At 34.0% G+C, this 72,089-nt stretch overlaps 5 protein-coding genes across 6 annotated transcripts in view; 1 reads left to right on the forward strand and 4 right to left on the reverse strand.

Annotated features, from left to right (window-relative positions):
• Positions 1–301: 301 nt before the first annotated feature.
• Positions 302–2,332, reverse strand: LOC128194956 (uncharacterized). The gene is made up of 2 exons (XM_052871558.1): positions 1,878–2,332; positions 302–660 (listed from the first exon to the last, which is right to left on the reverse strand). The coding sequence occupies exons 1-2, from the start codon at positions 2,330–2,332 to the stop codon at positions 624–626; spliced, it is 492 nt and encodes a 163-aa protein (XP_052727518.1). The 3' UTR covers positions 302–623.
• A 20,611-nt stretch (positions 2,333–22,943) lies between these two features.
• Positions 22,944–25,940, forward strand: LOC108343576 (actin-related protein 6). Of its 2 annotated transcripts, XR_001833511.2 has the most exons (9): positions 22,944–23,744; positions 24,131–24,353; positions 24,438–24,501; positions 24,649–24,733; positions 24,842–24,892; positions 25,023–25,085; positions 25,160–25,323; positions 25,396–25,554; positions 25,623–25,940. XR_001833511.2 is itself a non-coding variant. In XM_017581941.2 (8 exons), the coding sequence occupies exons 1-7, from the start codon at positions 23,053–23,055 to the stop codon at positions 25,287–25,289; spliced, it is 1,308 nt and encodes a 435-aa protein (XP_017437430.1). In that variant the 5' UTR covers positions 22,946–23,052; the 3' UTR covers positions 25,290–25,323; positions 25,396–25,940. The 2 variants fall into 2 exon arrangements, 1 of the variants encoding a protein (XP_017437430.1); XM_017581941.2 differs by having other exon boundaries at positions 22,946–23,744; positions 25,396–25,940.
• Positions 25,941–30,089: 4,149 nt separating this feature from the next.
• LOC108343588 (probable serine/threonine-protein kinase PBL3) lies at positions 30,090–33,194 on the reverse strand. Its single transcript, XM_017581957.2, has 6 exons — positions 32,919–33,194; positions 31,928–32,256; positions 31,640–31,775; positions 31,252–31,388; positions 31,039–31,162; positions 30,090–30,640 (listed from the first exon to the last, which is right to left on the reverse strand). The coding sequence occupies exons 1-6, from the start codon at positions 32,980–32,982 to the stop codon at positions 30,249–30,251; spliced, it is 1,182 nt and encodes a 393-aa protein (XP_017437446.1). The 5' UTR covers positions 32,983–33,194; the 3' UTR covers positions 30,090–30,248.
• An 11,129-nt stretch (positions 33,195–44,323) lies between these two features.
• On the reverse strand, positions 44,324–50,254 carry LOC108327068 (transcription factor MYB124). The gene is made up of 13 exons (XM_017560771.2): positions 49,992–50,254; positions 49,285–49,504; positions 49,132–49,178; positions 48,970–49,026; positions 48,782–48,854; positions 48,082–48,137; positions 47,806–47,985; positions 47,550–47,728; positions 47,257–47,402; positions 46,597–46,730; positions 46,317–46,519; positions 45,927–46,072; positions 44,324–44,943 (listed from the first exon to the last, which is right to left on the reverse strand). Exons 2-13 carry the CDS (start codon positions 49,417–49,419, stop codon positions 44,833–44,835), a joined length of 1,467 nt encoding a protein of 488 aa, XP_017416260.2. The 5' UTR covers positions 49,420–49,504; positions 49,992–50,254; the 3' UTR covers positions 44,324–44,832.
• Positions 50,255–68,479: 18,225 nt separating this feature from the next.
• LOC108327056 (uncharacterized) overlaps positions 68,480–72,089 on the reverse strand; it is a 9,294-nt gene continuing 5,684 nt past the window's right edge. The window contains exon 4 of the mRNA XM_052872116.1: positions 68,480–68,690. Within this exon, the coding sequence (XP_052728076.1) occupies positions 68,632–68,690 (59 nt within the window). The 3' untranslated portion in view covers positions 68,480–68,631. The remainder of the gene's footprint in view (positions 68,691–72,089) is intronic.

The following is a 72,089-nucleotide window of genomic DNA, read 5'->3' on the forward strand; positions in this document are numbered from 1 at the left end:
ATTACCGAAGGGCAAAAGCCTTCGGTAAGCCTTCGGTAATTACCGAAGGGCAAAAGCCTTCGGTAAGCCTTCGGTACGTTCCTCCTTTTATTTCAAATCTTTGGTACTGTTTCAGCCATTACATACATATATACTGCACACTTATTAAGCACAAAACTGCATAGAAACAAAAATACCAGGAACAGGGGCAAGCATTAAAGAATGTACACTACCATATTCTTCCAGAACATGATGTCTAAATATACAAAAAGAAAGCAAAATGAAATTAACTTATTATTAGAGCTTTAAAATAGATACCAGCTTTTTTTTTTACATAACAAGCAAGAGCAGGTTCCAAGACATCTGCAACAATCAGTGAATACAACTAAGTACTGGTTCGAGGAAGTTGAAAATCTAGAGCAGCAATCTAACAATAGCAGCAGTAATAGCAGTAACATCGTGCATAGCATTGTTCTGTTTGGTGAGTTTTCAATTCCCAGAGAAATCACTCTCACAAAAGGTAGCCTCATTAGCAGCATCATTGGCTCCATCTTCAGCAAACTTGAGGTCTCCTTTCTGCAGAGCCTCGGTGGCTTGTGGAACATCAACTATCAACATTGCTTTGTATTTACTGGCACAAGAAATCAAGGCTCTTCTTTGCTTAGGTCCTGCTCCCTTCCCCTGCAAGTCATGGAGGAATTGAAGCTCACGGTTTTAGAGCTTTCATGTTGAAGAATAAAGAATGAAGTGTGAATTTTATAATGAGGAACCACTTTGCTCACGGTCATGGAAAGAATAATGCAAGCAAAATTCTTTTGTTTTCATTTTGGTTTCTAAGAGAAACAAGAGGAGTAGCTCACGGCCATGTGGGAAAAGAAGTGCAGCATTGGTTTTGTTTATTTTGTCATTTTATAAAGGAGACAACAATGGGCCACCACTCACTTTTATTCCCAAGGCTTTAATTTTTTATTTAGTGATGACTTGGAAGCATATCACGTAGGAGACAACAATGGGCCACAACTCTCGGCCAACTCAATTTGATAAGTATCTACCACATGGTTTGAAATAATGGAGGGGGCCACACTTGTTGAAGCTTATGGCCATGAGAGAAGCTACAAAATGAAGTGGCTGAAATCTATTAAATTAGTATTGTTAAGGAGGTGGAGGTCACGGTTCTTATCAGCAAGTCCAGAGAAAAGAAAAGAAGCAAAAACACACATACACTCCACGGCCTAGGGCCCATGAAGAAGCATTTTGGAAAAGCATTCAGAAAGATGGAATAAAGGTGGGAACCACCAAATTCTCTTGGCTGGAACGTGAATCTTGAAGCCATCAAAATGAAGAGCTGCACATAATTTAATTAAAGTGGCATCCAGCTCATACTCCACGGCTTGCATTCAACACTTGCAACTCATTTCAATTAACAAGTGAAGATATTTAGCTACAACAAGAGCTCACGAGGCACACCACGTTGAAGGGAGTGGAGCTGCACGGTGTAAGGAAAAGACATGGGAAAAGCACTCACGGTGCAGTAAAAGAAGCCACAACAACATGAAGAAGAAGCACACAACAGCTTGAAATTTCCAGTTAAGCATCCAACAATCTATTTATTCAAATATCCTCAACGACCAAGATCCAACAAATGTTGGCACCTCCAGAAACTCTAAGACGTCTTAATTCACATCAAACAACCCAATAATTCAGAAAAAACATCATCACATCTTAATCTACTTCAATCACAGTCAACACAAATTAAGCATAGAAAGACCAAGATTTAAATGTCCTTATCTATATTTCTCAAAGAATTTGATAACCTGAGTTTATTTATGCAAACTTAATAATGCAAGCAAATTATTATAGAAAGCAAACAAGAGATCAGCTAAGTGTTAATTAAGTACCTGTGGTGAAGATGGCAGAGTGGGCCATGCGGGGAAGGAGTGTCTTCGCAGTCAGATGCGGCAGAGGAAGACGGCGTGGTCGTGATGGTCGTGGTCTTGGGGAGGGTTCTTCCAGTTTCCCTTGCGGCGGAGCCAGGCTTCATCACGGTAGGCGTCCGGCGACCATGGACTGCAGGAGCGGCGGTGCGGACTGCAGGAGCAGTGGGCGCTGGAGCAAAATCCCAGGAGCGGCGGTGCGGACTGCAGGAGCGGTGGGCGCTGGAGAAAAATCCCAGGAGCGGCGGTGCGGACTGCAGGAGCGGTGGGCGCTCCCAAGAGCGGCGGTGCGGACTGCGGTAGGCGTCCGGCGACCCTGGACGTCCGGTTCCAGTGAATGGAAGAGGGAAATCCCAGGAAGGGCAGCGATGGCGCGGGGACGGGAGTGAAAATTTGGGAGAAGCTTTCCCAAAAAGCATTTAGGAAAACGGAGGAGGGAAATCCCAAATTCAGATTTTATTATGTGAATGCATATACCGACGGCCAAAAGCCTTCGGTAATGTCATTTTTACCGAGGGGTAAGAGACCTTCGGTAATAATCCTTCGGTAATAAATGAATTTGTAGTAGTGATCTAGATATAGAATTTACAATAATAACATCTTTTTTCGAGCCTCCAACATATATTCTTACTCTATTACTACATATTTAATTCTCCACTCAATTCCTAAAACCAAGACATAAGGTCCTTATTTATAGAAATTTTCACCGGGACTTAGCTCCAGCCTATCGTGCTCAGAAACAAAGATTTCCTTTTACGGATTGTTTTCTTCTTTCTTTGCCACCTTAAGTGCTCAGTACCACTTTCTTATTGCTTATGTTTAGCATCACCTTTGATTAACCACCTTTAGTTCTCAGCGCTATTTTCTTGTGGCTTAGTTGCAAAAGTCACATTCTAAATCTTTCATAATCGCCTTACGAGCGTTCAGTGTTATGATCTTGTAGCTCAGCTGCAAAAATCACATTCTAAATCTTTTCTTAGCTGACACTAGCATTTAACGACAAATTTTGGGGCTCAATTGCATCATTATTTAATCTTAGTACCTCATTCTATAATTATAAGCTAAAAAGGTTGTTTACTTACAAAATATCATCATTTGAAGTATGACAATTGTCAAATATATGTGGAAATTAATGTATTCTAGACATTTATCATCTGTCCATCTCATAAGTTTCTTTAGTTTACAAGCAAACCTAGAAGGCACAAGACTTAAAGGCTACCTTAACTGACACCATCCCTATAATTTTATGCGCTATTAGACTTCGTTCCTTGATCTTCATAACATTTGACTTTTGATCAATCGATCATTCTAAAGTCTAATTATTGATTGTATGCATGTAAATTACCTTATTGACCTTTAAACCTATAACGACTTTCAGCCTTTTAAAATAATTTCTTTCCACTTCTTAATGTCTTCAACAACATGTCTGAAAATTATTTTTATATTATTCAATTGTGAATTGTGATGGTAAGATCGATTGTTTTTATTTTAGTTCATCTTATTATTTTTATTTTATTCAATTGTGATGGTAAGATCGATTGTTTTTATTTTAGTTCATCTTATTTGGTTTGTAAGTGACTATAATAGTTGTATTTTTATACACAAACAAATATTAATATAGATAAAAACGAAAAAGCATGACAGTGAAAACTAAATTAGAAGAAGTTCACCATTATTTTAGTAATTGTAATTAGAAAATAAGTTTCTTATTGTTGTAAACATTGATTTCAGGTTATAAATATTAAGTTTTGAAGTTTTGCTATATTAATGAATAAAATTTTAGTTATATTGTTAAGACAATAATATCATAATTAAGTAATAATATTTTGTTAATTATTAGTTGTAACATCCCTTTTTAGTAGTATAAAACTACTAAAATAAAACATTACATAGATGATAAATTATCAAGAATTACAAACTTCCAATGAAAGAGAGCTTACACTTTGGAAAACCAAACTCTATTTATGATTGTTGCTATTCTGTCAATCTCATGCTGAAAAGACTGAAAAGGCATCCTCCCTAAGCTCACACCATTAAGGTGATCATTGCAAAAGAGAAAACATACACAAAGACACAACACAGAAGCAAGGGTAAGCTAGTGTACAAATAAAGTCTCAGATAATAATTTAGTTTAACAATGAACAACATTCAAGAACAAACAATTCATACAACCACAAGACCAAGCTTCATCCACTATGCTCACTTATCTAGATATAATGCTGATATAGACTACTACAGGCATGCACTCATGGTAGTATTTATACTCTACAGAGTTATAAACAAGGGTAACTCGACCTACTAACCATGACGTAAATCTTCTACTACTAAAACCCAGAGGGCTTGGGTGAAGACCTCTTACCATTCTCTCCGCCACTCCATCCACTCTACATGACTTAAATGGTTGGTAGAATATCAAGATACCTGCGTACCGTAGTCTCTCTATCAAGCATTCTCCTACAACTTGCTAGAAAATAGAATCTCTCCTTGAGATTCTTCTCATAACACACTTTTCTCATTCTCATTAAACACCACTTTCATTCTCATATAAACCTTATATTTACATATACATTGCATACAACACAAGAATCCATTTGAAACGATATACATATAACCTTTCACTTTTACAATAGTTCACACAACACTTTGATATCTTCATCATACATTTCATCCAAGCATAAGGAACTATGCAAAATTTATGAAAGAACAGAAAATAATCCACACCAGTACCCCGAAATACCCAAAACAACAACAAAAATAACCCTACTGACTATCGCTCAGCGCCAACAAGACAAAGAGTTGTCACCCAGGCTAATGCCCAATGTCTTGTTACCCGAGAAGTGGCGCCTAGGCTAGCGCTCAACGCCATAACAGATCCAATCCTTCTTTTTTTTTTTTTTACCTTGGACACTTCTCCACACTTCTTCTACTCCCTAGGACCCTATAAATGCTAAGAAACTTCAGAAAACTCACCTCTAACTCAAGTTGACCATTCCAAACCAAAACAACTTCTCTAAGCCATGCAAACTCATTTCCAATTCTTCTAACAACCATTTCAATGAAAAATCTGCATAACCAAGTTTTGATTGACTTAATAATGGACTCTAGATTCATCAATTCCACCCAGAATCACTCCCTTAGAAATTCACTACCTAAAACCCCTCTTTTTAACCAAAAACCATGCAAATACCCCCCCCCCCCCCAAGACCTTTACTACAATATAGATTAGATTTTACTGTTTTAAAAGTTCCAACAAGTCCAAAATAGCTCAAAAACAGTCCCCAAACTGCTACTGCTATTAAACCATTATTCCTTCTAAAATTCACCTCTTAAAACCCCAAATTTCACTCTAAAATGGTATAAAATGCACTCAAGTGTTACTTCTCAATTTCAACTTCATATTATAACTATTTTAGGACTTAAACCAAATATCATAGACCCAAAGACTTTTACCAAACTGCAGAATTCTCTTTAAATCCACTAATCCAAAAATTGACATGCTAACACCCATCACTTTAAATATCCAATTTATACTCAAAATCTCCAATTCTTTCAACTATTAATGATAACACATTTTTATCTCAACAACATTTCCATTTCATCACACTATAAGTTATACAACAATCATACATTCACAATTATTCCAAAAACACATCAAAAAGTGCAATTACTCATATTTTTCCAAATTTCACACCACTAACAATCATATAATCACATGCACACCAAATGACAGATTACAAACATCTTACTATAATTATGAAAAGCAAATTAGCTTCCCTTACCTCACAATAAACTGCCTTACTCAAGGAACGTTCCGTTGATTGCTTAAAACGCAAGGAATCTCTAGACGAACCTACGAAACACCAAATTGGAAGTGGACAGAGTCTTTAGAACTCTAGATTAACCAAGAATGACTAGAAGAAGCATGATTACACATGCAACAATACTAGGTTATTCTAAAACAAATTTGGGAACGGGAGAAGAAAAATAAGTCGAAACTCACCTGCTCTATTTGTGAAATTGATCGACTACATTTGTAGACCTTGACGCCAAACGTAAAGACACCTCCTGATAGTAAAACAAATGACTTAGGAGCAAGAACACTTAGAGAGAAGGTAGATAACTCTAGAAAAGTGGTTTATAGAGAGATGATATGTTTTAAAAATAATGAAACTCGTTTATAACAAAACTATTTATAACTAAACCATTTAATATTAAAATAACCGAGTCTCACTATTTTTAAACTATCATCACTTTTAAAATACCATTTTCTGGGGTTCTACATTCTCCCTAACAAGAAAAGTTTTCTTCCTCGAAAATTCACTCATCGAATAGAAGTAACAACCTATTGTCCTCCTACTCTCTATCACAATCACCTATTTCACAAAAATACTACTCCCAACAAATTTATTGACATTAAAAATCTTGCCTTTGTTCTAAAATGCTATAATGTTAAATAGTGTAGATTGATCTAGCCATTGATCTCAAGACAATTCTGAATACCTAAACCCCAACTCTTAACCATTCTTCCACACGACCAACGAAATTGGATTTTCCAGACTGAAAACACCACGCATCTGTCTTTCACTGCCTCTTGTTAATCTCTTCTAAAACTTCTGCTAGCCTTGACTTCAATTCAACCCTTGACTTATCTCCCTTGACCTTCATTTAATTCTTCTAACAAACATCCTACAATTGACTTTATCACTCCTGCCCTCTGATTTATTACCAACCGTTAACACTCTTGATCACCCTTAAACCCAACCATTCTGATGACTTCATATTGCATCATTAATTTCCACTATTGAACTACATAGTTTCCATATATGATATCAGATTACCAAAATAGAACTCTCATAACTACTAAACTAACTTGAGCATTTCATCTTCACTTCTTCAAAACCTGAACCATAGTTAAATCAATAACTTCCTCAACTTGAAATCACTATCTTGATTAGTACTTATCCACCTTACAACATCTCTCAAACTAGGATTTATCCAACCTCCCAATACATAAACTCACTTTTGGCTTTCGAAGATAACTCTAGAAAAGTGGTTTCTTGAGAGATAATATGTTTTAAAAATAATGAAACTCGTTTATAACAAAATTATTTATAACTAAACCATTTAATATTAAAATAATCGAGTCTCACTATTTTTAAACTATGATCACTTCTAAAATATCATTTTAGAATAAGTGACATCCTAGATCATTACACAGCTTCTAAGTTTTAAATATCTCTTTATAATAAGTGTGGCTCACTTCCTTTATTTAATTTAAAAATAATATGTTGACTAATATTTAATTAAAAAATATGAAAATTAAAATTAAAGTTTTAAAATATAAAAATTAAATAGTTTTACAAATATAATTGAATGATCTAATTGTCGAAAAATTATACCGCCCGGGTTTTTTAAATGACATTTATACTTTTGTATAGATTTTAAAAATCATTTCCATATCCTATGCTAATAGTAAAATGACCTTTAAATCTTTACTATATTTATATTTATATGTTTACCTTTTACAACATATTCATACTTATATGAAAATCATATTTAAATATTAATAAGTTAATAAATTTAATTATATATTTTATAACTATTTTTTATTTCATATCAAAACAATTTTTTCCCTATAATTAAGTTGTAATATAATTTTTTAGATATTAATAATTAAATTTTTTAAATTTTCAATTTTATATTTGAAATATTTCATACTTAATTTTCAAAGTTTTTTATTTAAGTTTTAGTTCATATATTTTGAATAAAAAATTAATTATAATTTTACAAATATGAAAAGGTGTCTGTCTTTGAAATATTAAAGAGGATATAATTATTATTTTATTAAAAAATTTAAAAGAGATAATTTTTTTTTAAAACTTTAAAGGAATATAAATATCATTTAACTTAATATATGAGAAGTCATGAGTAAACTTCCCTTAAATATTAACACATTAAATTATTGATAAAAAAAAAAAGAAAATATCATGACCCATGTTTCTATTGGGTACCACACAATTTCTCTAATTTGAAACATTGACTCTTCATACTATCTAGAGTAATATTCCTTTTTGAATTAGACGTAAGAAAGAGATATTTTTATTGATTAGTAAAGTTTGATACTATTATTTAAAAATAATTTTCTTTTATGAAAGCACCCTAGGAATTATTAAAAAATGAAATCTCAATTATATTTAAGTTCCTATGGAAAGTTAATATATATCATTGGGTACAATTATATCACAGTGTAAAATGCATTGCAGAACCTTCTGAATGTCAAGAACACAACTCATCTGTGACATTTCACATTTCCCTTGGGTTATGAATCAGCGTACTCTTAGAGGAAACAAGGAAAATCTTCGAAACCCTAAGTTTCAACTACACAAAGAAAATGAGTTATTGCCTCATCTCAGACTTCATTAATTATTTTAGTTAATTGCATCTAAGTTAGAACTACTTATCGCAGATTTATGGAAAAGAGATTGGCCTCTTACATACCTGCATAATCATCAGAAGGAAGTAGTAACAAGAGGCATGCCCTTGAGGAAAAGGGGATCACTCAGAAAGCAGAAGATTCATAAACATGTGAAGCAAAAAGCTAATTCTTTAGTTAAGTAAACATAAAGGGATGCCAGAATCTTGTTATGAACTCCAAAACCTCATCAGATGATGAAGAATGAGGGGGAGAAGTAATAAGGTCACTGTAGCTAACAATAACTTCGATAGATAATAATAGACACGAGTTTGCTCTATGCAACAATCAATGGTGAAATGTAGAATGACAATGGAGGACCAGAGTTTAGCAGTCCCCTAACACTTCAATGAAATGAAATACAGTTTGTTGTTGGTTGATAGGTTTGTTTCAGTGTTGGTTGTACCCAAAAGTTCCCCCAAACACTTCACTTGGATGATGAAGACTATTCTTTTTATGTTAAGGGCAACACCTTGAACATAAATATATAGCTCCACGCGTGAAGTATTCAGAGGAACTCCAAGAGACAGCCAACATTTGATGAATCTGAGTCATGCTTCATGGCTAGGCAAAGCATACAAAGAGTCCTATTTATAGGGCATATATGGTCTAAGAGAATGAGGACATTTGACAGAAGAATTTGGGTCTAGTACTGAACCTGGTCCAAATGTATGCTAAGGAAAGAGTAGAGAGAGATCCTCGTTCCTCTGAATGAACAAATTGCTGATAAAGTGATTCTAAGTTGGAGCCTTCAAAAGCTAACACAAGAAAATCAATTCTCAATAGCTTTATGTCGATTTCATAACTCACTAGATCATGCACATGATTAGGATCTTCTAATTAATTGAACTAATGATAATGTCATAATTGTTTGTTTTGTCAAAATAATAGGTCTTGGAAAGTCTCATATTGCCTAAGAAAAGTTAGAAAGTTGGTGTTGGTGACTATATAATGGAATCTAAGTCAATAATATTTCTTGCGTAAATCAAAAACACTTTAAGCTTGTATTTAACTTTTCTTATACTCATTGTAGTAGAGTGTCACATTTTCACATAGTATTATTATCTAGTTGTCATTTGACAAAAGTTTTGGTTTTTTTCTCCCGTTTTGAGTTTCCACATGTATTCTTGTGTATCTTTATTTTTTCTATCTTATTTTTTTGTTTGTAGTGTATCCTTGTTTTTTATCTTATTTTTCTGATAGTAGGGTCATTATTGGGGATAAAGATAGTAATATTATTAATTAATTATGCGTTTTTCCTAACAAGTGCTATTAGAGCTATGGTTCGGTAGAATTTTTCTTAATATGCTATGTGGTTGCAGTTTAGTCTAATCTTCTACAGAAAGAAAAAAGATGAATTTCTTATTGTTGAATAATCATCCTTAATTGCTAAAGTTGTAATAAGAAATTTGGTGGAAGGATCATTGTTAACGTCATGTTGCCAAGTTCTAGTTGTGCTAAATCTGTAGTGGAGTTAAGGTTTCCTGGTGGGTGTGCTTCTTGTTTTGCAAAGGAGGTCGTTATTGGTGTTCGCTCTGGTGGATCGTGTTGTGTTGGTGCGTTTTAGATCAGTTTTGCGCAATGGAGATCTTATATATGTAAATCGCGATCTACAACAGGTTTGTGGAGGAAATGTTATGTGGTTAACAAGTCTTTTTTGGTTGTTTGTGCGGTATAAATTATGGATCTAGGTTCGTGTGGTGTGCGGTCTATTTCGAGTGGCTCGCACGTCCCCTTCTTTGGTGAAGATTTTTGAAGTGCAGTGGCAACAACGTTTGATTTGTGTTGGGTTTTTCGCAAGGCTCGCACAACAATGTTGCGTTGAGGGATGCAACGTAGTGGTGGTGAGGTCTTGCTACTTTGATGAACATTGAATAATATTGAAGCTAAGTTGCGGTGGAAAACAGTGTCCGGTGGTGGCGGCATGGTGATGAAGAATGATGGTTGTGTTTACAAATATGTTTGAGGAAGAAGGAGATGCGTGGAAACTCTTGGTTAGTCAAATTTGAGAGTGAAAGATTGTGACATGTGACATCTCCTAGTTGGTTAGACTTGAAAGTGGAGGACTGCGACATATGGTAGCTCTTGGTTGGGTAGAATGTGAGTGCTAGGATGAGTTTTCTAATTGTAAACATGAACATTGGCTAATATTGATGTAAGGTGTGTGAGATTTTGCATGTGCATTTTTTAGCATTGATGGAGGGTGTATGGTGTTTATGCACGAGCTTTGGCTAATATTGATACAAGATGTATGAGAATTATACACAGACATTAGCTAGCATTTATGCAGGGTGCATGTAAACATTTGTAATTGTTTAATTCTAAGCGAATATGCTCTCTATTGTGAAGTATGATTGTTAGTATAGACAATGAAGATGTGTTTATTTTAATCAGAAAAATGATTGTTGGGCTATGAAAATAATACGTCTTGAGAAGTCCTACATTGCCTAGGATAAGTTAGGAAGTAAATATTGGTAACTATATAATTAACTCTAAGTCTATGGTGTTTCTTGCCCCAATAAAAAACATGTTAAGTTTGTATTTGACTTTTCTTATACTTTTATAGTTGAGTGTTCTGAAGTTTTGTTTAAATTATTGCTTTGAAGAGTGTGAAAATAGTTAGGATCAAAGGTCAGCAGAAATTTATTTATATATTGTATAAATTTTTACATATTATTAATTATCATTGCTTTTTCTTCGAATTTAGAGTTTTTATGTATATTCTTGTGTATTCTTGATTTTATCTTGTTCATTTATTAATAAATTGATTTTCATAAATAAAGAGGATAATGTTCTTAATTGATTATATATTTTTTCGAACAGTGTCGAAGAGAATTTTTTTTTGAGAAATTACATAGGTTATTGTTAATGATATGAAATAATTTTTTTATCGTTGTTTAGGTACGGTGGTTAAGTTTTCAATTACGACTTAATAAGTAAACTGTGTTTAAACTATCATGAATTTTTTTAAATAAGAGTACATGCATGCACAAAAAGCAAACACCTCCACTAACTGCAAATTCGTGCCTTTCCTTAATTAAAATCTCAAAGAAATTACATGAAAAAAAAAAGCGTAAAAAAAAGACCTCTATTAATAAAATCATCGCTTTTAGAAACTAAGTATAGTAAAGGCTGGGAGTAAAATATATAAAAAAAAATAACCTAGAAAGGAATATTTAAACAAAAATACATACATACATCAAAATATATATGTATATATACACACACACGACCTTTTTCATTTTATGTGAGAAACTACTGGCAATTCTCATGCTAGTGTAGCCCTTATATTGTTCATTTCTTCATTGTATTATGGTTTTGTATATTTATTTACTGTGTTTCTTATCAACAAATATATTTCAACAACTATTCATAATTCATGTTTTATTAAAAACATATTTAATATATAAAAAATATTCTTTTGATAATGAGTATATAAATATTTGTAAATGATAGTAATTTTTGTAAAAGGTTATTTAAAAATCAATAACAAATATACATAATTTTTATTAGTGAAGATTCTTTTTTTGTTTTTGTTAGTATTTTAAGCAATAAAGCATCATTTAATTTACTTTAGGAAAGTTAAAAAATATATAAAATTAATTAAGACACCATAATGTAGATGAATTGTATCCTCGTATTGTATTGCTTAATCAAATTTGTATTATGTCCATTTTAACAAACTTATCAATTATGTGTACTCATACAGTTATGAGTAAAGAACATTTATAAAAGAATTAGAAAGTTAAATAGTGATAAGACTATGTTGGTAACCAAATCCACCAAGACTATACTTTAACAGATTGGTTTATTTCCGATTAATTAGTATTACATTCAAATGTTTGATTCAATAGTTTTTTAATAAAAAAATTCAATCAAAGTTTAAAGTATGATTGAGCCAAAAGCATACGAAGGAAGAAATGCATGGGTGCATGAGATTGAAGAAACATTTGATGACTTGAAAGTTGAGATCACAGAGTTTGACGCAGTAGCTAGAATACACACATTCACTAATAGATTCCATTATAAGCATTGTGTGTTGAGAAAAGCTGAAAGAATATCTTTATGCAGAATAGCATGTGGCCACTCGATATCGGTTGTTTCCATGCAATATTCTCATCGGATGATTCAACCCTCTAATAAGGACCAATGTTGCGTCCAGGTTCACTTGCTTAAACCTTTCATATATTATTCCCATTAACAAAAGCAACAGTTGCAGCTCAGTGCACAGAGTAGAATCCTTTCTAAATGGGGGGTTATCCCATGCAAGGACATTCATAACAGGTGTCAGTATTCCTTACAATACTCCACCCTGGACAATTATAACCCTTTTCAAATTACTTTTTAAGAGTTTTTCATTGTCATATCTATTACTTTTATTAAGTTTATTTAATGTTCAATTAACTACACTTAACTACTACATTTAAAAGTAATATATGATTTTTTTGTTTTTAAGGAAAAAACGCTTTGTATGTTATAAATAAAAACAAAAAGTTTTAAAATTACGGATATAAAAGTCATGCAAGAGATGCACGATTTTAGTTATCATAGTAAAAGGTGAAGTCGTGCATTTTCACCCGTTTTTAGGTTCTGGTAATCGATTACAATAAATTTAATCAATTATTAATACTGAAATCATTTAGGGGTACATAGTAATTTAAATTACATGTCAATGTAATCAATTACAGTAATGTTTTAATCGATTATCACACTAGTAAAAAATCGTAATTTTAACTCGCATATTACACCTCGGTTCTAGCAAAACCGAAGCATATAAAAACACAGTGGCAGTTTCATAATATTTAGAGCACTATATGCCTCGGTTGTCACGTAACCGAGGTCTAAAGAAAATACTGTCTCGGTTATCAAGGTGAACCGAAGCATAAACCCCACAAATATTATATTAATTAAGTCTTTTTTCTGGAGGTGGCAGAGATACTGTCTCGGTTGGCAGAAAGACCGAGGCATAAGAGCCTTTACCGCCTCGGGGTAAGCAGGACCGAGGCATAAAAGCCTTTCTTATATGCAAAAGGAGGTAACTTTCCCCCAAATTCATTTGATAAAACCTAGTGAGACTGCCTTCTTTCTCGCGTGTGCAGCCTCGTCCCCGACCATTCCACGGCGGCATCATCTGCTCTGACTGCGGCCTCGTCCCCGACCACTCCATCGGCGACATCCTCTACTCCGAGTGCGGCCTCGTCCTCGAGTCCCACTCTGTGGACGAGATCTCCGACGGGCGACAACGACCCCAACCGTCCTCGAGTGTAGATCCTCTCACGACGATGACGGTCACGACACCCACACAGCCAACACAACCGCGAGATCGGTGGTTTCCCGCGAGAGAGAAACGATGGTGGACGCGGCGACGGCGAGGACGCGGCGGCAGTGAGAATTCCTCGATCTCCCTCACAATCTCTGTTTTCTGCGATTTCATCTCTGTTTTCTGCTATTTCAGTTTGGTTGCTGCAATTTGAGCGGCGAGAGAGAAACGATGGTGGATGAGGCGACGGCGAGGACGCGACGACGGCAAGGACGCGGCGGCAGCGAGAAGTCCTCGATCTCCCTCACCATCTCTGTTTTCTGTGATTTCATCTCTGTTTTCTGTGATTTCATCTCTGTTTTCTACGATTTCAGTTTGGTTGCTGCAATTTGAGTTTGGTTTCTGTGATTTTTGAGTTTCTGGGTTCTGTGTGCAGGTTGGGGTGGAGAAGATTGAATCATGGAGGCACGATTTCGGTTCTGGGTTGCTGTTTTGGGTAGCGGGTTGTTGTTCTGGGTTGCTGTTTTGGGTCATGGGTTGCTCTTCATCTTTCTGGGTTACTGTTAAGGAAACTCTCTGCATTTTTGTGAATCTCCGATCACCAAATCACCAAATCCTCCTGAACTGTGTTACCTAAAATTAAAAAAAAATTAAAAAAAAGTGTTACGGCCTCGGTTACAAAAAAATTCGAGACATAATCTTATCACTTTGATCTCAGTTCATAACCGAGGCATAAAATCTACTCCTTTTTACCTCGTCTGATTATGCACCGGTTCTTCAACCAGTGCCTATAACCAATTATAACCGGTGCTATTTCCACTTCTTGCACTAGTGTCAGAAGCAAAAATAGGTAAAACACATGAAAGTAATCGATTATGGGAGTTGGCAATCGATTACCAAAGGGATTTGGTTAGAAAACTTGTGATGTTTGCTTTATACTCATCATAATTTGGATAAAATGTATAAAATAGAAAACAAGATACAATATAAGGCATAAGTGTAATTTATTAATATTAAAAAAAGGATAAATATAAAGATGTAAGAATTATTGACAATACGAACATGTCCTCCTATTATGACCTTCGTTGCAATAGTAAGAATATTTTTTGGGTTTATCCGAGATCAACTAATCCATCTCATTTTGTGGATTCTAGTAGTGGTTGGTCTTATTGATGCCTTACGTCGCCTTTGAGCATTTGGTATGAAGTTTGGACCAGTATACGTAAACCAATAATCTTCAATTCAAAGGGGGTGATATTGTACATCATATGCCTTGTAAATATTGTGAATTGTGTAAATCATATCGATATATTGCATTAGTGCTATATGTGAATATGCACAAATGACAATGACATGATGACAAGAGAGACGAATAGCTTGAAATTGACCACAATCACACCACCATTTATTTAGCCCAACGTTAAATTGGATGTGAGCGATATTGGTGAGGGGTTGAGATTTCTTGAATGTCAAATTTAAAATTTTCTCGATCATCACGATGAACATGACCAAAATGTCGATTATTATTGATTTTTCCATATAATGTTAGTAATTTCTTTTGGATATTGGTGGTCTACTTGTAACATGTATTGAGCTTTTAAGCCTTGTTCAACAAACGACAATTGTGTCTTCTCAAATGTTGTTTTGATTAGAGCACAAATTGATGATGAATGTGCTCCTTTTAGCATAAAGTTCATGCACTTAGCAAGATATTTGGTCATATGTCCATATCTTTTGCCTACATAAAAAACTTGAGACCATTTTTTTAATGGAATTTTATCTATCTAAGCTACTTGTTGGGAGAATTAGTCTCTCATTGCGGCAAATTTTTCTATTATAATGGGTTGCTTCACCTTGTAAGTTATAAGAACATAATAAAAAATATATAAGAGTTAGTATAGGAAATTTAAAAAGTAATTCGATAGCAAAGATTAGTTAATTAGTACCCATGTTTATGAATTGTCGCCCGAGTTCTTGATTTTTGAATTTTTTGTTGAAGTTCAAGGCTAGATGTCGTATGTAATAAACAGAGTTTATACCATCCTTTTCCCAAGCAACTTATTCTTATCTTAAGGCCGATAATATGTCCTTCCTTCTGCAATGATGATGCAAAGATTTTGTTGAAGGGTAACATGCTCTCGAAGTAATTGAAAAAATCATATCAATGCCTCTTTGTCTCACCTTCAACAATACCAAATGCCAATGGGAAAAAGGTTTCTATTGTCATCTTGAGCGATCGCGGTGAGCAAAGTTTCATGATATTTACTTGTTAGTAATGTTCCATCCACTTGGACAATGAGTTTACAATATTTGAACCCTTTTAGCCATGGACTGAATGAACAAAAAACTATTTCCAAAACATAACATGAGGTGTCTGATACTCCATCGACATTCACGGGAGAACTAGTGCATTGGACAATTGTCCCTGGATTTGCATCTTGGACAACTTTTAAACACATGGAAAATGATTATAAGATTCTTCCTAGTCACCAAAGTCCATTGCAAGAGCCTTTTGTTTTATCATCCAAGCTTTTCATTACGACACTATATATCCAAAACGAGGTTTAATCTCTGCAATTAAACTTTTTATGGGAATTAAGGGATTTCTCCTAACAAAATTGGACTCGATCGAGGCTTTGTGGTTACTGTCAATATTTGTATGATCTTAAAGAGAGTACTTTTGAAAAAGAGGTATGAGGTCCCTCAATGTTCTTGATTTCATAATGTTGGCGGACTTTGCTATATCCTGCTCGTAAACACCATTGACAATCGTTGTAGTAATCCAAGCATCGAACTATGTATATGTTAGGCTTTGATTCAACAATGTTGAATTTATATCCATTGTTGTTTTGATATTGTTTTATTGCAAAAATTGTTTCCTCCTTTAATTGGAATTGCATACATTCATGTACTCGTTAAACATGATCAGTTAACTACAACATATGGTGGTCATCCTTTTATTTGTTATGAAGTGTGTTTTCCAACTCATCATCGTCACTAAATTCATCGATGTTATCTAATATCAACGATTCATCGTTATGATTTATGATGATGAAGATGCTCCAAAGTTCTAGGAGACCATTAGTAGGTAGTGTTTTGGCATTTCACGAGTAACGCAACGCGAGATCGGAAAATGAAGTTGAGGATGAAAGAATTGCAACAATGTAGGAGTTAGCATGCGACAGAAAATAGGTAAAGATAAAGGAAAAAAGTGAGAGTTGTGTTTGGAATAAAGTACAAGTGTTGATGGATTGGCAAGCGTACCAAATCGCACAAGTAATATAAAATGGTAAGACCAAGTATCGTATCCCAGAAGACTCTCGACACTAAACAGTTGTGTGATAACTCAATTAATTAAGACTTAAAATAAATGAGATCATTGGTTTAAAATGCAAAGACAACAAATTAAATATGAATGCAAATTGATCAATAGTAGAGTAACACAAAGATGAAGGGATGTTGTTTAATATGAGATGAATATATTGTTGGGGTTAGATTTCACCAAGTTCCCTCTCATGTATATAAGAATTTCTCTTTATGCATTAATGTTAATGTCACTCACTAAAGTACTTAGAACCCAAGCCCTTGGCGCAATAAGCCTGTCTTAATTCCTAGTTCGTGCAATTCCTAGCGTTCCTAGAGAATTAAGTCTGAAGATAAAGAGCTTAAGACGACCAAGTACTCATACCCTCATCCCTGAGAAATATTACCCTTGGGAGAATTCAACAAGAACCTGAATTGTAAGGAACCTCCCGACACTCATACAATTCATAAGTCATGCACTAAATGAGTTAAATAAAGCAAGCATTAGAAATAGATGAATTCCCTAACAAATAATGAATAAAGCATATAAATTAAGAATCAATTCAAATACATGAGAGTTCACAAGGTTACATCATTCCCCAACAACAAATAGAGTTTAGTTTCCCATAGACATGGAGAAACTATATGAACAATGGAAAAACATGAGATAGTAAAACCCTAAGAGTAGAAGAGGAAGCTCTTGCCTCTAGATCTGCCTTTAGAGAGTAGAAGAGTGTGTTGTTGTGTTGCTCCAGCCAGAGATACAAAACCTAGAGTGCCTGGGTCCTTTAAATAAAGTTGGAAAAGAGTAGAAACACAGCCCGGTCCAAAAGAGTTGAAACAGATCAAAAATTGGGCCGGATCAGCAACGTGAGACGCTTGGACGCCCCATTTAGGGCGCCCGGGCGGTGGACGTCGACTTCCATAGGGCTTAAGCCTTCAGTTTCGCCCAAGCTTCGGGGTTCGTCGCCTAGGGAGGGCGCCCGGGCGGCTGTCTTCGATTTTTCCATGCCCAAGCCTCTTGCAGCTCGCCCAAGCTTCGTGCGGTTCCCTCTTCTGGTGCTTTTCTAGGTCTTTCTGAGCTCTATATCCTTAGTACTTCATCTCTACTTCCTGTATTAACTCTTTGTCTATCAAAACAAAGGGAATTAGTCATAAAATCATCAAATTCAACCTCAACTCTCTTATTCACACAATTTAATGAAAAAGCATGAGCCCAAGCAAATTTCTAAGTGAAAAAGGTTGCTTTTAGTATCAAAATTACATCACAGATAACGATATTTTAAACCGTTATCAGCAAGCAAGAAAGTGGTTTTTTTAACTCAATATTAGATGGGTTAGTTATAGAAACCATTGCAATTGTTCATTCTCAATGCAATTTTACATCGGTTTAAGTTACAACCAAAGTAATAAGGACCTCAAATTTGATTTTACATCAGTTCTAGTAAGAACCGATTAAATATATGTTCTTTTTATTACAAAATTTTCGTCATTTTTTATTTCTACATCGTCTTTTATTAAATCAAAATAGTATATAGTTGAAAAAAAGGTAATTTTGTATTGGTGGCATCAATAGTAATTAAATACACACAAATACAACATAAAATAATATAATGTGTAAAAGTTTGAAGAACTTTACTGTATAATACTCTTATGCCACTAGTAAAAAAAGAGGATTTAAACTCGCACAATATGCTTCGGTTTAAGAGCAACTGAAGCCTATAAGAACGCGGTGATATTTTTGTAGTTTAGTCGAACTTTTCTACCTCGGTTCACTAGGGACTCGAGACATATACACCATATGACCCCAGTTAAAATTCCAACTGATGCCTAACACCCTGAAAAAATTACTTTTTGAATCCTGATCTTTTACCTCCTAGGGATTTAGGATTTATCTATTTTTTGGTTTGGTTTGATTTTGCAGGTTGACGTTTCTGATGAGGATGAATGGTTTTTGCGTTAAAGCAATGATAACATTGAGGCGCGATGAGGTGGTGGATGCGCGAAGTGAGGTTGGACGAACACTGTCTGCGTCGTAGCGGCCATGGAGGTTGAACGGGGTTGCGCCATTCAGACGAACATGGAGGTTGGCGGCGACGCTAGGTGGTGATGAACTGAGCTTCATGATGGTGCGTCAGTGGAGGTTTCTGGTGAAGAAGATGAGTGCGAAGACTTGCGATTGGGGTTTTTCTGATTGTAGGTCTATGTTGATGGTGGTGGTGCGAATTAGGGTTTGATGACGACGACATTAACGGTGAAGATTGGGGGAAACTGTTTGCTCCTGCCACGAAGGAAAGATGATGCTCTGTCGCGAGTTCTCTGCGCACGATGAAAGGAGGTTGTCATGATTTGCATGGACATTAGCGGTGGCTTCTTCGAAGGCGGTGGTGGCGCAATATGTTGGTTTCCTTTCTGATTGCAGGTTGTGCGAAGGAGAAAGAGAGCTCTTGCAATGGTAATGACGATGGCCTCATGGAGCTCGCGAGGTGTTGTGGCACGATTGCTGATGACAGCAGCACGACGCGACACAATATGGTTGTTGATGGTGCGGGAGAAGCGTGATTATGGGTGGCGACAGTCACGACGACGTCCTAGTTCTTTGGCTTGGTTTCTATTTCCTGCAGGTTCCCATTGATAGCGGCGCGATTTTGGAGAATGACATGGAAGAGACTCGTGATTTGGCTCGCAGAGATTTTGGATGCGTTCTCGGAGATTTGTGAATCGCAATGGCCATGGAGGCATTCCGGTATGGTCTGATGCGGTGGAGAAAATTGGGTGGTGGCATGAGATAGTAGGTTTGTTGCGGAACTTTAGAAGATGATGGTTGTGACGAGTTGGAGAAGAAGACTTCGCGTGGTGGTCTCTGCTGGTCCGGTAAAGGTGGCACGGTTGTTGGGTGGTGGTCCGATGTGAGAATGGAGAGTTGAAGATTTGTGGGCACCTTGTTATCAAGCTTCTTGATGGAAGCAGCTCCATACTTCAAGTGAGACCTCTCCCAAACTCAAAATGGACGTAGCGGAATAGAGAAACGAGTGATGTTTATGATGCACGCCAAATGTTTGTGAAATGGTTGAGTGGAGGTTTGGTGAGTGTATGAGATTTCTCAAGCTCAGAAAGCCTTCCAAAAGGGAAGGAAGCTAGAGGAGAGAGTGTAGAATAAGCACAAGATCATTTGAACTCTGAAGATAAGTCTGGAGTAAACTCAATAGCATTTCTTTATCATTTCAAAGTTAAGATTTACATGGAAAAGAGCCTCTCTTTTATAGGTGAAGAGAGGACTCCTTTTCTAACTTTGCTAAGCTTCTAAGAATCACAAGTGAAATGTGTTGGAGAAGCTAAGGAGCTTGAGACACAAGGTTCAGCCAAGCACACATTAAAAACGTGCAAAATGTGTAAAAGCTGTCAAAAATGGTTGGGCGCACTGTGCGATGGCTGAGAGAATTTACAATCCGAAAGCCATTTCTCTTTGTAATCCTAATCCGGAAGCTAATGGTTCAAATCCAGAAAGCACTTCAATTCTTCTCTTTAGTGATTCCCTTGCTTCCTTTGGCTCACCAAGCTTCCTTGGTTATTTATCCATGGTCTCCAACCTTTATTTGTGACCAACAAAATAATACAAAAGTTTATTTAGCAAAGCAAATCCATCTAAGACATAGATAAGGAAAGAGCTTTAGAAATCCTTATTCCACTTCCCTTTCTTTAGTCTTAGTTTAAGTTGTTACTTCTTTGGATGGAAAGTCCCTAAAGGAGTTGCCATCACTTCTCGAGAGTGAAGATGCCAAAGGTGCTTCCTTGCTTACTTCTCTGAATAATGTCATTGATATGTGCCCAAAATACAATCTGGTGTGTTCATTTTAAAAAGTTTGACATTTTTGTTTAATCCCTTAAAGTTTAATTGATAGACTTATTTGTATCAAAAACTGTATTAATCTTGAACTGTTGGTGAAGATCGTTGAAGCTTGAACATCTTGAAATGTTCGTCTTCACAGAATAGAATAATGACCCAATAGGAGAACTCGAACAGCGTGAGAAACAACTTTTTATAGACTAAAACAAATAGAAAACATAAAAAACACTCTACTGCCTTAGTTCAGAAAGAACTAAGGCGAAAAGTCCTTCGAAAAAAAAATAAAAAAAAGGAAAAATCCTATTGCTTCGGTTACCTATGAACCGAGGAAAAATCCTACCCCTTTTTGCCTCAGTTGTGAACCGAAGCAAAAAGCCTACCCCTTTTTGTCTCGCCTGTATATGCCTCGGTTCAAGAACTGTTGCCTATGGGCGAAAATAGCCGTTGTCGTTTCCCTTGACTGCACTAGTGTGCTTAGCCTGAAGGAACTAGTCAAATAGTATATTATGTCTTGCAAGCTTGAACAAGCCACAAAAAATAACCGGGTTTCAAATGTTAATGAAGTTTGGTTAGTTCGTTAAAAACTATATGTAATTTTAGATTAAGACAAAATAGTATAGAAGCCCTGTATTTTTACCTTTTTAGTATTATTTGCTTAATTTAAACAACTTTGAGTTGTGTTTTATCCCTTGCAAGAACTCATTTAAAGTATTCTACACAAACCTTAAAGTTAGTGGTATTGACCATATCTCTAGTGAGGTGAAATCGACTAAGATTATAATCAAACATGTAGACTGGATCACTATATGCAATCTGTGATATGAAGGTTGCAACTTATCCTTTCAAACCAGACTTGAGGACCTACAATACGGCGGTTCTGAAGCTTTAAACTCCATGGTCAAACCTCACCTACATGGTCGAATGGTTAGGAATGCAGGAAGTTTAAATATCTATGTCAGACTCTTGCATTATGTTCTTGTTCATATGTTGTCATCTCGAGATACAAATTTAGTTAAACTAACTCATGGGGACATATTCTTCTTGTGGTGTTTGAAATATAACATTGCCATCAACTGGCCACATCACATTATGCAACACATGGTAAAAAGAAGGAACAACATATGTCTCTTCCATTCGCAATGTTGATTACAAGAATACCTGTTCTCTTTGAGGTGGACCTGAATTATGAGAATCTTATTGAATCAGGATGTAATAACTATTTTGATACAAAAACATGTCCAAATTGAATATTGTTAATGTCAACAACATTTGACAACATGGAAGGGTAAAGCATGCGGATGCACATGATGATGATGATGAAGATGCTCTAAATGTTGCAAAAAATGTTGCTAACATTAGATCATAACCCCAAATGCAACAACAAACGATACAACCAGATCGAGTCTTAATTAAAGATGATAAGTTTACATAAATTATGGGCATAAATGATAATATCCAAGATAGTATTTTCAATTTGATATTGATTTTGAAGCAAAGATTCAACAACATTTACACAAGATTGCAAAATTTGAAATATCCATCAATTATATTAAATAATTTTCCATCTTTAATTTATTAGGTTGGTATTAACAAATTGAACTTTATATTCAAAACTTATTTTAATTTAATATGAATATGGATAATTTTTATTTATTATGTAAAATTTAATGTACTTTTCGCTAACAATAATTGAACTAATAATAAACAAATTATATTTAAAAAAGTATATTTGAAATTTATTCCTACTAATCCATTTTATACATTTTCCTTTTATTTTGACAATTTTAATATTTTTTATTAATAACAATTTAACTTTTTTTAATATAATTTTCACGACTTAAATTTAAATTTGAATCAAAATTCTAAAACAAATAAAAAATAATCATATATTTTATTAATGAATTTTTTATTAATTTATCACACTTATCATATCATTCATAAATTCTGAAAAATAAATTCATTCAAATTATTTTATTTATATATTCAAATTTCTTAATCCAAATAACACCTCAGTTCCCTCAAATTAATCCATTGAGCTTCCTTTACATCCATTCCCAAATTCAAACACTATCTAAAAGGTAAAAGAAAATTAAAATAAATAAAAGATGGAAAGTGTATTTAATTTAATAAAAAAGAAATAGAAGAAAAGCCCTCAAGTATTGAATTGAAAACCCAGGAGGGAAGTGTGACGGCTGAATGAACCCATTTCAAAAACGCCCTTTCAAGAAAACAAGAATAAATACTTCCGCCATTACTGATGTCCACATCCACCAACGTCGTCGTTCTAGACAACGGCGGTGGGTTAATCAAGGCGGGCCTGGGCGGCGAACGCGACCCCTCCGCTGTGGTCCCGAACTGTCTCTACCGTCCCCCAGCCTCTAAGAAATGGCTCCACCTGACCTCCGGCGACGAGGACCTCACTTCCGCCGCTGTGCGCCGCCCCATGGACAGAGGATACCTGATAAACCCGGAGCTACAGCGCGAAATCTGGTCGCACCTTTTCTCCTCCGTCCTCCGTATAACGCCCTCGCAGTCCTCGCTCCTCCTCACGGAACCCCTCTTCACGCTCCCCTCCATCCAACGCTCCGTTGACGAGCTTGTCTTCGAGGAGTTCAACTTCCGGGCCCTCTACGTGGCCCATCCCCCCGCTCTAGTCCACCTTCACGAGGCCACCCGCCGGCCCAGTGGGCTTCTGTCCCGGGCCCAGTGCAGCCTCGTCGTGGACGCAGGGTTCTCCTTCACCCACGCTTCCCCCGTCTTCCACAACTTCCCACTCAATTATGCCGTGAGGAGGATTGACTTGGGCGGCAAGGCCCTCACCAACTACCTCAAGGAACTCGTCTCCTTCCGCTCTGTCAACGTCATGGAAGAGACCTTCATCATCGACGACGTCAAGGAAAAGCTCTGCTTCGTCTCCCTCGACGTCGACCGCGATCTCTCCATCGCCAGGTTTTCACAATGCTCACTGCTCACTTTTAACAACCAAATTCTTACCTTTTACCTTTTACTCATTTTAAACTGAGTTTGAGTTTGTAAACTTGAGGGATGAGCTAGAGTTACTGCATCAGTGTGTCTACCGTTGTGTGATTTAAGTAACCTACCTCATCTGAAGAAAATAAGAAGGAAAGATGAAATAAGTTTCCAACAGCTTATGCATGAGTTGAAAATCATTTTTTTAGAGATAACTACTGAAAGTTTGTACAAATCCGAGATTATTCAATGTGAAACCAAACACACAGTAACTCTTAGGTATACATCTTTTTTGTATGCTATTGTATGTTACTGCATTGGAATAATACTATGGCCTGAAAAATACTTCACGTGTGATTTTATAGGAAGAGTGGGAAAGAGAATCTCTTCAGGTGCACCTATGTGCTTCCGGATGGTGTCACACATACAAAGGGGTTTGTTAAGTACCCAGACCAGGCACGGCGGTATCTTGCATTGAGGGAGAGCAGCCTTCCTTCTTCGCTGCCAGTGGAGGCAGACGTGATTATGAATTCCTCGGAAATTGCCGAGCAACCAGAGGACAGAAAAAGAGTTGATTTGTCAAAAAATGTATTAGTCAGTGTTTCTTGCAGTGTGCCATTGTTTTTTGTGTCAGTGTTTTTAACTTTATGTTTTACTTCGTGTGATCTTTAGGAGTTTGACTTGACCAATGAACGGTTTCTTGTGCCAGAGATGATCTTCCGTCCTGCTGATTTGGGTCCGTGGATACAACTTGATTTTTGTTAATTTTTTTGTTGACGATTTCTCTAGAGACTATAAATGATGATGTTGGTCCAATTTGGTTGTTTCTCTTTATTTGTTGGCTTTTCTTTTTCTGCGTATTGCTGAGCAAAATGTTTTGCAGGAATGAACCAAGCTGGGCTAGCAGAATGCATTGTGCGGGCTGTTAATGCGTGCCACCCGCAGCTCCATCCTGTACTCTACGAAAGGTAGGCAGTTCAGAGCATTTGATTTGATGGTCCTGTGTGGGGATATATGCATGTTTCTTAATTTGTCACACTCATTTTTCAATCCTGTGTTTGCATTGTGTTTTGCAGCATCATATTAACTGGTGGAAGCACCTTATTTCCTCAGTTTGCTGAGAGATTGTAAGTTTTTTGTTGGGGTCACTGCAATTCGTACCATTATGTCATAATGTTTTTGGTCGTTGGTGATGTATCTTTTTTGCCCCGTATATCATGGTGTAAATGTTTAATTAATTGATTCTACATGCGTCAGAGAGAGGGAGCTTCGACCTCTAGTTCCTGATGACTATAATGTGGAGATAACAACTCAAGAAGAGTAAGCATCTTCCCTGAATATTTTTTGCTTCTAATTTGATATTTTCTACAAAAGTATTTATGGTTCTTCTACAGTCCCATTCTAGGTGTTTGGCGTGGAGGGTCACTGTTGGCATCAAGTCCAGATTTTGAAGCAATGTGTGTGACGAAGTCTGAGTATGAGGAACTTGGTTCTGCTAGATGTCGCAAGAGATTCTTTCATTAACTATACATGCTATCAACATGGCTACCCCAATATTGTATGTATGCCTAATCTGTAATATGTAAGCGTATTTGTCTTTTTTTTTTATCCCTTTTACCATTTCCTACAGTTTCCTTCCAAGCTAATGGCACGTGGGAGAGAAGGTAGTGGACTGCCAGTGCAAGAAGGGTGCAAATGGAGAATATTGTTTGAACCCACTGTACTTTAATTTGAATGGTTCAGCCATGATTCTGCTCCCGTCTTTCCAGGATTCTTACTTGGGACCCAGGTGTGAATTTTGGATGATCATCCTCTGCGCAAAGATTTTATTTGAGAAACCATATGTGTTGTCTACAGGTATCAGGTGAACATGATGCAGGCATGCTGGTAATATCGGATTGAATTCCATATTGGATGGCGAGTTCAATGTTTCATTGCAACAGAGCTGCATGCTTACGAGATGCGATCTATTGTGATGTCCGAAGGATTTAGATTTTAGTATAATTCTTAAGCTAGCCTTAAGTAGTTCTTTTTCACCTTAAGTGTGTAATTCTGTGAATGTGAACTTTTGGGGTTCTTGCTGTATTTTATTGTAAGTAGAATTATCTCCTCTCTTTTTCTTGCCAATGCGATCTTGTTTAAATGAATGCAATCATCAAATTGCATTTTGAATCAGTTGGTCTCAAATTCCCCTTGCTTTAAGCTATTAAAGTTTGATGGTTTTATGGGATAAGCCGTTAGTCACTTCATAGAAAAGGCACTTGGTTTTGGTTGGAATAACCTATTCAATTTTCACTTGTGTCTGTTCAGCTATGGATGGTAGTTTTTAACGTTATGTTGCATTTCTGGTCCCTTCATGAGGTGTGGATCAAGAAATTCAGGGACCTGGTAAATACTGTGTTGGTAAAACTCTTCGAATGTTTGGGGTAGCAGAAACCATACAAGTTCTCCCATGCACATCATTAGTAGCTGCTAGTGCAAGGGTTAACTGTATATCTTAACACTGCCGCATTATTTTTTGCATCTCTGAATACCCACCCCACAGCAATGTTATCTTTATATACATACTAATTCAGACTCATCAAGTCGAAAGCTACAAACCTGGTTCCCATGCACAGTTACTTTACATCCCATTGCACAACAGAAGCCACCACAGAAAGCTCAAAAGCAATAGCAAAGAAAAAACACTTTAAACCATCTCAGGCTACCAAAAACTTACCCATCACAGTGCCCATGTCTACATCACTTTGATTCCCTGCCCAGCATCAATAAATAACTAGTAATCTGTGATTAAGAACCCATAAATCAAGCAACTACTATCATTTATAGCAAATTTACTGCATAATGATCCTTACTACGAAACTGAAACCACTGCCCCACACCACTTTCAATTTTGTAAGCAAAACCCAGTTTCCTTTTTAAGCTTATAGACGTGATATATGATCACTAAAATCAAGAGGTATAAGACATTAATTTTCTCATCTTTCTAACCATTTAGGAAGACGTTTTTGGCATTGAAAGAGCTCAAAATTCATTCGAACGAGCAATTTTGTGATGGCTTTTAACTGCTAATTTGCATAAATTATTTATGAAATTAATGACAAAAAGACTATCTAGATTACTTTTGAATATAAGACTATGATCAGACTGAATTTAACTTCATAAATAATATATTAAATTAATTATTTAGTGGTTCATTTATTTGAACTAGAACTCCGAGGAGATGTGAAAAAAAGATAGTGATGAAATCACAAAAACGGACCTCGTATATCCTAATAATTAAAGCTCTTAGGCTAAATTATATCGATGGGTTGAGCATTTTCTTAATAAATTTGAAGAACAGTGAAAAACGTGCATGATTGGGACAGGCTCAACTTGAATCTTGAATTCCTAAATGAGTTATGAACATATTAATATAAGAGATCAAAAAATTATTTTCAACCTATAACTTTAAGATTATGATTCTTCTATTTATATACTGTTTGTCTTATTTATTTTTATATGTGAGACACTCACCTTGAATTCTTAACCGAATGAATTATTTATAAACTTAAAGAACAATAACTATATCTTATTCGAGTTAGATGGAACACAATTTTCGCAAACATTTCAATAGTATGTGTGTATCTTGAATTCATTTAGATAAGGGACAGCTGACCTATTTCTGTGATATATCATTGTTGCCATTTCATATTCTGTTTCAATTGTGATGGAATGGAATGAGCAACATGGTACAATATTTATATAAAACTCTCCATACTAATGTTATTCATGAAGAATTTAGAGCATTGGAAAACCTTGAGAAGCCCATAAAAACATACAAGTTTACCAGCTTGAATCTGGTCAGAATTGGGAGAAAGAACATCATGAATGACATTGAAAATGACTAGTCTTGAGTTTTTCTTACCCATCTCCTTCAAACTTTTCCAAGCGAATCATACCCCTTTTGTTTCATGCTGGAATCAAATTCATCAGTTAAAGCTATCCCATTTCCTCTTAGACGTGGTTTCCTCTCTTCATCCAAATTTACCTTAATCACTTTATGCAAATATTGCTAGCATCTTGACTCTTTAACATCGACACTTCAACTTTCAGCAGAAGTTAACAGTTTCTTCAACTTGTGTTGAGATGACACTCACTATACACCATTTTTAATTTACACAATCTATTCTATTTTAGTGCCTAACTTTTTAGTCATCTTAACAATTAAAATTAAGCAACGGCAGAGATAAACACTAAAAATATAAATATTGGAGACTATTAAAAAATAATTTTAAAAAGAATAACTTCAAAAGTTATGCACATTATAAAAGCTAAAAGCATCTTTAATTTTGTGAACGTGTGAGAGTATATTACATGGTATATATTTTCACCCTTGTGACCACAGTATTTGCATGCCACTTGCGTATGTATCAAATAGACATCGAGAGAAAGGAAAACTGTGATACTTCTCTGAATAGATTCCGTGTTGATCAAAGTTTTGTTTCATGTAGACTGTAGGTAAGTCCAGGTTCAGTTTCAGATAGAGTTGACGTTGGCTTGGTTCTACAACAATAACATCACTATAAATATAACAGGTTCACATATGTTGCAAACCAAGAAGCCATAGAAGCATTGAAGAAGCACTTGAAAAGGCTTATCCTGTCATGTGTCCCCTAGAGTTCCCCTCAACGCTTCATTGAGGACTGATTAGGTTCACTTTCACTGGTCCTCACTGAAGTGTTTGGGGGAGCTCCCGGTGGCTCTTGATGCTTCAAAACAACTGTGTAAAACTTCCAACAATTTCGCATTTGAAAACAAATGATTACTGATGTTTTTACACCCTCTTTTCTTCCACTTCTTTTATCCTTGTTATTCTATTAATTTTGCTTTCTCTTTTTCTTTTGTTACATTACATCATTTGATCTCAGTTTACTTCTGTTTCAGTTCTTACACCTTTGTATCCTCGTACATCTTTCGTTCCTTTCATCAAAATGTAATCTTTAAAAGATTTGCTTGATGTACTCTCATCTCATAGCACAATGTAGTGTTTTTTGTTATTATTCCAGTTTCTTGATGTGAACTGACTTTATTTCAACATCTTTGTATTGACTTCACTTTATCTTCTTTTTGTACAGGCTGGTTTTGTCTAAACTATTTGTTAGAATGCGAGTCTGAAAATTTGTTAGAGATGTACAAATTCAATATTATATAACCGATGAAAACTACAAATCTGATATGTTCAAATTTTTAATTGAACGAGGTGTTAGTTATGTGGTTGGGTAGAAAACCATTTATGAAGATCTCTAATATTTTTCTCTTTATGATAACATTTGTAAGACGAAGTTGTCTCTAATGCAGAAATGGTAGAATGATGTCTTAGTTGATGTGAATCTCATCATGTTACATCTTTATAAAAGCTTTAACCTTTATTCATTTTTAAACATTTTATAAGAATGTCTGCGTTTTCTACTTCATCCTCTTTGTGCCTTCCCCAGCCACCTGTACAATCTCCAATGGCAGTACCCAAGCTCACCTCGCCACGTGTCCCGCCATAGCCAAGCGTCACCACGCTCTCTCCGCTGTTATTCGAATGCTATTCTTCCAATTTTTACACTTTTTTTTCCATAGTCTTTGTTTGATATTGGGTAAGTAAAAATTAGGATATGTAAAGAGACATAGTTTAGTAAAGAAATAATGAGCACCTCGATCAATACGTTTTTATTGCAAAATTAACTCAATTGAACGAAGACAAAAGAAAATTAATAACATGATCATCAAAGATTAACTTTCTTCTGCACTAAATCGATCGGAGAAATGGAAACAATGTTAAAATGAAAAAAAAAAATGTCTGCAAACTAGCTATGATGATATTCAGCTGCCTCTGTTGTGGTACCAAGGCAAGAAGAAACCAACAATGGCCAAATTGGTACCTAGCTTTTAGAAACTAGAGTAAAAATTGGGACTGCAAAATCAGTTAATTCGTGTAGCATCTGATGATTTAATATCGATCGTTTAGCCCCTTAACTTCGACAATAATAATAGATAAGAATATACGATGAGAACAAGTAATTGCATTCTTCTAACCTTACATTGTGTATTTATTTCTTTAATCTTTTATGTGTATCATGTTCTTACACGCTTCACACACCATTGCTAATGATTGATTGCCTACGACACTAGTCCATGCAAAAACAACTGATGCGGATAGTTTTGATGTAACTCTTGGCTAGCAGCAATGTGTCAATGACAGTTTTACAAACAAATATCTCAATAGCCACAATCAAACAATAACTGAACATGCAGAATACTGCTTTGCGGAATTTCTACTGCACGAAGAAATCATGCGCTAATAATTAAATGAAATTTCATTGAAGTTCATGGCACAATATGTCCTCTCAAAAATAACCTCATAAAAAAAGGAACGTATATACAGATGTTCAAAATTTGATGCACACAAGCAGATAATGGCTGAGATGGCAATGAATGAAGTAGGAGTATGGTTCAATGGGCACCCATTTGCACTTTACACTTTCTTGCAGGAATATGGACTCTCTTCTGTTCCGATTGGTTGTTTCTACATACAGTTTTTGAGGCTGCAATCTGCTCAAGAGTTTCTAAAACCTCTGTCATTGGAGGTCTTGCCTTGGCTTCGCGATTTAGGCATTGTAGCGCAAGAGTAGCAGCCATGTAAGCTCCTTTTTGTGGGTATTGGCCTCCCAACTTGGTGTCCATAATCCGAAATAGTTTTCTTTTGTCACCCAAATATGGTTTTGTCCACTCTACTAGATTCTGTTCCACACCAGCTTTTGTTCTGTCAACTGCACGTCTACCAGACAATAACTCAAGCAACACAACACCAAAGCTGTATACATCACTTTTAGCCGTCAGCCGACCTGTTAAAATATTGGAGCTTTAGTTTGATGATTTGCAGAAAATGAGACATGTGAAAGTGGTTAGTTTCCGAGTTCTATCCTAAGGAGCAGTGCATTATAGCAAACAATGGATCTAAAATTTGCCTGTTTTGACTAGAACATATGGATTAGAATTCAGAAGGAGAATAATAATTAACCCAACTGACTCCAAGTACACGAGTATGCTATATCAGATATTTATAGTTTACCATGCAGAAGAAATTGAACTGTTGATCAGTTCAAAATGCAGATTCTCATACAATTGAAATGAATAACAGCATGTTTAAATGGACACGAATGATTATATAGGTCATCAAACAATTCCTATAAGCAATGCAACGTACCGACAGTTTACACAAAGCTAAGGAATAAGGAATTACCTGTTGCAACATATTCAGGTGCTGCATATCCTTGAGTTCCCATAACTTGAGTAGATACATGAGTTCTATCACCCGTAGGGCCAGCCTTTGCTAAACCAAAATCAGAGAGTTTAGGATTGAAATCCTGTAATTCAATAATGATAAGAAATTATTTTTCATGATATAACAGGAATGAAGATATTATTGCATCACTTGTATCCTCATTAATCTTACAGCGTCAAGTAGGATATTAGATGCTTTAAAATCACGGTATATGACTTGAGACTGGGCATTATGAAGAAAAGAGAGTCCTCTGGCAGCGCCAATGGCCACTTTCATTCTCACTGACCAAGATAGAGGTTGTGGTCCCCCTGTCAAATATAATGAGCCCCATCAATCACAATGCAAAATACTAATGGATTAATCGATCATTTCTAAGTCAGTGCTTATCAAAGCATACTTAAATAATAATAGCGGAGAAGATCATTCTTAAATTAAGGAACCAGCTATCATTGTTGATATCTTCATCCTTCTGTGAGTTTCTTTGATTGCATAACCAATAAGGTAATAGCTTAATCAACCAAACTTAAAAGAAAACAGTGTAATGGTTGTGATAACTTACTTCTAAATAGATGATTCTCTAAGCTCCCTTTGGACATAAACTCATAGACCAACAGCCGGTTCTCTCCCTCCACGCAGTATCCAATCAATTTAACAAGATTCTGATGGTGAAGTTGCCCAAGGTAGTCCACTTCAGTCTGGAAAATGATTAAAACTCCAGTAATTAGACCATTAATAATATTCAAAATAAGATAAACTTTCTTAGGGAAAGGGGAAGGGGAAGGGTAGGGTTCTAATATAAAGTATGCTTAAGCAAGCTAGGGCATGGAAATGGAAATAAAACACCTACCAACCACTCCTTATGACCTTGTAACCCTTCAGGCTTGAGTTTCTTAACAGCAACTACCATTCCTGATCCAGGTTTTGAAGCTGTAAATGTGTGTTCATCAATCCACCCCTTGTAAACACAACCAAATCCTCCTTCCCCAAGAAGACTGTCGGGGCGAAAGTTTCTGGTGGCATTCTTTAGCTCATTAAAGGCAAAGGCCTTAAGATTTGGGGAAGACAAGATTTCACCCTCGGACCTTGGTGTGGGAAGACTTGAGACATCACTTGCTTCACAGTATGATTGAATAGATAAGTTGGAAGGAACAGATGAAGGACTAGTCTTTGAAATTCCTGATGCAAGCAGAAGTGGAAACAGTTAGTCCATTTATGCTTCCATTTCACAAACAAAAACAGGCACTTTTGCTAATAATCTTAAAATTCAACCAACTGCACCCATGTAAGATAATGTTCACACCTTTCGCATTACAAGGAAATGTTTTTTTTTTTATTTGATAAGCAACCAGAAGGAAATGTTTAATAACAAATAAGCATCCATTCTACAATCCTAGTTCAAGTGATCCCAATCCTAGCAAATACTAACCCAAACAAACCCAGCTTGCAGCACCCAAAAACAGAAAGTAGACAAAAAAAAGCTAGAAAACCGCAAAGAATTCACAATCTACAACTCCATCAAACCCACAGTTATGCAAGCCATAGCTTAAAAAACCAACTTTGACAAATGACAAAGGAAAATCACATACACCCCTTCAAAACATAGAAAAAAACAAGGTTCTAGAAAGTGGTTGGAAATGACGATTTCAGTATGATACTTAAGATTTTTTCCCTCATCGCTAACACATGCAGCTAAATCTACAGTATTTTTTCAAAATTTCCAATTATGTTAAGGGTGCGAATGAAACTGCAACTGCAATCACAACTTAAAAACTTGCAAAACATTGCACGGCGAATGAATAATTGCTGACAGAAAAAGAAAAGGCAAAAAGAAAAAGTACCAGAAGGGGTTCTGGAACTGTGAGCTGCTTCTACTTTAGCCGAAGAACCTAGACAGTTACCCATTATCCCTGGCACAAACTCAACTCGCACACTAAACTTGTGTTTGCTTAAAAGATACAAAAAGGTGACTCTTTTTTCCTTTTACTTATGTGGGTTTGTATCACATTTTGATGGAAAAAATGGTAGAAGAAAAAGAAATGAATTTGTGTTTGACAAGAAAACAGAGGGAACGGAAAGAGAGGAGAAAGTGCATACGAATGACATAAGACATTGCGATTGATTGAAGCCAAGTCGTGTTAAAGAAGACACGGGAAGCGCGTGGGGACACACTGCCCTCTCATTACGGGCTCTTCACATTCTGCATTTACTATATTATCCCTCTTTTTCCAATCTCTTTCTCTTTTTAATGTGAATGGGATCTTCTCGTTGGCCGTGGCACTGTTTAATATTTACTTTTTTTTTAGTTTATCATTTTTTATTTCGAGTGAATCGAATCCATGTTTTTTTATTAAATAATTTTGAGATTTGACTTCCACCAATGAAGATTTCAAAGATGTGTTTTTTTTTTTTTATTAAATTCCGGTTTATTTAAAACTTCAATATCTTTTTGAAAACTTCACTTAAGTATCACTCAACATAATTTTTTAACTAAAATGGGAACACACAATAAATTTAGTGAAGTGATACTATCAATCCCTTTTCTAAATGAAACACTAGATATATTTTATTCAGAATAAAATTTATCAATCTAATTATGAAATTTTATTATATTTTCATTTTAAAAAATTACTCTCCTTCTTTATTTTCCTTATATGTGTGTTTTATGTTTCTAGAGACGTATTTAACCCCAAAGGTGTTTACCAAGTCGTTTAGAAATTTTAGTAGGTTTCATAAGGAAACAAATACATCTAATCAATTTTTTTGTGTTATATTTTACCCAAATGATTAGTTTTTTATTTACTGTTTTATATTAATATTATTTATATAAACACAAAAAATTATTGTTTTTTCTTATTCTTCATTATGCTAATTTTTTTCTTGTTCTCTCTTGAACACTCTACCCTTATTGTATGAGATGTAATGTTGAAAGCAAGATAAGAAAAGTTAGGAGGAGAAAGTGAGTGGCCTGCAACCTAAGGAGAGAATTGAGGATAGAATTGTTTTGAGCAAAATGTCAAAGAAAAGAATAAAAGGTTTAAAGAAATGAGTGCATGAGGAAGATGCCAACTTAGTCAACTAAGCAAGGACAAGTTGACCACGTATGACAACCAATTCCATTGTCTTTCCCTCCAATCTAATCTAACACCACTGCTATATAACATCCAAATTAGCCGACGAAATTTCCTCACAAAAATAATAATTGAAACGTAACTTACAAGACTCTTCAAAAATCTCTTTATTAACCATTTCATTACCTAATAAGGCTTTCCCATTAAATAGTAAAACTTATCCCACTTTGAATAGTTATTTTTTAATCTCAAAATCTATTCAATGACATAATAAGACTCCTTATTCTAGATATTATTTTTATTGATTTCCCCCATAAATATTAATGTTCTCATTTTAAGTTTATCAGTAATATTATTATAATCAATTCCTCCTTATATGAAATATATTTTGTCATAAAATTTTCTTAAGAATTTTATCTTTAAAAAATATCTTACATGAGAAAAGAAAAAAATATTTAAACTGCTTTAACGGTGATTTCAAAACAAAATAAAATTACTCAGCTATATGTTAAAAACAATTATAAATTCAAAGTTAAACATATACATCCTACAAAATTATGAATTTTCTACCACTTTCTAGATTGGTAATCACCTTGTTGATGAAGATGAGCGATGTTTCATATAGCTCAAAATTAAATAAAATATTATTTTAATTAGTAATTTATATTTATATTTTAATTATTTACTATATATAAATAAAGAAAATATTGTGAAAATTTTTCAATTGTTTATTTCTATTCTTTTATTGATTTTTTCGTCATTTACAGTTTTTTTTTCTTAAGTTTATTGTTCTTTTTTTAACTTTATCTTGAACATGCTCATCTATTATGACGCATTTTTGTTTTTTTTCTCAACGTTCATTGTTTTTTTTGCGAAACCTATCCTATTTTGAGGTTATTTTATCATTTCCTTACTATCTATTTTCTCTTTTTTATCTCTATCGTGAAAAGACTTATTTATTATGACGCATTTCCAATTCTTTTTTTTTCTTAATATGCATATTGTTATCCTTGCTAAACCTATGTTATTCTGTCATTTCCCTACTATACATTTTATCTTTTTCAACTCTAACCTAAAAAGACTTATCTATTATAGTATAGAGAGTTGGTGGCTTTCCTAGTTGACTTCTTGATTTTACTTTTTATTTTATAAAATTACAAGTGTGTATAATTTTTCTTCTACATATATATTTGGTGAGATATAAAAATTTACAAAGAAGTATTTTTTTAATATACTATAAACTAGTTATAATAAAATTTAATTTATACTTTGTAAACCAATTAAACTAACTAGTTATAACTTGTATTATAGTCACTTCTAGCATCCTAAACAATTCTAGTATCCTCTAAATACGCTGCCTAGTTGAGTATCATGCACTCGTGGTTGAGTATTATAGTCATTCCTTGCACCCTAGACAATTTTGGTATCTTACTGTCTAGTTGAGTATCACTCACTCTTGGTTGAGTATTATAGTCACTCTTAACACCTTAGACAATTCTGGTATTCTTTAGATACACTGTCTAGTTGAGTATCATCTACTTCTGGTTGCAAGTGTTTTAGTTTTCTTCAGAACATACAACAAATCTGTTGCGGGATACACTACAAGGTACAAATGTTTAACTCTCAATGAGAGAATATTTTTAAATTTACATTCTAAAGTAACTCTCTAAGAGAAGATAAATGTATTAAGGCATAGTCTTATAGCTTGGAGGTTGCTTCCTTTGCTAAAGAGCATCAGACGATGTAATCTTGATGAGCAACAACATTTATCTTCAATCTTCATGCTTGTACTTGCTCCTTTCCTCATCTCTTTAGTGAGGTTGTTCCTTTGTTTGGAGAAGCATTAGACGATGTAAGGGTGAATAGTAGTAGGATGAATACTTGCTCTTTTTATCTTCTCTTCTCTTCTTCAATGAAGTTGTTTCCTTTGATTGAAGAGATGTATATGATGTAGGCTTTGAACAATAACATTGTTGATCATTCAAATGATTTTGATTTGGATGCTCCTTCTCTTCTCTATTCCCTCTGGATGGAAGAGCTTCAGAGAATGTGTATGAGCTTGATGGGCAATAGAATGAATGTTCAATGCATACTCTCTTTCTTTTCTTCTATTCTTTTCATTATGCTCTCAACTTTATTTTTCATTTCATTTTAACCTCAACTGATTCAGCCTCATTTCATATCTTCTTTTCATTTCTTCATCCCAACTCGGGCATAATACTTTAATGCTTTGTTTTTCTTTTCTTCATCTCTCTTCTTCAATCTTTCTTGGAAGCATCAAACATTATAAGCTTGAAGGTAAGATGAGGTAGAGTCAATGACTGATGGTTTTTCTTGAGCACATTCTCTCTTTCTCTCTCTTTTTCTTCTCTTCCTTCTTTCCTTATATTTCTGCTTCAACCATTCTTCTATATTTTTCTCAAGAGCACCAACTTTCTTCTCTACAATTGATCTTCTTTATATAGGTCCATTTTAAAGATGATCGTTAGATATTGAGTTGATTTTTCAAAAGAGCAGACAACTTCTAGGTGAGAGGTCAAACTTATGTCTTTTCATCAAAGGTACAGTGCTTTATCAGATTTTTCATTGAAGAGTGGCTTGTACAACTTTTTCAGAGTAGAAGTCTTCAAGAGATTTAATCCAGAATGTTCTTTGCTTCTCTCAACATCTTTATCCATCGTGTGTAGATGTTCTGATTAATCCTTTGTGTATTCCTATTCAGTACAAATAACAATGACAAGGTATGTAAGGAAAATAGTATTTTACAATACATGCATTAAAAGTTTTGATCGTTTATAATCGTTAACTTGTAATGCTTGATCAAAACATCTTGTCATTCTACTTATTAGTAATTAATGTATCGTTCAAATATATCATTCAAGAAAGATTGGAGGATAACACTTTTGACAGTAGACGACATAATTCATTAGACTCTTATGAAAAGTTGTTTTTTATGTATGTTTTATCACATTAGATGATATTCTTTATGGATACTTTTGCTTACAACACTGTTTTTTTATGTAAGACATTTAAGCTTTAGTGTTATTACCATTCTTAATCAAAGATATTTTAGAGCTTGATAACAAATCCTCCTATTTTGCACATATTTCTAAGATAGTTCCTTTATGACATATTTTTCTTTTTGTCTCTCCATGAGTGCAAATCCTTAGGTATGTTATCTCTACAGCTTTCATGTAAACTTTTCTTATTGACCGGACGCTTCTTATAACCAATGTGTTAGACGATATAGATTTCAGAGAAGCGTTGTTGTGTGCCTAATTTTACCTCATTCATCTTCCCTGAACGCAGTAGCTGCACCCCCACCTCATGTCAACTCAATCTTCTACCTAGTTGTACCTAATTTGAAAAATTTATTAGTCACTATGTTATCGGTTTAGTACCTGAAAAAGTATTGTAGTATATTTTTTTATATCACTAAATATCCACATATATATTTTATATTTTTTAATTTAGAAAAATATAAACTTAGATTAGATTAAAAAAACTTAAATACAATTCAAATCAAATTATATGAAATATTAGTGCTGTTTCGGTAACATTTGTCCGAGGGTCGGTCGTCCTTCCTTGCTATGCTACGATTGGCCAACTCTTCATGTAATCCTTCCTGATTAGTGGTTGACCTGCAGAAGACACTCCGACGCTCAAGTTAGATATGTTTCATAAAGAGGTCTATATTTTATTAAGATAGAAGAAGATGATTGTACCTGGACATCAGTTGTCTACTTATAAGGCTTGTGATAGTCACGTCCATTGATTAACCATTAGTGCAATATATTTTAGGTAATCAAACCCAATAATTAATCATTAATGCAATATATTTGTAGAGCGTAAGGCAATCTGACCTATTAGTACCTGCTTAATGACAATCAATTCCGATCGGTATACTTCATATAGTACATAAGCCCCCCAAGTCCGAGCAAGCTCTTTATTAAAAGAGGTGCGTAGGGATTATTATGAGCTTTAAAAGAGATCTTTAGGAAGTCTATCTTCGATGCTTTAAGTCTTCATTGATCTATGTACCAAGCGGCGAACTCTAGGAGTTCTCTTTGGATCTATTCTTTAGACTGAACAGAAAATGCTAAGAGTTCTCTTTGACACTTTTTCCTTTGCACGAGATTTTCACTCCAAAAAATATGCTTTTAAATAAAGTAAACGCTTAAATATTTATTTTTATAATGAAAAGGCATTGGAACCCAACAAAGCTGAACTTGTTGAGTAGTTGACTGATAAGAGTTTTTTTTCGAACTTTCTGCGTTGAACGGGGATTTCTGAAGCCATTTTTCTTACTTTCCCCCAAGCGGCTTGAGGAAGGAGTCATTTTTCTGACTTCATGCTTTGAGGGGGGATTTCTGAAGCCATTTTTCTGACTTTCCCCCGAGCGGCTTGAGGCAGGAGTCATTTTTCTGACTTCTTGCATTGAGCGGGGATTTCTGAAGCCATTTTTCTGACTTCCCCCGAGCGGCTTGAGGAAGGAGACATTTTTCTGACTTCATGCTTTGAGCGGGGATTTCTGAAGCCATTTTTCTTACTTTCCCCCGAGCGGCTTGAGGCATGAGTCATTTTTCTGACTTCTTGCGTTGAGCGGGAATTTCTGAAGCCATTTTACTGACTTCCCCCGAGCGGTCCTGAGGCAGGAGTCATTTTTCTGACTTCCTGCGTTGAGCGGGGATTTCTGAAGCCATTTTTCTGACTTTCCCCCGAGCGGTCTTGAGGCAGGAGTCATTTTTCTAACTTCCTGCGTTGAGTGGGGATTTCTGAAGCCATTTTTCTTACTTCCCCTCGAGCGGTCCTGAGGCAGGAGTCATTTTTCTGACTGCCTGCGTTGAGCGGGGATTTCTGAAGCCATTTTTCTGACTTCCCCCCGAGCGGTCCTGAGGTAGGAGTCATTTTTATAAGTTCCTGTGTTGAGCGGGAATTTCTGAAGTCATTTTTCTGACTTCCCCCCGAGCGGTCTTGAGGCAGGAGTCATTTTTTTGACTTCCTGCATTGAGTGGGGATTTCTGAAGTCATTTTTCTAACTTCCCCCCGAGCAGTCTTGAGGCATGAGTCATTTTTCTGACTTCCTGCGTTGAGCGGGGTCATTTTTCTGACTATCTCCGAGCGGCTTGAGGCAGGAGTCATTGTTTTGACTTCCTGCGTTGAGTGGGGATTTTTGAAGTCATTTTTATGACTTCCCCTCGAGCGACCATTATAACCTGACACAGTTGAAGGTAGGTCTGAACCTTTATGCACATGATATTTTATAATTTGTAATTTAAAATTAAGAGTTGGTAGAACCTGACCCAGTGGAGGTCTGAACCTTCCTGCACATAATATTTTATAATTTAAAACTAAGAGTCGGTAGAACCTGACAAGGTTGAACGCAGCTCTGAACCATCCTGTGCATAATATTTTATAATTTAAAATTAAGAGTCGGGTCGAACCTGACAAGGTTGAACGCATTTCTGAACCATCCTGTGCATAATATTTTATAATTTATAATTTATAATTTAAAATTAAGAGTCGGTAGAACCTGAAAAGGTTGAACGCAACTTTGAACCATCCTGTGTATAATATTTTATAATTTAAGAGTTGGTAGAACCTGACAAGTTTGACAAGTTTGAACGCAGCTCTGTACCTTCCTATGCAGGATATTTTATAATTTAAAATTAAGAGTTGGTAGAACCTGACAAGGTTGAACGCAGCTCTGTACCTTCCTGTGCAGGATATTTTATAATTTAAAATTAAGAGTTGGTAGAACCTGACAAGGTTGAATGCAGCTTTGAACCATTCTGTTATAATTTAAGAGTTGGTAGAACCTGACAAGGTTGAACGCAGCTCTATACCTTCCTGTGGAGGATATTTTTACTCAAAAAAATATGAGTTAAATAAATATATTATAATTTGTAAATTATAATGAAAACTGTATGTTTCATAAAGAGTTCTATATTTTATTAGGATAGAAGAAGATGATTGTACCTGAACATCAGTTGTCTACTTATAAGGCTTGTGACAACCACGTCCATTGATTAACCATTAATGCAATATATTTTAGGTAATCAAACCCAATAATTAATCATTAATGCAATATATTTGTAGAGCGTAAGACAATGTACCTGCTTAATGACAATCAATCTCGATCGGTATACTTCATATAGTTCAAGTGCAAATAAATTTAAATCTTTTAGAAATTAAATTTAAATGAATTGCAACAAAATATATATTCTAAAAATTTAATCTCTTACAAAATAAATTCAATTTTATAGGTCTATATAAAAAAATAGAAATAATTAATTTTATTTTCATCATTCAAATTTAAAATATTAATTAACTAAAATTCAATAATAATTATTAGGTATAATTAAATATATGATAGTTTTATGTATTTCATCAACAAAAAAAAATTAAAAGTCCATATCTGATGTGGATACAACTAGGTAGAAGAAGATTTAGTTGATATGGGTGCGGCTGCTGCTGTTCAGGGAATATGAATGAGATAAAATTAGGGTTTGGAAAATAAATTAAAAATTTGTGGTAAAAGTAAAAAAATTTTAACATTTAACCTAAAGATAGTATTGGAAATAAAAAAAATTTGATGAGGTGTAGGGAGCATGCCTGGTGGTGGAGGGAGCAACGCTCTTAGAGTACTCATAAATATTAAATACGCACGGCTTAGTAAATACAACACAACTATAACAATAAGAATTGTATTGTGATTGACAAACGGTTAATACACATAAAGTATTTTGATTCATATAATTTAGTATACCAACTACTTTGTGTGTTAAGTTTTTCAATTTAGAATTGATTCATATATCTTTTTATACCAATACATTACATCATACATGAGACCTAGGTTTTTCACCCTTTTTTCACCCTTGTATGATATATATATATATATATATATATATATATATATATATATATATATATATATATATATATATATATATATATATATATATATATATATATATATATATATATATATATATATATATATATATATATATATATATATATATATATATATATATATATATATATATATATATATCAACTGGATGTGGATTTCTCGTTTCGTTGAAACGTTGCAAATTTGGTGTCGTGTTTTTCTCGACAATAGTTCTCCAAGTTTCGCAAGATGTGAGTTTCTCTAATAGTGGACTCGAGTGAACGTTGCAAGATCTCCTATGCAACTTTTGGGCTAATCCGTTGAAGCGCTTCTCCCTGCACCACCACACCCTTCTCCCTGCACCTCTCCATTCCCCATATACCCTTGACAAAAATTTAAAGTTCATGGTTAAAAAAATTTGTTTTTCACCAACGTTGAACAACCTCATTTAAAACGATCCTTACTATATAAATATGCACCCCCACACCACGGAAATCACATTTCCTCTTCTTTCTCCTTCACTGTGTTATCCTTCATCTCGTGGTGGTGCTTCTTTGTGGTGGTGTGTTATTGTGTTGTGTTTGTTTGGAGGTGATAGTTTCTTAGAAGAGTTTGGTGGTGCAACAAGATGGTCCAGTGGTAGTGGTGTTGGTGCAAGAAAGTGGTCTGGTGATGGTGGTGGTGGCATTAGGAGGAAGTCATCTCAGGTGCGAAAGCAAGATGGAAAACCTTTTAACGAATATGAAAATCCGTCAACGGATATCAACATTGAAGGGTTACCCTCTGTTTAAATTTTGTTAGTTTATAATGTTAGAATATTAGTTTAATGTTATTAATTTTAGATTATTTATGAAGTTAGTTTAATAGCTGCCAAGGCTCCTTTGAAACACACCTTTCACATATCTTCGTTTTGTTCATGGCTCATTTTCTCTTCTCACCTTTTATGTTTTTTTTATTCTTTTCTTAAATCTAGGTTATTTTGTTTTATAAGAATATTTTTTTTTAGTTTTAAAATCTTCAAAAAATAATTTAGAAAATTTTTGTTATATCTTGAAGAACTTGTACAACAGATAAACCCTTATTAATAAATCCTTATTAATAATAAATATACACTGACATCAAGAAATCTACTTTAATTGCAATTTTAATTAGCTTGAACAACACTTTAAAAAATGTAGAGTAGGGTTTAAGTTTTTTTTTGTCAGGATTTCGGAATATTCAATTAAAACTTGTTCTCTAACATTTCAAGCATTAAGTTAATGATTTATTAGACCCTACAACTTCAATTAAAAATTTCAAGTTCACTCAAGAAAACATTAACTCTAAGAACAAATTGATTGAATTTCAAGTTGTCTCCCACTTTTAGAGTTCCTAGTAGTGTAGGTTAGGATATTCAATCAAAACTTAACTTGGTGTCTACCATTTCAAGGACAAGAACAATAACTTCAAGAGTAATTGAAGTAATGAACCTAAAGCTTTGATTGAAATTTCAGGTTCATTCAGAAAGCATAAGCCTTAGGAACATAAGTGTGTTGAATTCGAATATAAATGTCATTGTAGCTTATATTCTTCAAGTTCAACCGTAGTTGTACCAATATTTAGATTTGCATCTAGGGTATTTTAACCATGTAATTGGATAGATGCTTTTTTTTTTAGAAGTTAAGGAGATGTTGACTTCTGTATTTACTGTTCTTTGGTTTTTGTCTGATTTCTAATTTTATAGATTTCTACAGAAAACAGTGAGAACAATTTATGTTTTCATTTTTTGCTTTAACTTTCTGTTACTCTTTTAATTTACAAAATTACTACCTTGTTTTCAACTAGTGTTCTGTTGTTAGAAATTTATACAGCAAACAAAAAAAAATGTTTCCATAGGTTGGTGTACAGAATTTTAAAAATAGAAAACATGTTTTCCATAGATGTCTTTCCTGTTTCCAACGATTTACATACGAACTAAAGAAAAACAAAAGTTGTTTTTTATCGTTTTTTGTCTTTTACTTTTTTTAAGAGAGAACAGATTGAAAAGTTGTGCTAGTTCTTTTATAAATGTAGAGTAAAACCAAAAAATACAAACAGAAATAGATAGGTCCTAAAAGCTTATGCTTCATTTCTGTTGATTGGTACTATGAATTATAATTATCAAGTGACTCTGTATTTGACAGAGTTAGTTTTACAGCATGCAGAGCCAAAACTGTATTCTGCGTACACTATTTATTTGTATGCTCTCATTTTTGTGTCACAAAAATGCTAAAGAAAGAAACCTTGCTAAATATTTGAACGTGATTTTGTTCAATTAGTAAGATCTGTTATCGGGCTAATATACAAGGTTTGGAACTGTTCAAATAAAGATTTTAGTTTGAATGTCATTTACTCTTCTTTCAGATCTGGAAGCTCAAATTTCAATAGCAATGATTACTGCGCTAAGTGGGGTGTAAAGAACAAAAGGAAAAGAGTTAGAAATTATAAACTTGCTGGATCTTGGTGGGTACACTATTATTATTGAATTGTTTATCATAAACTGTCTTCTAAATTAAGCTTACTTACAGAAGTACGTTTACAGAAAAATTCTTAGTTCATCTTCCCATCTTGAGATTTCTTGGGTCCTGCATGTCATCTAAGTATAAAAGACTAAAGTAGAGTTCAAATGAATGATGACCAAAATATCTAAAATGATGCAACGTAGAGAGAAAATTCTTGTTTCTTCAGATTTTTCCATCTCATAGCTGCAGTGAAGCCAATAGAATTATGCAAGTGACATTATAAATTTTAAAATCAATTAAGGCGTTTACTAGTTCATTTGTTTAAGCGAATTGAATTTGAGTGAGTGGAAATTGGTTGGTCAAACCAAATGAGTCAAAGGGAGTCTTTGGTGGGCAAAGTTAACAACAAAGGTATGCACTTTATTTTGTAGGACGTTCCCTCTCTCTTTTTACCAACTGCTTTAGCCTTGTCATCATTATCAGCGTACTGTATACCATCACCATCCATTAACTTGTTATCCTAATTAAATATAAGAATGCAGTGAATGTAGAATTATTCTTCCACACAGCAGCACAAGACCATTGCTCATGCCAAACAAACCATATCAAAGAGAAAGGTATGCTTTGCCTCTATCAGGTCAGGGAACAACTGACCTGTTATTTGTCCATTTCTTGTTCTGGTTTCATGATGCTTCCTGGTATTTGTCTTTACCATTATCTTTTAATTTTACCTGGAATATGATGGTAGGAAAATCAATGTGCTAGATTCTTAGTTTGGAGAATTCTAACAGAAACAGTATTTGCACACCAAACCAAAATGCATTTCCACTCACTTATGATTATGTTTCAGTACATCAGAAGCAAAAGGGAAAAATATTTATTAAATAACCTATGCACACTCCAAACAACAAATTAGAATCCAAGTTGCCACTGTCACGTTTCTTCTCTCTCTTCTATCTATGCTAATGTATTCATACACACTCAGGAATCAGGATGCTACTGATTACACGGCAAGCTCTGTACAAAATTCGGACAAAATGCTGATTGCTGGATTGGAGAAAAACAAACCCAGAACAATATCAAAACAAAACAAACCAAAGAATGACACACTAAGCAATCCAATTTTATGTGCAAGTTTCAAAAAGGTAACTTTTGAGATGTTAGATATGTTGATGGCGGCAAGAATGTATCATAACATTCTTGGGGAGCAGCATATGCCTTCCAAAACTTTAGGCAGAGTGAAATTGTAAATTTTCTCCAGATGAGAAAGTAGGATTCAAAACGGATCAATATTTGAATCTCAGATGATTCATAGACTTGGTAGTAGGGCTCTTTTGCAGGGTGGTGGTTGAGATGAGTCAGCACTTGGGTTGATGGATGGAGATTCCACTCCTAGTGTTTTCCTTAGGAAGTTCCTTTCCTGAAAGAACAAAATTTAAAAATAAAGGTTAGTCTTCTGTGTCAAGCTTCGATATATTCTATTACTTGACGAAAAAGATAGAAGTGTCATTACCAACAAAAATCTATGTATGTGTGAAAAAAAACCCCAACAGCTTCCACTAATCTTGCCAAATAATTCAATGTTATTTGCAAGAACATGGCTTCTATCTTCTAGCACGAATAGAAACTACTATGTGTTTTATTGGATAAACTAGTCTATAAACTAGTTTTGCTTTTTACGGTATGTCTTTCCTTCTTATTTCCTTCTCCTGTAAGTGTTTACGGAAAATTTTATCCAAACAAACCCTACAGTTACACCTCTATGTGCTCCAGCGTATTGCAAATTTTAGTAAGATCTTTCCCAACTAAATATGTATGCCAAAAAATCCAAATTTCTCTTAGAAAAACCTCATGCCATATACACACATGTTGTATTAATTTTACCAGCACATTATATGCCACTCAAATACTTGATTTACCACTTTTTTACCAGCTTCAACAATTGTATGTAGGGATTGCCTAAGTATTTCAAAATCCCAGCTCATCTATACCTGAATGGACTTAGAAGTAGCAATAGATGATATTAAGAACCCTTGAGTTAAGGTGTCCACGGTTTCATCTTCTGAGTATTGACATCAAGGATGGAAAATAAAAAGCTAGAATTATTTAATTTATTATTGATAGATTAAAAGACACTACTCTATTAATCCAACAACTATTCATGTTAAGTTTCTAAAGATAACAACTTAAGTTCACCGCTTTAACATCACCTGCGCATTGATAAGCTTTCCCCCAAAAATCCCTAGTATAACAAGCTGTGCCATTAAGTTAAAAAGCTACCTCATTTGCCTACTTAATGTCATATTACTAATAATATATAATCATGCTAGTTATCTCTATTAATGATATAATCTTTCTGTTGGCCTTAAAATTGTTCAATGCCAAAGTGCATGGCTGACTTACACTTTCTGAAAACTGTGGGCTGGGAATTCCTGCTGCCAAGGATCTGAACAGAGGGGTTACTTGAATAGGGGAGTTGAACTCCAATCTTGATGAGGTAGAAACAATTCCATCATTGTTTATCTGTTCCTCACAATATGGCAGTACATCTGCAAGAATACACATAATATTAACACTTACCATTTCCGGTATTAGCATATTGGATAAAGCATTTTATTTTAGAAAATATATAAAACTAAGCCTTCATATAATTTCCAGCTTAGGAATAACTAAACACTTAAGAGGTTAAGTTATTATCTGGTTATTCATCAACCCTTTGAACATAATTTACTATTTATGTGGTTAATTGTTACTAAACTGATATTTTATTAAAAATCCTTTCCATTTATTTACCTTGATCTACATTTGCAGTACAAAGAACCTCTTTATCATCTTTGTCTACTCCTTTTTCATCTCCAACCTGTTCAGACTTCATTTCAGTTCCAATATCTTGATGCAATGTGTGCTCTGATTTATCAACGGCTGACTGACCCAGGAAAGTTGATTCTGTACTGTATCCGGAACTGGCTGGAGAATCTTCGTATTGTTCCACTTGCCTAGAACATATTCAGAAACTATTAGACATTTCGCAGAGGCCACAGGCAAAACAATAGTTTTAAAGATCTTAATGTACCTCCAACAAGCCTGGCCTTCCTCATTACTGCTTTTCAAGTCCTCATTGATATCTTTATCTACAAGCCGTAAATCTGAAATCTTGTGACCAGGAATGTTTGATTCTTTGTTTCGGTTCAGAAACTCTTGAAGAACCTACCATCAGTTCAAATGAACATACAGTGTAATGAGTAACACTTATCATATGTATATGGTCAAGTAAAAAGACATATCAGCTCGTGATTGGTATCATAAAATCAAGCGGAGTTTTCAACATTTGAATACACGCTAGCAAGGTGACCTATGAAACTATTTCAGAGTTCTCATTGGGAAGATTAACAACTCATTTGATTCATGTTTTCCTTTAAATAAATGCTTCAGATTCATAACGACATAAATTGCAAAGAAACTAGGAGCAAACAATGCCTAAACTTTTTCAATTAGCTTTTAATGCTTACCAGGGTGCTATAGGACGAAAAAAAGATACATGTGAAACGACTTTCAATTTTTTATGTAAATAGGCTAACACGACAAGTTGCTTGTTGTTGATGCTAACTTCTAAGGATATAACTGGCCCTTTTAGGGCTTTACTCATCACAAAAAGTAGTAAGTTCATTTTTTAAAGAAGAAAAAGTGGTCAATATTCAAAACTGAAGTAAGTTTAGAAGTTATAAAGCCTCACCTTCCAAGTGTGTTCAAGACTTTGGTCCACGTTTTCGGTATCAACTTTTAGAGCTAGTGAACTTAATAACTCTGCCTGTTCCATCAATACACTTCTCTTTGGGTCATCCCTTTTGAGAAATGTTCCTTGAATCTGGTCATCCTGGGCTGCAGAAGCATGACAAACCATCTTACAATGAGAGGATGGCTGAAGTTTTGTTTGCTGAATATATTAATTATATCATGTTTTCTTTTTCAAGTTTTACTATACATGAATCAAGCTCCAAAACTAAAGTTCAATTCAAAGATAACTACCAGAATTGAACTTGGGACTGCAATCATGCTGATGGTCTGGCAAGCTGTTTGAGTTATGAGAGTTTTGAGCTAATACTGCAAATGGTGGTCTTTGCTGTTGATTTATTGGAGTTCCATTTCGTAAATGTGATCGGTCTCCAAATTCGCTCTTTTCTGCATCATCAGGGATATGGGACCTCCTATATAGCCATAGGATAAAATGTCAACACTTCTCTTAGTAGAATTTGAGTATTTTGATACATAGAGTATACAGTACCTCATCCTTTTAATAGGTACTCCAGATTCAGCTGTTGTATCCATATTATTATAATGTTGGAACATAATTCTCTTGCTATTTGAATTGATGTAAGAAGTACTGTTCTCTTTTGCTAATGCTGCATATTTTTCTTTCTTTCTGCAGAGTGTGGAGAAACGGTTTTTCACGGCATTATCCGTTCTGTACAGAAAGCAATGCATTAAATATTAAGCATCAATAAAATGACTATCACATATTCACATGCACTCAAGAAGAAAAGAATCAATTTCTGGTTACCTGCCTGAAACCACCTTTGCTATTTCTGTCCATCTGTTACCAAATATTTTTTGAGCCTACAGAGAAAATGGTAAGAAATAAAATCACAAATGCCTCATTTATTCATGTGTACTGAAGTCTAGTTGATGTTATCTGGAAGAGTATGCATATATATACATGAGATCTTGGTGATTTGGTTGTAACCAACTTCTGACAGTAGGCTAGGCTGCTTCTCAGTGCATAAGTTCGTCAATAGATTGTCTTCTGGCCAATGAAGACAAAGAAGTCTTACAATGTGGCTTTGGACACAACTCATTCCTATAAAACTAACTTGTAAAGGGAAATTTACTAAGTTATATACAAAACTTGATCATGTTATTGGTCAATGTGAACCTCCACCACACTCCCTAACATTGAAGACTACATATCTTGACTGTGAAGCTTGCAAGACTTTGAGGATAGTCCAACAATAGCTCAATAGCAAGTAGCCTGATAAACTCAACAACAATGACAGGATAAACTCTGGTATCATTTTAAATTTGGGCTTTAGGCCTAATTCAACTCTACAAATTTAACTTGCAAGTTAAGAATTGTCTCTGACTTGTACCTTTTAATTTAGTCATACTACTATTCAACATGAACTCCAATCTTTTAAAGTTCCATATGCTTCATCATAAAATAAGCTTGTTAAGTTGGTTCTGTACACAGAGACCATCATTACCTCACATAAGAGCATGTCTTCCTCGGCTGACCATCCACCTTTCTTGAAATCAGAATTCAAGTATGTGTACCATCTGAAATATGATTAGTAATAGAAGGATCAGAATGGTAGTAACAAAGAACCCAACAGATCTTTTGAATCAGTGAAGATAAAAATTAAAAAATTGTAGACAATTGGAAAAACCTCACCTTCTTCTGCACTGTCTTGTCGTTTTATCTTTAAACTTAGATGCAATAATTGCCCAACTGCATATAATTAATTGCAATACAAAGCCCTTTAATGCCACTCGTCAACGAAGAAAAGAGTCGTGTTTATCAAAAAAGAAGAATTAGTAAAAGAAGAATGAGTACTTTTCAGTTCCATGAATACCAATCTGCTCCCTTAGTATATCATCCTCCTGAAAAAATCTCTTATCCATTGTTAGAACTAAGTAGATGATATATATTTGCAAGTAAACAGAAGAATTAAAATAAACGTAGAGAACTAAAGAGAGAAAGAAACACCTCTTGAGTCCAAGTCACAATGTGACGCTCCTTCTTTTTAGATTCTTCATTGTGTTCCTTCTTTTTAGATTCTTCACTGTGCTCCTTCTTCGTGGACTCTTCATTATGGTGCTGCTTCAAATCTTGCGGCATCATTTACCACAGAGAGTGCTTATTATTCTATCGGCGTCCCTCTCTTCTTGACGCTCCTTCCTTTTGCCTGAACCGGCAAACTTGCATGCTGCCAAAGCTTTATAATTAGAAGCTTTTATGTTTTGCAAAAAAAATCGAAAAAGAAAAGAAAAAGCGAAACCATCACTTCTCCCTTCTCTTTCACATCCACCTTTACACCTTAATAAGCAAAAATCACATTCCCAAAAGCCCTCACCAAAAGGTATTCAATTGAAAAAGGGAAAATAAAATTGATATTATCATCAGTGATCAATGAAGAACAAAACAGGAAAACACAATCGAATGTTAAAATTAGAGAGCCAGAGCTACACGAAAAAGATAGATAGATAATGGGTAATGAAAAATACTTAAAAGGGGTACATGGGATTGGATCAAAATCTTATTTTTATCCAAACCCAACAAAGTACCAACTACCTATTTATTTCATGGAGTAGTGGCATGTAAGAAATAACCCAGAAATGGTGGGGGATCTAAACAAATTGATGAACTTGGAATATACCCAAATGAGTAAAAGAAAGGGTGAAATTGAGAAATACCTCGAATAAACTACGTTTGGATTCGTGATACGTATTCTGGGATAAACAGGAAAACTGATAGCAGGAAGCAGAGATAGTAGAGAGTGTGGTATGAGAAGCAGTGTGGAGAGTGAAGTGGGTGTTTTGGACCAAAGTACTAATGTTGATCTGTGAGTGTCTGAGTTACTTGGTTGTTTTGTTTTTCAGTTCTTTCTCTCTCTTACTTTTTTGAAACGGTCACACACCCTTGAGTTGGTTGGTTCTCTTTTCTTACAAGAAAGAAAGAGAATAGAAAATTGGAGTGGTGAGTGAATGCAAAACCTAAGATTAATTAATACATTTTATGTATTTGTTTAATAGTTTTAAATAAACGGATACTTGGGGTTAGTGCGCGGGTATGAAGGAAGTTTGAATAAAACGCTGAATTCCATGAGAAGACTTGTGCTGTGCTGCTGCTCCTAACGTGCATTCTTCAGTCTTTATTAATGCTCTCATGGCTTATTCTGGCATACTTTCTCCCTTAGCCACTACACATCACACGCTTATTCTTCCTTTCATTAACTTTTATCTGTGTTCTTTCAATATTTTTTACTCAAGTTTTTATTAAAATCACACGCATTATTAGTTATAATATAGTAAGAATAGTAAAATCATTAGGATTATCAAATAAATCGTAAAATTATATAAATTGTCATTTTTTTCTATATTATTTGTTTACATTATTAGATTAATGTAGTTCATCTAAATAAAAGTTAAATTTAATTAAAATTTAAACAATTAAAAATTGATTGTTATACGTATTATGAGTATTAACACCATTCAACTAAAAAGAAATACAAATAAAACTCTCTTATATGTTTAATCAAATTAAAATTTAATATAATTAAAAATTTGTCTTGGTATTATCACTTTCAACAACATCAAATATTCATCTACTTAAATAAATTTAAATTAAAATAAAATTCAATCAAATTTGATAAATGAAACTTTAATTAAAACAAAATTCAAATTCAATTAAAAATGAAGGGCGTTTTTTTTCCACACCACTCATCTTCAATGAATTTCAATCAATTAAAATAAAACACTCTTTTATGTTACATCTTAAAATCTATCATGGTTAAGATAGTAAGGAGTTCACAAAATGATTAATTGTATAAACTTAAGTTTGATGATTGATAGATTAATAATTGAATTGATTTTATTTTAATAATTTATCATTTATATCGTAGAAAGTAAAACTTTTACTATCCTAACCATAATCTCAATTTTAACTATCTTCTTTTGCATATATATATATATATATATATATATATATATATATATATATATATATATATATATATATATATATATATATATATATATATATATATATTGAATATTCAATATAATTATTAAATACAGCATTGAAATTACCTAAATGTATATTTCTTTATAACTGTGATATTAATTTTTAATCTGAAATGAAATTAATTACATTTAAATCTCTTCACTCTTATTGAAAATTGTATCATTTCAAAATTCAACTCAAGGTTATGTTTCATGAGTTATACCCGTTTAGTCAAACAAACATTTTATATGACATCATACACAGCTGTATTGTATGAATGAAATGAGTAGGAAACTGTGAATTTTAAGGATACATCAGAATACATGACCCCACAGGAAAACTGTGAATTTTAAGGACACATGAGAATGTACATGACCTAATAACAAGTTAGTATAAGGCTTGCATTGAAATTAAATGTTTCGTATGCCTTATTATCAATCGATCTTAGTTCATGCTAAATGCACCACCTCATCAAAGTATGGGTTATTTTATTTTCTTACTTTTGATTTGAAAATTTTAAGAAATTAACCTTTCATATATATATTTTTTTAACTAAACCCTCTTTTAATTCTTAATCTTAGTGTGGGTGTATTTGGAGTAAAAAAACATAAGAAAGTTGTTTATGTATTGTATAATTTGTTATATAGTATTATTTTTTTTTCATTAGATAAATATCGTAGTTTTATCTAATTTTGGAGTTTTCACGTTATATTTTTATGTTAATCTTATTTATTAAAAGGTGAAGTAATTATTAGAAGTAAAAACGTTGATGTTCCAATCAAAGCGGTATCAAGAACTTATGATTCAGTAAGGTATTCTTAGTATACTCTATGGTTGCAGCTTAGTCAAATCTCTCACTAGAAAAGATTAATTCTTTGTTGTTGGAGAGTCATCATTAGTTGTTGATGTTGCAATGACATTTACAAGTGATGTCAAATGTGACTGAAAAAATGGATGGAAGGATCATAGTCGGCAAAGATGTCATCGTGTTGGTGTAGTGAATCTACAACCAGGTTTGTGGAGGTCTGGTAAGGTGCAAGCGTGGATTTGTGGAGCTTTTCATGGTGGAACTTGCAATGAATCACTCAGTGTTTGCTGAAGTTTAGTGGTTGAGCGATGGTGACTAGTGTGCTTTTTGTGAACTACAGGGAAGTCTAGTGTTACTCCAGTGATTGCAGCATTTTTGGCCAGCTACAAGGAGGATCGATGTTGGTTGTATGTATTAGGATGAGTCTTTGCTAGCAATAATTATGCATGGGCATTGGCTAATGTTGATGTAGGGTGTTTTGTGATTATGCACGAGTATTGATTAACATTAATGTAGGATGTGTAGTAATTATACATAGGCATTCGCTAATAATGATGCAGGATGTATGGTGATTATACACGAACATTTGTTAGCATTGATGCATGGTGTGTGGTGTGTGGTGTTTATGCATGAGTATTGACTAATATTGATGCAGGGCATGTGATGATTATACATGGGCATTAGTTAGCATTGATGTAGGTTTGCAATGAAAGGAAATCTTGGAATAGTTTAATTTCAAGTGTGTATACTCTTTTATGGTTGACTATGATTGTTGGTCTAAGCAATGGAGACAAAAAGGAAGACAACAATTGTGATTTTTCTCTGATTTTGGAGTTTCCACATTATATTCTTGTATTTATCTTATTTTTTCTATTGATAAGGTAATTCTTGAGGGTAAAGATGTTGATGTTCTTCTTAATGACACATTTTTCCCTGTCATATACCTCTTAGTGGAATATGACATAAGCTTTAACTCTATTTAGATCCACACATCGTGAGTTCGCAAGCTCCTCACCGTAAAGCTATCAACCTCGTCGTTAATCACCAACAAAACCCAAATTACGCTTCAACCTGCAGAGAATACGAAACCCTAGTATGAATTCCTCTCATAATCCTCCTTCTTAGCAAGCTTAATTGCGTCACCATAGCCTCTCCATCGCGCCACAACGGTGAATCACCTACAAATCGAAACCAACAAGAAATAGCGTTCTTGCGAGCTTCACGTGAACCTCATCTTCTTTAAGGAACCTTATGAATTGCCTCCATTAGCTTCTTGAACTTGCAAAATTGAAAAGACCACGTATGCAATGCGTAATCGTGATAAAATCAACAGTTACTAGAAAACCTTCTCCATGTCCTTGCGACACAAGAATCTCCCTCTACATTAGAACCCTAATTTGAGTGGGGAATTACACGTCATAATTTAAATGTTATTTTCACGTAATAAAATCATCCAGATCAACATGTCTAACATACACCACATCAACAGGTTTTGACGTCGTTTCTTACCATTTAACGAAAATAACTTAATTGTTACTAATTTGCAAAAGTTAAGACCCAATTGAGACACTTTTAAACAAGAGGACCAAAATGAGATTCTTGAACAAATATGAAGATCATCCGACAATTTAAACCTAATAATGAACTATATTTTTCCACTAGAGATTATAATAAAACTTAGGATTTGATAAACGTTTTACTTATTTATAAAGTTCGTCCGATCTCAACAAGTTACAAATAATTTATAGGATAATGACACAACATGCATACACATAAACACAATAAGAGAAAAAGAAACAAAACTCCAATCCACACAGCCACAAAATTAATACATTTTACTTTATAATTTTAAATTTTACCTAAATCTTTTAAGTATATGTAACGTATAAGAAAATGCATAGTGATTTATTTTTTTCATTTGATGTTTCAATTTAATGCTTATATTTTAACCTTTCTTCTATAAATACTTTTGCTGATGATTCTTAAACTTTCAACTTTTGATTGTGTACACTTTTTTCTAACCATTCCAATTCAAACTACTATTTTTCTTCAAGTATAGGTGATAGGATCCTGCAAACCACTTGGCCAAGAGGAGTACAAAAGACGAGAGGTAAAGCCCTCTCACTAGGAAGTTCTCCGGGAACTCCTAGGGCAAAGCCGAACGGTAAAGTCCGTTCCCTAGGAAGAACTCCTACGTCAAAGTCAATAATCCAAGAGGTAAAGCCCTCTCACTAGGAAGTTCTATGGGAACTTCTAGTGCAAAGCCGAACGGTAAAGCCCGTTCCCTAGGAAGAACTCCTAGGTCAAAGTCATAGCGCCAAGAGGTAAAGTCCTCTCACTAGGACGCTCTCCAAGAACTTCTAGTGCAAAGCCATTCGACCTCACGAGTATTCGGCCCTTCGGCCACAACTATTAGGTCATTCAGCCTCATAGGTATTCGGTCGTTCGGCCTCACAAGTATTTGGCCATTCAGCCTCACAAGTGCTTGGCCATCTGACTTCAAAGGTATTCGGCCTCACAGGTGCTTTACCATTCGGCTTTGCACTAGAAGTTCCTGGAGAGCGTCCTAGTGAGAGGGCTTTACCTCTTGGCGCTATGACTTTGACCTAGGAGTTCTTCCTAGGGAACGGGCTTTACCGTTCGGCTTTGTACTAGAAGTTCTCGAAGAACTTCCTAGTGAGAGGGCTTTACCTCTTGGATTATTGACTTTGACCTAGGAGTTCTTCCTAGGGAACGAACTTTACCGTTCGGCTTTGCCCTAGGAGTTCCCGGAGAACTTCCTAGTGAGAGGGCTTTACCTTTCGGCTTTTGTACTCCTCTTGGCCAAGTGGTTTGCAGGATCCTATCACCTGTACTTGAAGAAAAATAGTAGTTCGAATTGAAATTGTTAGAAAAAAGTGTACACAATCAAAAGTTGAAAGTTGAGATAGTTAATTTCAAAGTAGCTTATGCAATAAGGTCGGACGACCAAGCCAGTAAGACCACTCGATCTTCAGTTTGAATGTTTTGAGACCAAGACTGAAATTCATATTAGGATGTGCCTTGGATGAGTTTGTAGGTGTTTTACTGTCCTCCAACAAAGTAATTTTGATATTAATTTGATTGGTTATAAGAACAGATGGCCAAGCAAGTAAGACCAGTCGCTCTCAGATGAGCTTTAGGTTCTTTATGGTTTTCGATCAAACGAGAGAGACCAAAGTCTGCTCGGGCTCTACCCTATAAATAATAATTTTCTGCAAACTTTCTCCGGTCATATGGATAAGAGCGATCGGCCATGAAAGGTCGAGCAGTTGAGGCCGAAGGCCGAATACTAGATGGCTGAATGCTTGTGAGGCCGAATGACCGAGCACTTGTGAGGCCAAATGGTCGAATGCCTGTGAGGCCGAATGACCGAATACCTTTGAGGCCGGATGACTGAGCACCTGTGAGGTCGAATGGCCGAATACCTGTGAGACCGAATGGCCGAATACCTGTGAGACCGAATGACTGATCACCTGTGAGGCCGAATACCTTTGAGGCCAGATGGCCAAGCACCTATGAGGCCGAATGGCCAAATACTTGTGAGGTCGAATGGCCGAATTCTTGTAAGGCCGAACGACCGAATACCAATGAGACCAAATGACCTAATAGTTGAGGCCGAAGAGCCGAATACTCGTGAGGCCGAATGGCCTAATGGCGTAATGCTTGAACACTCGAGGCCATGAAAGGCCGAGTAGTTGAGAAGGAAGGTTTGAATACTTGATGGTCGACTGGCCGAATACCTATAAGGTCGAATGACCGAATACCTGTGACGCCGAATGGCCTAATAGTTCAATGGTTGAGCACTTGATGCCAAATTTGGCTAAGTGGTGAATGCGTCATTGGACCTGTAAAGCCGTAAAAGCTTGTTGATGTTGATGGTGAGAGTTTCTTCAATCAGGATCATTATGTACGGGCCTGGTCGACATGATGATGTTGAGACTGCGTCCTTGTCTGGTTCCTTGCGGTTTCAGCGGGATGCCGCTCGACCCCACGGTGGGTGCCAAATGTTTCGGTATGGATTTTGTAAGACCGAGAAGCTAACATTTCTTACGTGTCTTCCTTACCTCCGAATGTCTTGATTGACGAAGCTGCTCGTCTCCCTTCAGTTTGGGACCGCCTGATTTCGAACAGAGCCGATCGATTGTACTTTTGATTGCTTATTATTGCCTTGAACCGGAGGGGGATGTACTTGCAAAAGGTACTCCGACGCTCAAGTTAGGCGTGTATTTTTTGAACTGTTTATCACAGTTGAGTATTTGAGTTTTGTAGAATATGAGTTGAATGTACCTGGCTTTTGGCCTCGCTGTTGTATTTATAAGTACATAATCAAATAAAAACCAACCTACCCGAAAATTTGGTCAGTTACCTATAAATGACTTTATCAATATCTTTAACGAAATATCTTTGGTTATCTTAACCGTTTGATTATTTTAAACTTCTGTAGGACTTCTAGCCCAATAATAATAATACCTTAAACGCTGACCCAACTATGATCCAACATTGTTTTAGCGGATGGACCTAACGGTATCTAGCGGCGACCGTTCGGTTCTTGACCTATAGGTCCTAGACCTATACCATACAATAATATTTGGCTTTTTGATAAAATTGTAAAATGTCTCTACAAATTTAGATCCTTTACGTAAGCTAAGAGATCGTTTCTTGATCTAAACTTAATCAGACTTCAAGCTTTCTGTGTATTCTGCAAGCACCGTATTCAATTTTTCTCTACAAAAAAACCAGTTTGTATCATTACATATACATTATATGCATAAAAAGTTTAATATCTTTAAAGATTGAAAATAAAAGGCTCCAACCCTAAAGCTTTTCATTAAAAAAAGAAAACACGTACACACATGAATTTTGGTACACATGAAAAACGGCCTGTTTAAATGAGCAATTTAATTAAACACTTATTCAATAAACTCTTATAAAAAGAAAATTTATTTAAATTAAAAAATATTTTTATTTACCTACAATATATTCAATGAAGTCTTTAATTCCTACTTATTCCTCTAAACAATTAGTTTAAGCATAAAGAAGTTGCCTATAATTGGACATCAAAAAGAAAAAAAGAAAGAAAATCAAACGAGTAAGGTTATATATATATATATATATATATATATATATATATATATATATATATATATATATATGTTGTGTCATGATACGTTTATAATAAGTTGATGAATAGTTTATAAAAGGAAAAAGAAGTTGAGTGTGGGTTTATTAAAGGAATAGTAGAAAGAAAATAGAGAAAGAGAAAATGTGTCTTTCCATCTTGGTGTTATTATGGGTGAGAATGATAGAGATTGGAGGAAAGATTGAAAAAGAGGCATTTGTGATGATATATATATGGTGCAAAGCAAATGTGAATGACATATGAAGATGCTTTTAGAAGAGGGAATCTATTGGGAAGTCCAATAAAAGGAAGAGAAAAAGGTTAGGTATACGATGAAATGGGGAAATGATGGGCACTATCACTTGTGTAAGAGTCGGTGATATATATTCTGTCCCACAATAACCCATCAAAGAACCCTATGCAAATCCTTTCAAATACACAACATGGCCCTCTTTTTCTTTTCTTTTTATCATTATTTCACTGCATATTTTTCATTCAAAACTTTTCAAAAACCTTTCATATATTTAACTATGATTTGCTTTCAAAAAGGGAGAAACCTTGCATCTCCTTATGTCCAATGATTTGTCATGTTTTGGCTACTCATTGAAGATAAACGTTTAGCCCTTGAATGTTTCTCCTTGTCTCGTATAGACAGACCCTATTCAAGTTTTCACACACAATCCTCTTCTACGTAATACGTATCATAATTAAACACGTTGATGTTTTCATGTTTTTGACAATAACTATACTAAAGTAATTATTTAAAAAATGTTCGTTCACGGGACCAAATAGTTTCACAATTTTCTTGTACGTGGTCCTAGTTCTGTACCATTGACATTTAAGAGTTTGTCCATGAGAGAGTACAATGGCCAAAATATAAAGGGAATGGAATGGGCACTGGTAAGGGGGATATATGGCACTGTCCTTAATCTTCTGAACTACCAGTAACTTATAGATATTTTTTTTTTCCAAATGAATTCATATATGTCTGATTATATTTGTATGTATAAATAGTTTGAACCACTTTAATTACTTAACAACCACCTACTTTTGAAATTTGAATTTTATTATTTATTTTTTTGGTAGTGTAGCATTACTCTTAACAGAATAATTTTATGATCATGTAAAACTATTACTCCAGATAACAATAACTTTTGTCTGTATTACGTATTATTATGAATACCATGACTGAAAACAGATACTAATCAGATTATGATTCGAAACCTCTCATATATAATCAATTAGTTTGTTGTTAAAAATGCGTTTTCTCTTCGCTAAAAAAAATATTAATTACTTTATTATTTTTTAAGGTGTTCTTTTACATTGTTTTACTATTAGGTGTATAAATTAATATAATATATCTATTTCCTACGTTGATTATTAACTTAACTGTGCTGAAATTTTATTTTCTAAATCAATGTGTTAACCTACATAGAGTGTAAAAACTAAGTGAAGTAAGGGTTGAGTTTTTATGGTTATATTGATTTTTGTAAGTGGGGAAATTCTTTTTTATGAAAAATATATATATATCGAAAGTATAATGGATTAGCTTGTGCATTCACATATGGCTGATTATAGTTCTATGTATAAATAGTTTGAACCACTTTAATTACTTAACAACCAACTACAAGTTTGATTTTTGTTTTTATGTGTAGCCATTATTCGTATCAGAATAATTTTATATGATCATGTCAAACTATGACTCCAGAGAACAATAACTTTTTATTTGTATTACGTATTATTATGAATACCATACTAATCATATTATAATTCGAAACTCATAATCAATACTCATAATCAATTAGTTTGTTATAGTTAGATATATTATCTTTATTTTATATTTATCTTAGTTTGTTTGTTATTATTATTTATTTATATTTTGAGCTTCTTATATTTCTTCATTATAAACAGAGGATCCTATGTATATATTCAATACAACGAAGATTAATATCATATATAGTTTTTACTATATTCAATCTAGTATCTGAGCTTGGTTCTTTTGAATACAAAATTCTTGTTGTCTTTATCATTAGCAATTTGGTGTCACTTGAGTGCAGAAAGAGATATTTTTACTAAGTTTTTATTAATTATATTAGTAACAAGTTTGATACATATGATTTGTATGCACTAGCTTGAGAGAAATGGTTAGATATATTATCTTTATTTTATATCTATCTTTTTATTTTTAGTTAATTTGTTATTATTTCTTATTTGTATTTTGAATTTAGTCCATATTTCTTGGACCATATATGTATATTCAACCTAAAGAAAATTAGTACTATAGACAGTTTTTATTATATTTAACCGTTGTTAAAAATACGTTTTCTCTTTGCTAAAAAAATTATTAATTAATTTATTATTTTTCTTTTACATTGTTTTGCTATCTAATAGATGGTCTTTTCCTATTGATTAGGTGTATAAATTAATATAATATATCTATTTCCTACATTGATTATTAACTTAACTGTTGAAATTTTATTTTCTAAATCAACGTGTTAACCTACATAGAGTGTAAAAACTAAGTGTAGTAAAGGGTTGAATTTTTATGGTTATATTGATTTTTGTAAGAGGGGAAATTCTTTTTTATGATAATGGAAATGATAATATATCGAAATGATAATGGATTAGTATTTTTGAAAGTCAAGCTAATTTTATGATGAGTTTCACTCTTTTCACGGTTCCACATTTCCAATCCTGGTATTAGAAACCATGTGGGAGTGATAGATGTGATTTCATTGACTTTTTATCTTGAGAATAGAAGATTATTAAGGACCTTAATTGACAGGCTTGATATTTTATGTCTTTTCACCACTTAAAAGCTTCTATGTAGTATTTCAAACTTATTGAATTATTCAGATGCTTGTATCAAATCACTACTGTACCGTCGTAGAAATATTATTCAAGTGCCTGTCTTCTTCGATATTGAATTCATATGCATATATATAGGATGTGTAGTAGTTAATCTCTTGGGATGAAGTAGTAATTAGGGGTAGTGATTTGACTAATGGCAGGTAGTAAACAACACTTAGTACTGTTATATGGTGTGAAGATTGTATTTTGAATATGATTAACCATGTAAATTGTCGATCTTAGGGTCCCTTAGAAATGTAGGGTCTGATATTGGTTACGGTTATATCTATATTTATTGTGGTTTATTTGATCCATTGGCTTCAAATAATTTTATTTTGGTCTTGTAAGGGGATATCTCCATCAGGTGAACCTGTGTTGTTTTTAATCTTTTCTTTTTTCACCTCTTTCTTTTCTATTTTGGTTAAGGTTTGGGACAATTATATAGTCTCTTTTCAATATATTTGATATTGCAAGTAAAAAAAATGTATTTGTCAATGATAGAAATAATATAATCATACATACACTATTGTATATATAATATATCTTATACTAAATTTTCAAAACAATATTTAAAAACATATAAATATTTAAATAAATATTTTTCCTAGTACTCTATAATTTTGTTGGTACTATTCCCAACATTGTTTATTTTTGTATAATGTACAACAAACATGTAAAAACTGACAAAAACATGAATTAGATAGATTTTCTTAGGTGTGTATATATTTATTGTTTTTAAGAATTTATTCGTTATGTATTATGCAAGTCTCTTAATATAAAATAAGAATTTATTAGATATTTCAAGATAATCGGAATCTAGAAAGATAAACTTTTTAAAAAGATGAGAGAGATCTTTTTCTCGTTATGTCTTTTAAATGTGAGAATTAACACCTATTTATAGGTGGTCATAAACTCCAAAACAACGAAAGCAACTTAACAATCCATGGATTGTGGAAACGAAACCGTAAATTGCAGTTGAAACCTCCATGATATGAATAAGGAATCTACAATTGGGAAATGATGATTATGACCAGTGACAACAAATCTACTCAACCATTGAAGCTTTGCTTAGATAAAAGGATGCAAATATTTTCATTGAGAAAAGAGGAAAGGATATCGCAAATCATTTTTGCAATACTTTATGTTATAACAATCCTCCACATATAGAAAAAAGTTTGAGATAGAAAAAATGAAAGAAGAAAATTATTGGTCTCATATAGGATGTAAGGCATCAAAGTTGGTATATATAACAAGCTATATGAACTAGTCCTAAACTAAGAAACTTAACCTAGAGTATAGTTAGTGTAACAAGTTATATGAACCAAAACATTAAGTGTGTGTTAGTGGTTTATCAATCACAATACATCACACAATTCTTGTTGTTATTGTTGTATTATGTTTACTAGGTCATGCATGTACTTGGTGTTCATGAGTTCTCTAAAGATCATGTTAATATCTCATACAAGCAGTCTCATTTAACACTCATATAGGTGATTTCATCAAGTTTTATACTGTATATTATAAGGATATGAAAATCATTAAAAACTTTGGTTAAACATAATTCTTACACCACATATAATTATAATTACAAAGTTTATCTTCTCAATAATACAATTTCTAAAACTTTCTCACACCATAGGAATTGACAAAATTGATTAAAATCAATTTAGTTTTATTAGAACTAACAAGTGACTTGTTTATACCCATATATTTTTTCTTGTTGTATCTCTTGGAAGTGAAAATGAGCACTATTTATAGGTGATCAAAAACTCCAAAACAATGAAAGCAACCTAATAATCCATGGATTGCGAAAACAAAACCGCAACTAACGGTTGAAGCCTCCATGATGTGCACAAGGAATCTATGTAGTTGGGAAAGGATGATCGTGACCAACGACAACAAACTTACTCAACCGTTGAAGCTTTGCTTAGATAACGAGATGAAAATATTTTCATCAATTACAATTTGTAACATCAAAAACAAAATTTGAAATATTAAGAGTGTTTGTGACGCCAAATTACTCTATATTGTTAATTATATGAACAAGTGAAATGTGTATTTTTTTTTTACTTGGAAACACTCCTTCACCGTTGATTTCCATTTATAGATGAAACATTAATGCGTGTTTGGAAAAAAACAAAGGCCAAAATTCATTTAGGTTGAACATCATGCCAAGCCCCATGGTTAGAATTTTGATTGATCACATTGACCCTCATCCTACACTAAGAAAAAAAAAGAAAATTACATCTAGGCTAATTGATGTATTGATTCATTTTGTGTCACCTAAGACACTACATGTCATGTGCCTCATGGTCATATTCGTGATAAGTGTAACAAACCTCTTATCTCATTTTCTAGAAAATAAATAAATGGCTTAATTGTTTGGGTGGTCGCCACTTTCACGGTAATATGTCTACTTGGTCTCCTTTTTTTAAAAAGTGTCAATTTCATCCTCAAATGTATTAATGCACATCAATCATGTCCATTTTTTTTCACGTCGTTTAAATAGTTAACGTTGACTTATTGGACATACTGTGGTGGGAATTTTGTGGCATCGTGACATTTGTTTTTTGACGTGTAACCCATAAGGGCTTTCTGATGTGGAAATTTGGGATTAGGGTTTAGAATAAAAATTAATCAGTGAACATTTACAAATTAGAGATTCCAATAGTAAAGAAGAGACACGATTTTACAATACTTGCAGATCCTCTGTTAGGAAATTTCAATTTGTCAAAGAGATGATTCTCATCTTGTTTGGAATCACCAATCGACTCCACTCCAAGAAAGAGAGGTTGAGATTTACTCGGAAAAGGAGATATGCTAGCAATAGTAGCAACTCTTGAATGACAAAAGGGAGGGAGCCACCCAACTGCTTCATTTCACCAAAGTATACTTGCTTGATTCACTAGTCTTTTTTTTCTTGTTTGGTGTTGTAGCTCTTGAACTTGATTGTCATCATTCTCTTCCACCTTTACTGCTTTCACATCTTTGCATTCTCTGTCACGGTATATTTTCTCGCTAAAAAAATATGATGTGCTTGAGGATTTAAAATTATTTGCAACATCTGTGTCATTTTCCAATGGTTGTTTGGCCTGATTTATGGACTTTCCAGGGGGAAGAGTTGGGGCTGAGGCAAGGGCAATTGAAGTCTGTATAAGAGGTTGGTGTTCAGATCCATCATAATTCTTCGGCCTTCCAAGGATATGCTCCCAATTGAAAGGCACTCCAACAAGAATTGTTTCTAGGGCAAACTTCAAACTTCACTTAGGGTTCAAACTTCAATTAGGACAAGCTTCAAACTTCTCCATTAAAAGGACACGTGAAGAACACCATTGCACACTACATTTACAGATTTTTACTCATTGCAAATGTGTTTTGCCACATCACCACATTGTTTTGCCACATCATCACACAATTAACACTATTTTTTGAAAATTAGAAATGAACTTAATTGATGCACGTTAATGTATTTGAAGATGCAATTAATATTTTTTAAAAGTAAAGATCAAGCAGACACACTGAAAGTGAGGACCACTCTAACAGTTAAGCCGAAATAAATTAATTTTAATATCATAAATGAAAAATTAATATAAATTAGCGTTAATCAAATTTGTTTTAAATTAAAATCTCGTAAACATAATTAATAATAATAATTTAAATCAATAAGGTTAAAATTTTTTAATTCATCAATATACTATCAATAAAAAATATGCATTAATTATTTCATTAATATTAAATAATTTAGTAATAGTTTATATAACATTTATCAGATAAAAGTTCTTAAAAATATTTAAAAATTTTCTTATAAGTTTTTAAAAATCGTTTTTTACGTCATTATATATTCTTTTAAATGACCATTTTAAATTTGAATTTTAAAATAAACATTTTTAATTAAGTAAATAAATTTGGTTTTCATTTGATAATGATTATTAGTACTCATAAATATAGTTGATAACAATTTTTAATGATGATAATAATAAATTTAAATTAAATAAAAAATTAATCAAAACCACTTTTAGTGATACCAAATAAAAAATATGCATTAACTATTTCATTAATATTAATTGTAAATATTTATTTAATAACATTAAATAGATTAACTATATATTTAATAAAATAAAACGAAAATACTTTTAAGAAAAAAAAAACTACATGGGGAATCAATTGCTAGCCAGGAATGCCCATAAAAACTCGCAAGCAGCAAAAGAGTCTTACTTCATTAATATTGGCCAATACTCTCATTCCTACAAGTTTTGAATTCTGTGATTTAAAGCAGGCCCTTCAAATATTATGATTTTTAAACGTTCACTTCTTTCGAGTTTTAACAGTCTTTTTCTAATCCAACAATTACTATAAATTTCCCATGACACAATTAAACAGAAAAATGTAATTAAAAATAAATAGAAATTGAAAGACCGAATTAAATATAAAAAATATGTAAAAAGTAAACAATACAAGTTAACCTATTGAAAAAAAGGTACGTGGAGGCACAAACTTTGATTAAGCGGGTAATAAGTATTAGAATGATGAGATTAATTTGTCTGATTGACCCTAATGAATCCAAAGTTAAATGCAAATGATGGTGGCGAAGAATAAGAAAAGAGAGTGTTGGAGAGGCCCAAGTTCCAAAAAAGATTCATATTTTGATGGGATAGTGTGGGACTTGAGTTATCTTCTTTTCACATTCCTTGCAAACTCACCAATCATTTATCACCCTTTTTCTTTTTCAAAAAATCAGGGAAGAAAAACAAAATTAAAGAAAAATTAATTAATCATCAGCTACAAAATATTCAATCAGGTTATCAAATACCACACCACTTATTTGCCTACACATCTTTTTCTTCTTCACTTTACCAGAACCTACTCTTTGCTTCCTTTCATTTTATTCACAACTTCATCACTTTACACTTATTTATGTCCTCATAGCAAGGCCTCACAATGGCTTGCACTAGATTTCGTTAATCTAAGTTCTACCTTTAGTTTTCACCATGCCTTCCTTTTATCATTTATGCATCATCTTTATGTATAGCCATCTTTCAATTAGTCTACTTGTGCATGTTGTATAATAGAGTTTAATTATAAATAGATTTTTTTTTTTAAATTGAGTCACTTAATTATGTGTAACTTATCACGAATTGGTTACTTAGTCACTCATAAACTCAAAAAATTCAAACTCACTTATTGGTGCTGGGTTAGACAGATTAATTCACTTAATTATAATTTTTCTCTCTTTTCAATGTCAAAACAAATTATAAATTTTTTAATTTTTAAATCTAAATAAAATTCAATTTAATTACTGTAACATTCCAAAAATATAGTATAAAACCATATAAGAGAATAATCACATATTAATAATATTACACATCAGTCTTACAAAAGATAGGAAATACAGTTATGGACGAACGTCCTTACAAAATAGCAGGGAGTTAAAATTGTACAATGGCTACAACTAGAACGAACGGGTTACAAAATAAACTTATACCGAACGGTCCTACAAAAGAAGAGGCCAACAACTGACCGAACGTTCCTAAGGTTCAGTCTTCACTTCCACCTCTTCCAGTGCTTCTTCCAACAACTCTTCTCCTTCTGCTCACATCCACACGGATGATCATTGCAACAGGACAAACGACCGAACGAACATCACAGACAAGACAGGAAAAATAGGGTAATCTTATGTAATTTAATTGATTCAATAAAACATACAATTTTTCGTGATTAAATCAAACAACAACCAAATCATAATTCATACATCATGGCATGCAAAGACCGACCACTTGACTCTGATTGTCCGGACTGTATGAATTTTGTGTAGCTACGACGTTCGTGCACCCGGGTGATGTAGTAACTGGGATACCCTCAACAGCTGCCACCCGAGGTTAATCCGTTTCTTCCAAGTTAACCTTATGGACTAGGACCACCTGCCATTCCCACACATGACTTACTCCTCTCTACGTGAGAATGAGTAATCACAAAATATCAGGATAAACGCCAACTAAGCTTTGCCCACATTCATACTTCACTATTCAATAACCACTTTCTGAGATATTCCTCCTTGGAATACTCTTTCATAACCAAACTATTTCATTCGTATCACATTTCAAATTCCCTTATACTTCATCATCAATATATTCAACTGAAATAAGATCACACTTTCTTATCATAGCACAAGTCCGAATGGAATAACACTCCTTAGAAACTAACATGACCAAACGCTATTTACAAATTGATCCGCTTCAATGAACTGACCCTTAAGAGTTCAAACCGAACGCCACGAAGCCTAGGCCGAGTACTAAGACTCTAGGCCGAACACCATTTAGAGACCGATATTGTTTGACACCGAATACTATTAACAAACCGAAGTACTACGAAGAAAACAAACGCTATTGAGTTTGACCAAACACTCTTATTTTAAAAACGGTAATGATAGATTACTAAGACAAGATCGAGCGCTTGGTTTAAGACCGAGCACTGTAGAAACCGAACACTATTGAACGAGCGCTGGTCCAAGACCAAACACTTATCAAGAACGAGCGCTACTGAGACCAAACGCTTGGTCCAAGACCGAGCACTACTAAACTTAAATAAAATGAAGGAATATATATATATATATATATATATATATATATATATATATATACACACACACACACACAATTACGCCACACTTATTTTTAATGAAAAATAACGATAACATCTACGACTTTACGTATTATAGAATACATTAACTAAACTGTTTAAACGAAAGCCCTTAACGAAACCACAACATGTTCTACAGTCACGCTTTAAGAAACGGCTTGAAACCACAACTTGATCGGTTTAAACGAAAGCCCTTAACGTCGGGAGAGTTCAAGGTGCCTGAGTGGTGATCGGAAGAAGAAAAGGATGAGAATCCTTATAGAGAAGGTGGAGATGGTAAAGAGAAGGAGGAGATTCAGAAGGTTGAAGATGAAGGGTGCATGCAGAAAAGTGGCACGAAATTTGAAAGTTTAAGTTTTACTCCTACCATCAAAACCGATCGTCCAATCTGCATCACACACCTATCTTCCACTTTCTGAATTTCAGTCACCCTTGCACTCATACATGTAATCCACTAAGTTGAGGTTTTAAGGGTTCTGACAATTACAATCCAAAATAATGTAAACTTCAAATATAATTCAAAATCACAAAATTAAAATACAACTCAAATACATTTAGAGATACTAAATCTTTTACCGTTTTCGTTTTATATAATTTAATATTTAGAATGTATAATGGATTAACAAGTCAACTTGACTCCTTATTCAATCTAGATAAATTGGGTTTTAAATAAACTAAATTTATTTTTTATTTGTATTGAAATGTGTAACTTTTTTAATCAAACTCAACTCAAATCGATAATGGACTACCTTAATTCATGGATTTTAATCGCTTTATGACTAATGAGATTTTAAAAGAAAATTTCTTGAAAAGATAAAACAGAAATATCATCAAACTCTACCTAGAAAAATAATATTACTTTCAATTTAAAACTTTAAGAGAATGAGGTTTTTTATTTTATAAAATGTTTTATTTTCTTACTTTTGTCATATGGCACTCACATTTAAATTTTTAATAATAAAAAAAGAAAGTAAACTTTACAATGTAACATTTAAAAACATGCGAAAATTGCAATATATATTATGCAGTCTAAAGTTGGTTTCCGCTTGGCTTTGTCCGTTTTCATTATGTCCAAAAACAGGTACTTTCTTCTCACAAATGGTGACCAATCATCCCCTTTCTTCAATTTTATGATGATAAAACAAAACCAAAAAGCATAGAAAAAAAGGGAGCAAAACAAAAATAAAGCTAGAAAAAGTAATGGGAAATGAACTTGCAGAAATAGAAAGTGGAAGAGTTTCAAAGCGCTTTAATCTTCACAATAAATTATCTGAGCATTCAAAGAAAAAAAAAATCTTAACCCATTTTATCTACCAAGTATCCCAATCTATGCATATTCTCATCTCATAATAAAGTAATATTGTTTGAGGACAGCTTTGTACAGTGTACAACCTTTTCCGTAAGGCTTCTCTGTCAACTAACTCCGTTAAATAGTTTTTTCTGTGTACATATTAATATGTGATGGTGTTCGTGCTTGAGTTTTTAGGTATTAAAAATATACTATGAATTTAATTAATTTTTTTTTATATTATTTAAATTCAATGTGTTTTAAACCTTATTGAGAAGTGAATTTTAAGCATCACAATCTAATAAATTAAAATTTGTTTTTTTATTCGTTTTATTTACTTATACTTGATTATTAGTATTAATTTATAATATTTGTGACATCCCAATATTATACTTCATGCAGGTATAAAAATTAAGACGTCAACATAGATAATAATAGAAAACAGTTAGAATAATAAAATAGCAAATAAGGTTTTAAGAAATTAAAATTTAAGGATTACAGTAATCCGGAATGTAGAAGAAATTTTAAAACGCGGAATACTAAAGTACATCAAAATACAAGAACTGGAATTGTTCAGATACATGAAAAGCTATGGAATTCCTAGAGAGACTAAGAAGCTGCTTCCTCATTCCCCTCCAGGACATTCTCCACTGAGGCCTCATTCTCCTCTGCTCACATCCAAGTGGATGATCATTGCAAAAGAAAAAACATGCAACAAACACAACCACAAACAAGCAAGGGTGAACTAATTATATAAAATCATGCAACTCAATTTAAGCATATACATACAAGAAATAACACACCAAATAATTTCAGAAATACAACCTAAGCATGTTAATTTCTAGACTTGACTCATCCGGACTTTAAAATGATAGTCGGGCTATGGCGAGTCTTGCACCCGTGGTGACTTATGAAACTTGGGTTCCCCACCCTGCCACACTCACGAGGTTAGTTCATTCCGCGCCTTGAGGCATACTGGGAGCCCCCAAGACTAAGGACCTCCTGCTACTCCTCACCACATGGTTCAACCTCTCTAAGTGAGTATGATTGACCATTGGAGCGTCAGAATGACTCCCAAGGCTGAGCCCCTACTTTCATTTTAAAACACTAAGAATCTCACCAAGAGATTCTACATTTGAAACTACCATAAACAACCATGAACTCATGTTTCTGTCTTTTCCAATTCACACACCATTGAATTATAATCAAACCACATATTTAAGCCTTAAATATCAAATCATATATAACAGAACATGCTCCACAGTAATATATTGTCATGTTATTACCAAACAGTAATATATATCAAACAGTAAAATAAAAATTATGGATTATATGTAAAAATAAATATAGCATAATCTCTAAGAACTAAAACAATTTTATCACTGCAAATTTAATATACTAAATGAAATAATAAAAAAAAAAAAAAAGAAAACAACTTGTATCTTATTCTTTTGATAAATTCATAAAAATATAATATATATACATATATATATATATATATATATATAAAATATAGATAGGTAACGTTATATATATAATATATTATAATTAACGTATATATACGTAACCTAATATATATATATATATATTAGGTTACGTATATATACGTTAATTATAATATATTATATATATAACGTTACCTATCTATATTTTATATATATATATATATATTACGTTACTATAAATATTATATTTATAATATTAAACTAATATATATATATATATATATATATATATATATATATAATTTATACATTAATAATATAATATATTATCATAAGTATTGTCTCTAAATAACTTACAATGTTCCCTTAATTATGAAACTGCTTGCTAAATTTTTCATTACCATAAAATACTTGTTCTCCACTCCACATCGCTACCCAATTGGTCACCGAAGAGGGTTCAGATGTCTGAACGCATCAGACTCACCTCCGGCGCTAGCACATATGACTAGTCACAACTGACTGGACCAGGCCAGGGTTGCTCTATGATCAGGGATGTGCCAACTCAGGTTTTTAAGTCCCCTCTATCCTACCAACAAAGAAAGGCTCTCAACCAATTTTAATTAATTTATTTAAGTTACCTAAACTAGTTTGTTGTGCTTTAAACCTCAAACGCCCAATTTTTATATTTTACCCCCCTCTCACAGTACTCTGAAATAATACTCATGCATCCAAGTACTACCCAAACAATGTTAATTAAAGTCTCACCCAAAGCCTTTCCAAACATCATCCATCACAGTCAATAACTCATTGAGAAACAATTAGATTCATCAAACAATGCACAAGAAATAAATCACAGGTTCCCTTTTCGCAATCAAGCTCATACCAAGATCAATTACATAAGACAGCAACAAACAGTCCCAACAGTGCATCCATTTATCAATTAACATGCATATATTTTATAAAATAAATTTACGCAAAATAATTAGCTCTCCTTACATCAAACAGTTCCAATTATAGCAATCATTTCATCAAACATTCCACAAGCCATCAATCACAGTTTTATAATTTCAACACATAACACCCAATATTTCTTAATCGTAACAGAAAATTCCAAACAACATGCCAATCAAATTATCATACATACAGAGCATATAATATTAAATCAAATAAACATAACCAGCTCCCCTTACTTGGTGGGTTGCTCAACACAGTTCACAGATGCTCTAACAGTGCCCCTTACACCGTGCGAAACTGTACAGAACCTATAAATCACCAAATAGGTGCTAGACTTTAGCTCTTTGAGTCGGAATAAACCGAGAATGAAAGACAAAATCACACAGGGCACAGGAAATCAGAAAATGGTACAACCTAGGACAAGAACAGTGAGGGGAAAGAGGGAAAATCTACTTACTCACTGGAACGCAAAACCAATCGGATGGTTTCGTAGCTCTTGACTCCAGGAACAAGAAAACACCACCAAATTAGGATTCAATCGGTGGAACTGGCTGGAAATCTAGAGAGAAGTCAGAGCAGTTGAGTTAGGGCAAGGTTTCTGTTCTAGAGAGAGAGGAATCTGTGAAATGAAATCAGACTTGCAAGGAAAGAGCCCCTCCCAAGGTTCAAGTGTCCTTGGGTCAATGGGCCTGGCTTGTTAAATTAGAGCCCAATGGTTTTATAAAATCTTCAGACCATTACATTCTCCCCAACAAGAAAATTTTCGGCCTCGAAAATTAAGACTTACCGGTAATTAGATGAGGATAAGACCTCTGCATCTCTTCCTCCAATTCCCAAGTGGAGTCTTCTAAGGACTGGATCGTTCTCTCAGATTGGCCATCCGTTTGAGGATGGTAGGCTGAGCTCATCTACAATCTGCTACCCATCTCACTCTGGAGTGTTTGCCAAAATCTAGAGGTGAACCGCGGATCCCTGTCTGATATGATGCTAGAAGACACTCCATGCAATCTTACTATCTCCTTAATATACAGTTGCGCCAGTTTTGCCATGGACATCCTTAAGTCAATTGCCAAGAAGTGAGCACTCTTGGTCAATCTATCCACAATCACCCATATGGCATCATGTTTCCTGAAAGTGCGTGGTAAATGGGTAACAAAGTCCATAGCTATGCTATCCCATTTCCACTCCGGAATCTCCAAAGGCTGCAATAAACCTTCAGGTCTCTGATGCTCTACTTTGGCCTTTTGACAAGTAAGGCAAGAAGCAACAAATTGGGCCACATCTCTCTTCATACCCGACCACCAGAAAGACTTCTTAAGGTCCTGGTACATCTTAGTCATACCTGGATGTATACTAAAACGACTTCGGTGTCCTTCTTCAAGTATCAATCTCTTTAATTCCCCATCATTGGGGACGCATGTCCTTCCCTTGAATCGCAAGAGACCATCCGTCCCTGTGTTGAAATCCTTCCCCTTCTCTGTACCAATCAAGGCTGTGGATGTCTGAAGCTCAGGATCTAACAACTGCCCTTCTCTGATGCGTTCTATCAAGTTACTAGACACAACCAATTTACTGCATCTGATGCTGTCAACCTCCAATTCAACCTGTAGCTTCAAATCGCTGAAGCTTTTCACCAATTCAAGCTCTCTAACCATCAATGATGAGATA

Source organism: Vigna angularis, chromosome 1, assembly GCF_016808095.1.
Source record: "Vigna angularis cultivar LongXiaoDou No.4 chromosome 1, ASM1680809v1, whole genome shotgun sequence".
Taxonomy (NCBI): Eukaryota; Viridiplantae; Streptophyta; class Magnoliopsida; order Fabales; family Fabaceae; genus Vigna; species Vigna angularis.

Coding starts and splice junctions, on each gene's coding strand:
- LOC108343588 (XM_017581957.2), bottom strand. CDS start 32,982: ATGGGTAACTGTCTAGGTTCTTCGGCTAAAGTAGAAGCAGCTCACAGT. Junction 32,257..32,918: donor CAGTTCCAGAACCCCTTCTG/GTACTTTTTCTT, acceptor TGCTTGCATCAG/GAATTTCAAAGACTAGTCCT. Junction 31,389..31,639: donor AGAGAATCATCTATTTAGAA/GTAAGTTATCAC, acceptor TATATTTGACAG/GGGGACCACAACCTCTATCT.
- LOC108327068 (XM_017560771.2), bottom strand. CDS start 49,419: ATGATGCCGCAAGATTTGAAGCAGCACCATAATGAAGAGTCCACGAAG. Junction 49,179..49,284: donor TTGTGACTTGGACTCAAGAG/GTGTTTCTTTCT, acceptor AGATTTTTTCAG/GAGGATGATATACTAAGGGA. Junction 48,138..48,781: donor AAGACATGCTCTTATGTGAG/GTAATGATGGTC, acceptor TTTTCTCTGTAG/GCTCAAAAAATATTTGGTAA.
- LOC128194956 (XM_052871558.1), bottom strand. CDS start 2,332: ATGCTTTTTGGGAAAGCTTCTCCCAAATTTTCACTCCCGTCCCCGCGC. Junction 661..1,877: donor CTCTGCCATCTTCACCACAG/GTACTTAATTAA, acceptor CATGACTTGCAG/GGGAAGGGAGCAGGACCTAA.
- LOC108343576 (XM_017581941.2), top strand. CDS start 23,053: ATGTCCACATCCACCAACGTCGTCGTTCTAGACAACGGCGGTGGGTTA. Junction 24,354..24,437: donor GAGTTGATTTGTCAAAAAAT/GTATTAGTCAGT, acceptor TGTGATCTTTAG/GAGTTTGACTTGACCAATGA. Junction 24,502..24,648: donor CTTCCGTCCTGCTGATTTGG/GTCCGTGGATAC, acceptor AATGTTTTGCAG/GAATGAACCAAGCTGGGCTA.